General features: G+C 48.9%; 10 protein-coding genes across 10 annotated transcripts; 4 read left to right on the top strand and 6 right to left on the bottom strand.

The window, feature by feature from the left end:
* Nucleotides 1–5,418: 5,418 nt before the first annotated feature.
* On the bottom strand, nt 5,419–12,422 carry ETH_00011645 (long-chain fatty acid CoA ligase, putative; the record flags this gene model as incomplete). The annotated part of the gene is made up of 15 exons (XM_013376550.1): nt 5,419–5,505; nt 5,739–5,878; nt 6,056–6,533; nt 7,080–7,169; nt 7,543–7,881; nt 8,551–8,676; nt 8,837–8,901; nt 9,276–9,364; nt 9,671–9,726; nt 10,005–10,138; nt 10,530–10,607; nt 10,876–10,954; nt 11,216–11,511; nt 11,881–12,037; nt 12,324–12,422. The coding sequence occupies 15 exons, from the start codon at nt 12,420–12,422 to the stop codon at nt 5,419–5,421; spliced, it is 2,313 nt and encodes a 770-aa protein (XP_013232004.1).
* Nucleotides 12,423–15,304: 2,882 nt separating this feature from the next.
* On the bottom strand, nt 15,305–16,434 carry ETH_00011640 (uncharacterized protein; the record flags this gene model as incomplete). The annotated part of the gene is made up of 3 exons (XM_013376549.1): nt 15,305–15,705; nt 15,922–15,987; nt 16,176–16,434. 3 exons carry the CDS (start codon nt 16,432–16,434, stop codon nt 15,305–15,307), a joined length of 726 nt encoding a protein of 241 aa, XP_013232003.1.
* Nucleotides 16,435–17,208: 774 nt separating this feature from the next.
* Nucleotides 17,209–20,703, top strand: ETH_00011635 (nucleolar phosphoprotein nucleolin, putative; the record flags this gene model as incomplete). Its single annotated transcript, XM_013376548.1, has 6 exons — nt 17,209–17,250; nt 17,452–17,746; nt 18,164–19,434; nt 19,752–20,079; nt 20,203–20,448; nt 20,582–20,703. 6 exons carry the CDS (start codon nt 17,209–17,211, stop codon nt 20,701–20,703), a joined length of 2,304 nt encoding a protein of 767 aa, XP_013232002.1.
* Nucleotides 20,704–21,180: 477 nt separating this feature from the next.
* ETH_00011630 (uncharacterized protein) lies at nt 21,181–23,193 on the bottom strand (the record flags this gene model as incomplete). The annotated part of the gene is made up of 1 exon (XM_013376547.1): nt 21,181–23,193. The coding sequence occupies one exon, from the start codon at nt 23,191–23,193 to the stop codon at nt 21,181–21,183; it is 2,013 nt and encodes a 670-aa protein (XP_013232001.1).
* A 2,378-nt stretch (nt 23,194–25,571) lies between these two features.
* ETH_00011625 (uncharacterized protein) lies at nt 25,572–27,359 on the bottom strand (the record flags this gene model as incomplete). The annotated part of the gene is made up of 1 exon (XM_013376546.1): nt 25,572–27,359. The coding sequence occupies one exon, from the start codon at nt 27,357–27,359 to the stop codon at nt 25,572–25,574; it is 1,788 nt and encodes a 595-aa protein (XP_013232000.1).
* A 473-nt stretch (nt 27,360–27,832) lies between these two features.
* On the top strand, nt 27,833–30,557 carry ETH_00011620 (uncharacterized protein; the record flags this gene model as incomplete). The annotated part of the gene is made up of 6 exons (XM_013376545.1): nt 27,833–28,755; nt 28,962–29,055; nt 29,316–29,360; nt 29,492–29,583; nt 29,932–30,077; nt 30,427–30,557. 6 exons carry the CDS (start codon nt 27,833–27,835, stop codon nt 30,555–30,557), a joined length of 1,431 nt encoding a protein of 476 aa, XP_013231999.1.
* A 4,164-nt stretch (nt 30,558–34,721) lies between these two features.
* On the top strand, nt 34,722–38,376 carry ETH_00011615 (pseudouridylate synthase 1, putative; the record flags this gene model as incomplete). Its single annotated transcript, XM_013376544.1, has 10 exons — nt 34,722–35,055; nt 35,470–35,732; nt 35,838–36,020; nt 36,169–36,273; nt 36,449–36,679; nt 36,829–37,110; nt 37,340–37,438; nt 37,572–37,645; nt 37,793–37,982; nt 38,224–38,376. The coding sequence occupies 10 exons, from the start codon at nt 34,722–34,724 to the stop codon at nt 38,374–38,376; spliced, it is 1,914 nt and encodes a 637-aa protein (XP_013231998.1).
* A 1,198-nt stretch (nt 38,377–39,574) lies between these two features.
* Nucleotides 39,575–42,223, bottom strand: ETH_00011610 (uncharacterized protein; the record flags this gene model as incomplete). The annotated part of the gene is made up of 10 exons (XM_013376543.1): nt 39,575–39,630; nt 39,784–39,880; nt 40,154–40,235; nt 40,407–40,505; nt 40,786–40,838; nt 41,043–41,105; nt 41,299–41,433; nt 41,677–41,784; nt 41,897–42,006; nt 42,154–42,223. The coding sequence occupies 10 exons, from the start codon at nt 42,221–42,223 to the stop codon at nt 39,575–39,577; spliced, it is 873 nt and encodes a 290-aa protein (XP_013231997.1).
* A 526-nt stretch (nt 42,224–42,749) lies between these two features.
* Nucleotides 42,750–50,087, top strand: ETH_00011605 (dolichyl-di-phosphooligosaccharide-protein glycotransferase, putative; the record flags this gene model as incomplete). Its single annotated transcript, XM_013376542.1, has 16 exons — nt 42,750–43,089; nt 43,487–43,600; nt 43,977–44,405; nt 44,558–44,868; nt 45,129–45,221; nt 45,411–45,489; nt 45,675–45,793; nt 46,329–46,401; nt 46,797–46,895; nt 47,767–48,350; nt 48,493–48,617; nt 48,953–49,059; nt 49,259–49,328; nt 49,514–49,592; nt 49,701–49,775; nt 49,932–50,087. The coding sequence occupies 16 exons, from the start codon at nt 42,750–42,752 to the stop codon at nt 50,085–50,087; spliced, it is 2,853 nt and encodes a 950-aa protein (XP_013231996.1).
* Nucleotides 50,088–54,151: 4,064 nt separating this feature from the next.
* Nucleotides 54,152–57,794, bottom strand: ETH_00011600 (uncharacterized protein; the record flags this gene model as incomplete). The annotated part of the gene is made up of 12 exons (XM_013376541.1): nt 54,152–54,295; nt 54,720–54,830; nt 55,130–55,186; nt 55,484–55,555; nt 55,730–55,804; nt 56,058–56,141; nt 56,360–56,437; nt 56,631–56,708; nt 56,824–56,892; nt 57,013–57,075; nt 57,325–57,408; nt 57,516–57,794. 12 exons carry the CDS (start codon nt 57,792–57,794, stop codon nt 54,152–54,154), a joined length of 1,194 nt encoding a protein of 397 aa, XP_013231995.1.
* Nucleotides 57,795–64,317: the final 6,523 nt, after the last annotated feature.

The raw sequence follows: 64,317 nt of genomic DNA, 5'->3' as shown, positions 1-64,317 counted from the left end.
AATAAAAATTTATTAAATTTTTAAAAACCTATATTTCAAGCTCTGGTAAGGTTCTTCGCGTTACATCGAATTAAACCACATGCTCCACCGCTTGTGCGAGCCCCCGTCAATTCCTTTAAGTTTCACTCTTGCGAGCGTACTACTCAGGCGGGATACTTAACGCGTTAGCTAAGGAATAAAATATTATTTATATATTATTCCGAGTATCCATCGTTTACAGTTAAGACTACTGGGGTATCTAATCCCATTCGCTACCTTAACTTTCGTATCTCAGTGTCAGTAAAATAAACTGTCCTAGTAAAATGCTTTCGCTTTTGGTCTTCTTTTTTGTATCTTTGCATTTCACTACTCCTCAAAAAATTCCTTTTACCCCTAACAGACTCTAGTTTAATAATTTTTTTACTAAAAACAAATATCAAGTTTTTTTTATATAAAAATATATTAAAACCACCTACATACGCTTTACGCCCAGTAATTCCGGATAACGCTTGTATCCCCCGTTTTACCGCGGCTGCTGGCACGGAGTTTGCCGATACTTTATTTACTTAAGTGTCAATATTCACTTTTAAGTAAAAGAAGTTTACAACTAAAAAATAAGCTGTCTTCCTTCACGTGACGACGCTCTGTCAAGCTTGCGCTCATTGCAGAAGATTCCCCACTGCAGCCTCCCGTAGGAGTTTGGGCTGTATTTCAATCCCAATGTGGCTGGTCCCCCTCTCAGGGCAGCTACTGATCTTCGCCTTAGTAAATTTTTATATTACTAACTAGCTAATCAGATATGAACTTTTTTTTAGACAGTATTAACTTTTTAAAAGCAACATATATGCACTTATCAGAGATTACTTCTAAGTTATTAGAAATACTTCCAATCTAAAATTAAATTTTCATATTTTACTCACCAATTCACTATAGTTAATTTATTAACCATTAAATTTGCATGTGTTAGGCACGTCTCTTGCGTTTTTCCTGAGCCAGGATCAAACTCATTTAGTACAAAAAATATTTTATAAAATATAATACATTTAAGAAGTTTTTATATATAATCTATGGTTTGGAGATAAGCGGAATCGAACCGCTACCTTTTTCTTTGCAAAAGAACTATTCTACCATTGTCATTATATCCCCCTATAATATATATTATATATTCCTCAGTAGCTCAGTGGTTAGAGCTTTCGGCTGTTAACCGAAAAGTCGCTGGTTCGATCCCAGCCTGTGGAGTTATTTATTATTTATATATTAAAAAATACGGAAGGAGAGATTTGAACTCTCATAGAAAAATTCTATTAGAACCTAAATCTAACGCGTATACCTTATTTCGCCACTTCCGTCTTTAAATTATAAACCTAGTAGGATTTGAACCTACATTAAAAACTTAGAAGGTTTTTATCTTTTCCAATTTAAATGATAGGTTTTTTTAAAGATGGGTAGTGTTAGAATCGAACCAACAACTTTATACTTGTAAAGTATATACTCTACCATTGAGTTAACCACCCTCCTCATATAATAATATATTTATATAAAGCCAATAGCTTAAGTTGGAAGAGCATGTGGCTACGGACCACAATAGTGTGGGTTCAATTCCCTCTTGGCTTTATTAATTTTATATATTTTTAATATAAACGGAGTAGAGCAGTCTGGTTAGCTCATCGGGCTCATGATCCGAAGGTCAACGGTTCAATTCCGTTCTCCGTTTTTTATTTCTTAAGTTATTATTTATTATAATAAATATAATATTAAATATTTATAAGATAAAAAAGAATACCTTGATACTTAAAGACGAAGAAAGACGTTTTAAATTACGAAATACTTTAATTAGCTATATGCAATAAATTAAAGATCTCTGAATAGGAGGAATATACCTTATAATTTAATAAAAAAAGAAAACTTAGAGAACTGAACCATCTTAGTATCTAAAGGAAAAAAAATAACAAAAATTCCCTAAGTAGTGGCGAGCGAAATGGGATAAATATATTTATTTAATATATTTATTTTTAAATAAGTAAATTAGAAAATAATTCTGATTGAAGAAGCAAGAACCTCCTTGCAAAATAAAATACTTTAAAGTGATCGATAGTGGACTAGTACCGTAAGGGAAAGGTGAAAAGATCCCCGGAAGGGAAGTGAAAAGAACATGAAATTTTTTATCTTACAATCTATAGAAGGATTAAAGAATCTAACTATATGCCTGTTGAAGAAGGAGCTGACGAGTCTTAATTATTTTAAGCATTTGGTTAATTTTATTTAATTGAAGCCAGAGTTAACGCGAGTTATTATAATATAATAACAATTGCTTATAATTAAGAACCCGAACCCGGATGAATTAATCTTGTCCAGAATGAAATATAGATAAGTCTATATAGAGGTTCGAACTGGTTGATATTGCAAAATCATCAGAAGAGATGAGATTAGCGGTGAAATGCTTATCGAATTCGGAGCTAGCTGGTTCTCCTCGAAATGCGTTGAGGCGCAGCTGTTACTTAATATATAATTAAGGTGGTAAAGCACTATATTTAATATTTATTATATTTATATTATAAAAATTATATATAAACTAATAATACCTATTATATTAAAAAGTAATAAGTGAGACTATTGGGGAAAATCTCAATTGTCTAAAAGGAAACAACCTACATCATAAGTTAAGGTTTTAAAAAGTATTAAAAATAAAAAGAAATTTAATTTCATTTATATTTAGGAGGTTAGCTTAGAAGCAGCTATCCTTTAAAGAGTGCGTAATAGCTCGCTAAATTAGAAATTATGTACTGAAAATGGTAAAAAAAATACTTTACCGAAACTATGAGATTTATATTTAAATCGATAGAGGAGCGTTCTATATTTAAGAAGTAAAAATGTAAATTTTTATGGAAAAAATAGAAGTGAAAATGTCAGCTTAAGTAGCATAAATATTAGTAAAATCTAATACTCCGAAAGCTTAAAAGTTTTCTACGAAAGGATATACCACGTAGATAAAGTCGGGGCCTAAAATTAGATTAAATATGTAATTGATGGGTAATAAGGTTAAACTTCCTTTACTGTAAATATATATAACAAATAGTGACCTATAATTTTTATTATATTTTTATAATATAGTTTTTAATATATAAATAAAAATATATAGCTGGAAAAATGTATATGTTAAAATATATTATCACCCGTACTAAAACTGACACAAGTAAGCAAGTATAAATATACTAAGGAGTACGAAATAACTTTTTCTAAGGAACTCGGCAAAATAATCCTGTAACTTCGGGAAAAAGGATGTCCAAAGGACTGCAATAAAGAGATCCAAGCGACTGTTTATCAAAAACACAAGTCTCCGCTAAGTGTAATTACAATGTAAGGGGGCTGACACCTGCCCAGTGCTGGTAAGTTAAAAAAAATATTGATAATTATAATATTTTTATAAGCAGATTAATTCCTCTTTGTAATAAAAAGAAAATAAAATCTGATTCTAATTTAGATATACTAGCTTCTTGATTTATAGAAAAATTATTTACAATTGTATAAGGGATAGTTATTGTAAATGTATTATTTCAACATCCCCCAGAAGCAGGTTATGGAGGTGTCCTCTCTCCTGAACACCTCAGCGTTTCTTAAAGCTCGGCCCTCAGGTGTTCTGATTGCTAGTTCAAAGGGCATCTGCTGGGTGCTGTCTCTGCGAGCATCTTTGGTGAGGGCTTTTCCGGTACTTTTACGGCTTTAAATATCAACATGACCTGTGAGGCAGCTCTGGATATTCTAAGACATCACACACCAAGCCTAGTTCAGCGACTACATGAATCATCTCTACTACACCACACAAAAGTAGCACAAAGGTTTGAATATTACAGACACTTAGTTTAGGACAATCGGAAGCTCTCAAAGACGCATCTCTCTGCAACGCCTGGCCCATCCATCCGCACACAGTAGTCCTTGCCTGCAGGGTCGCAGCCACCTCAGAGCCGTGAGCCTAAGTACAGAGCCCTCCAAATCTACAAATCCCGTGAGCTTTGCCGTTTTGCACACTTTATAGGTAGTGCCATAGATGCATGTAATTTACTCTATGTGGATACCAAAGGCTATTTTTACATACCATCGGAGCGCGCAGCAGTGCAGCTCTGGTTCTCTTCAGCACTGGACCTGCCCTGTATAACCAATTTTAGTTGCTGACTTTGTTTGATCCCTTAGGCTTGATCCTGACACCCATCCCACCCTTGAGCCTTAATAAGCACTTCCCGCTTTGCTCGAACTCCCCTTGCTGAGTAACTGCATCCTGCGGATGCCTTAAGAGGCAACGTTGTTGGCTGAGACTTGCTGTGCCGCTCACCGCAATACCCTCCAAGGAGAAAAGCGTTCCGCACGGAATTGACAGTATATCTACATTCCTCCTTGCATTCGCCAGCAGTATCTCCAACACTGCCTTTCGGTCGACGCTTTTACTGCCAACGTTCGTAGGTGAAATTCGCAGGATTTTGTAGCTACACCCCGCTGTAGAAGCGGAAGCTGGCTAATAAAACAGACGAGAAAGAAAGCTTAAAGGACAAGTAGTTGTGGGCTGCTTTGAGCCGTGCAGTGCTCCCAAGTCCTTGACGGAGCCAAGCCGCCTCAGACAAGGTTCACCGCACTACTGTGCTGGCCCAGAGTTCCAGTCTCATCAGACACCGTCCAGCTCACACAAGAATGCAGACTGCCTACAAAGAATGTGTGACCTGAGACGTAACAATGCTTCAAACCCTCTCCGCTGTCCAATTAAGTCAAGTCTTCAACCCCTGTTTACTTAGGCGTGGGGAAAATATCACTAAATTGCCTTACAGGAAAGGCCCGGTTCTACAATATGACGCGAAACTCAAGCTGGCACGTCTGAGCTCAAGGGACTGACACCACTAGTTGACGGCAACTGACATTATGAAATCAAAAGCAGTGTCTTCCTGCCCTCACTAAAGAAAATGCCGAGCAATTTCGCACACTGTAGTTGTGAAGCCCCTTCAGCAACTGTCGTCCTAAGAGAGATATCCTCAATCTTCCCCCACTTGTCAGTGGACAAACACAAAGGCCGTGCAAGGCTCCCCATGCGGATATGCGCTACATGGCTTGCCCGAATGGCCCGTCTCGCTCCGTTTTGCACCACACACCAGTGACTCTTCCCCGAAGCAGAAGAGCTCATACCAGCGGCAGCAAGCTGGCCAAACACAAGGAATGAGACATAGCCTGACCCCTCTGGGCATGTAGCGAGGCACTAATTGATCCCTATCCTTCTACCTAAGATTCCCACACCACCATAAGAGTAACACTGTATGTTTTGCAGGGAAAACGCTGTGAACTACAACAAAGAACAAACGCACCAAACCACGCAGATGGTATACAATAAGGCACGTGGAAAGCAGCTGCAGAAGCCGCCCTGTTTGTCACAACCAGCGAGAACCTACGCAGCTAGTTCGATTACCACGTCTCATAGTTGTGTCCAAGTCCGTGCGTTTTGGGCAGTGATAAGCCAAATCGTGCCCTGGTTCCGTTTCCCTTCACAGTCTTGACGCAAACAACAGTGGCAGCCTCACGGCCCCCAGGCGCCCTGAAACAGCTAAAAGCTACTACTAAATAGGCTGCGTCGGGACGGGCTGTCGCAAATAAAAAAAGGACCACGATGCCGCAAGGCAGCAAATCCACAAAGGCAATATAACAAACAAACGTATTGGACGCAAGGAGAAAAGACGAACAGGGAGCTGCGTGAGGTGTAGGAGGTGACGCGAAACATATCGGACTTGAAGTATAAGCTTTCCGCCTTCGCCTTGCCTTCTTCCCATCACTCTATTGTGAGACTGCGGAAAGAACAATGACAAAATCATGCGTCTTGTTCCATATGTATTTCGCCGTACATCGTCTTTATCTCTTCGCAGAAAACCTGCACGGAATGCCCACACGCAACACCAACGTTGGCAAACTGAGTCCGAGTTTACAGCTCGGCATGTACAAGCGGCTGCTCTGCGCATATTAACACGGGCATAGCACTACAGACGTATTCACCCTGCGATGTACACAACGCCTTCCATGCAGATACAAACAGCAACCATATTCGTACTCCGGAGTTCGGCTCCTGTGGAGGCCGCCGAACATCCAACAGAACAGTTGACCACTTCGCTGTGTATTTTAGTCTTCATGTTCCCCAAAAGGCGCAAGTCCAAGCTCAAGCGCTTGCTGGCTGTGCCACAAATTCCCCTACATAAGCCCGTCGTTGTATCAATGTCCTCCGCCTCCCTGGCGTGGAAGTCGCTAACCTCTTGAGCATAGTGACGCTTGAGTTTAAAAGTAGGCGTCAACAAGCCGTTTTCAACCGTGAATTGTTCAGAGTGGAGGTGTATTTTTCTGGCAAGCTCAAATCCCTTCAGGCCCTGCATCTTTCCAACCTGCTGCATGTCGTCGTAGACAGCCTTCTGCACTGCAGAGTCTTTCACCCACTCTTCAAAAGGCCGAGAGTCAGCAACATCAGCTCCTCGCACCTCTCGCAGCCAACGCAGAGTCTGCTCTTGATCTGGCACGACAATTGCGACGAGAGAGGTCTGGAGTGGCGAGACAAAACAGAAACAGGAGACAGCTGATATTACCCTAAGTATGCTAGAAAGCCCAAAGTTGACCACTTACTTCTTTCGTATGCACGAATCACAAATTGCGCATGTCCTGCACGTGTCCTCACTCACGCACCCATGCCCACGCATGTGCTTGTACGCACGCATTCATAAGTCGACGTAATAATGCATTCTTTTGCTTGAAAAACACGGCTACATACTTACGAAATTCTGTATATGCGCGCAAGAAGCAGCATGGATTCAGTACGTTCACTGTTTACCTGCACAACTACATATGTACACTGTCTATGCGTGCACACCACCTGTGAGCATCCAAGTTTGTCCCTTTATGCCTATTTTGCACGCATGAATTCATGAATGTGAATGTGTGCACTTTAGCTCAATATTATAGCATCTCTGCATTCGTCAAGCCATCGTCTCGTTTTCCCTTCTATGTGCGTCTGTGCCTGTTTCTGCTTCCCTCAATCTGTCTGTGCATGGACACATTCGTGTTAATATCTGATCGTCATTTTCAAATACCTCTGAAGAAAATCCGAAGACAAAACACTGCGCCACGAATCGGCTTTGCATATACACTGTCTCCACCTTTTCAGGGGCCACATATTCTCCCTGCACCGGAGAAAGTAAAGCACATGTGTACAATGCGAAAAGAGGCCGAGATGTAACAAAGCAAAGCAGCAGCGGTCGAACGATATCAGTCAGGCATAGGAACACGCATCCTCAACAGACACTGGAAAAGCGACACACAAGAGGCAATGCTATGGGAAGCAGACGAATAAATCAAGGCAAATGCTGACGCGGCTATGCCACGGTAACACCACAGCACAGAGGTAACAGGGGAAGAAGGCCAGATGCGCTAGAGACAGAGAGAAAGTCACGAAAAACAAAGAATAGTCACAAGAAGCACAGAGTAACGTGGTAGAAGGTTAAATATACATTAAAATATCGCTGTGTGAAATGTGTTACGGCTGTTCTGCTTGACCTGAGCAAGCTTGAAAATGTTCTTCTTCCTATCTATGATTTGCACTCCCCCGTTGGGCAAAAGCGCAGCTATGTCCCCAGTGTGGAGCCACCCGTCTTTGTCTATAGCGGCTCGCGTCTCTTCCGCATTGCGAAAATACCCAGCCGAGACCGTAGAGCCCCTGACGCAAAGTTCCCCTTTCGGAATTTCATCTTTTATGGAGTACTTGTTCATAGTTTCGCTGACGTCCAATAGACAGAATTCCAAAGACGGCAATACTCCACCTATCTGCCCTGGATTGTTGTCGTACACGTTCCATGTAAGAAAGGAAGCGCCCATTGTTTCCGTCATGCCATAACCCTGGGCAACAAAGCAACACACGTTCAAGAAAATGCGCATTCGACAACATCGATTCTGTGCGCTGGAAGGCCTGAAACGTCCGGCAGGCACACTACATCAACAACAAAAAGCCACCAAACAAGAACGGCGAGGCAAACACCTGGTTCATCAGATTGCCGGACACATACGTCCAAATTCACAGGGGCCTGAATGAGATAGAAGCAATTTCATGTGCAAGTTCCTGAGGATTGCATTATCACAGCGAGTGGTGCGAACATAACACGACCACATAACGCAATAAAGCACGAAGAGCGGGAGAGAGCGTGCACACTGCCAGAAATGATGTATACTCAAAAACTCCAGCAGCCAAGAGCCTCAAACCCCGTTGAAAACCCCCCAAACACCCCGAAACAGAAGATATGTGCACATAAACAGGCGGGAACCACAGCTGGAGACGCATACACTCACTCAGCTACACAACCAAGTAAGACACGCACATACATGAATTCACATGCGTGAAAGCGCACAGACAGAACACATAAGAGCCACATGAACACCAGTGAACAAGCAAACAGGGCTCATGCCTTTCTGTTGAATATGCACGTCTGTTTAATGATGCAATCATGCAAAGACAGCCGGGAATGCATGAAGAAGGGTGAAAACATGCGCGCAGACGCGCCGTGCGCTTACTTCAACAATCCAGCAGCAGAAAAATGCCCTCATCCTCTCAAGAGTGTGGGGGTCAAGAGGAGCAGAGCCCGTTAGCATAATACGCACGCGACCGCCCATGAGATTCTTGAACTTGTCAAACACAACCTGCAGCGACGAAGCAGGAAAAGCCACGAGCAAGATATACACTATGTCCCCAAAGTGGCAGCTGCACTTTAGGAACAGTACTTGAACAAAACGCACAGACCAGCGTGGGCCCTCCTCAACAGCATAGTGGTGCTGCGCTTGTATGCCCGCTTCGCCTTACCTTGTCCCAGAACGGATGCTGAGGTATGCCTGAGCTTCGCAGACGTCGAATTTTCGCGGCCAAGGCTGAGAAGCGCCGACAGAGCATGCAACAGTATCCGAGACGCAACGTCAAGTGCAGGCGATGGCCCAGCCGAGTACACTGTGAGCAAGGCCGCGGCAGAGGTGGTCAGTCATCGTGTCATATCTATCGTCACTGTTTGTGTCATGCATCCGCGTTCTTTCGTGTGCACGCACAGAATGACACGAACATGAATCCTGATTTCTGTGGCTATCTACAGCCAAATGGTAATACGGGAATTCGTATCTCCCGTCAGTGCTTCAGAATTGTATGCTGAGCCCCTTCGGCCATCAGCGCAAAATACTGTTATTGAGAGGAAGCAGTACGAAGTGGTGAAGGCAAACGTGTAGTATAAAGGCAGATGCTCAGTGGCTATTACCTTGGTTGAAAAGGGATCGCGCCACGAACGACTTTCCCTGCAGGCTACTAGTTACTCTGGCTTCGATCCTCTGAAAGAGCCGAGGGACGCTGACGGACCAAAGACCCATAAAGCGCAAAACACAAAGACAATATTCATGTGGAAGTAAATACACCGAGAGGATTCACGGGAAAACTGAGTATACCGTCGATACAGCAGTGCGTAGACATGCACAAACAAAAGCAGGCAATGCAGCGCACCCTACAAAGACTAATGCTCCTGTTCTCAAGAGTACAAAAAAAGACGACAATGAAAACACGAAGAAAGCGTCTTTTCACTTTCCTAGATGCGTCCTCGCCCATATGCGCGCATCCTACACAAAACGACAGATTTCACCTTCCTCAGGAAGTCCTTACCTGCAGAAGACTGTAGGTTTCAAAACCTGCACATCGTCCAGCAACTTGTGAGTGTCCTAAAAAACACAGACCAAAACGACGCAGAAGTATTCAACATAGTTAAGAACGTAGGTAAAGTGCAACGATTTAAAGTGAAGGCAGTTAAAAGCCCGTACACCGCAACAACGTCACCAGAGCTGTCGGAAAACACAACAAGCTTCCACTTTACAGAAGTTACCAGCCTAGAAAGACTACGTCACCAACCAATGGAGTGCATTTCTCAAGCTGTTGTGGTGCAATCAAGTGAAATTGTTTGCTTATGTGGGACTGCTGGAAGTGAACAGGGAAGCCTCACGCCGGAGTAAAAGCCAACCCTGGCGCCGTAGCTGAAGAACACATTTTCGCAAAAGCGCTCGTAAACGTGAGCGAGCGGAAGGTAGGAAAGTAAACAGTCGGACGAATACAAGTGCAAGCCGTTCTCGTGGAGAGCTGATGCAAACAGCGAAATAAGCTCAAAACAGAAGAAAAAGCTGTGAGTTACCTATAGTCCTGTACAGCGTAAGACCCAGCATACTTTGTGGTGATTGCGTTCCATTGAGCTTGCAAGTTGCTTCGATGCCTTCAATATTCCAGTGTTAATGTAAACATACAGCCGATTACAGTAGTGGTCGCAGAGAGCGTCCGACAGGACAAAATTATGGGAAAACAATGGGCGAATATACAAAACTGCAGATGCGTACTGTGGAAGGAAAGTCACTACGACAGGCAAGGAGTGGTAGGCAAGAGACACTGAAAATAACCACGAAAAGATGGAGAAACAGATTTGCAGGATGAGCATAAAGAAGTGACAGTAGACAACAAATATGATGTGGAGACACACGGCCTTCAATAGCAGTTGCGACGCAAGCTACGAAGTTCCCGTGGGACATCATCACGCCTTTCGGACTGCCAGTCGTCCCTGCAAGGCAGGACACACAATACTGAGCCCTGAATCCTATGCCCCAAACGGCAATCTCCGAGCTGCAGGCCTTATGTAGCAAGCCCTATGCTCGAAGGAAAGCATGGGCGTCCAAGACTGCAAGCGACGTCTACAAACTAGGTGACTGCGGAACTGGAACACTGACAGTCTCAAAGAAGCAGTCTCACTCGTGGCTAGCGATTGAGCTAGATTGCTACCTAACCGCTAGTACGTCATTCGCTAGTTAAACAGTCCACTGCGCTCTTGCCTGAGGTGTAGCAGATGGTGTGTAAGGACTCCAGCGTCGGCTGCACCTCATTTGAAAGAGGAACCACACTCCGCCTTCCCTGTAAACAAGAAAGACAACAATTTTCAGGGAAGTCCGTCATAAGTTTATTCGCCACTACCTGTGTTGCTAAGAAGCACGTGCTGATCCACCTCATAAGCTCGTAAACAGCAAGAATTCGATCTATTCACACGTCTCAATTCTCAAGGAAGCTTCGAAACACATGTTTCCTTTACCGTCCCTCCCCTGCTCCTGTGTCCCTATACTTCTGGTGTATTTAATCCATTTCGTCACTGTTGAAGATGTTTCTGACGAAGCGTACGAGCTCTAGTAAGTCGTTCCACGACAGCAAACGCAAGTTGAGAGTGGCGGCTCTCTCCTTCTGATCTTCTGGTATATCATCCACGGTGACTATACACTCCATAGCAATGTCGCGCTGCTGGCTGGTGGCGCTGGTGCTGTCTGCGGCATGCTGCTGTTGCAACGCGTCCAGGAGTTTGACAAGACAGTCCCCGTCACTCACGACGGTTTTCATCTGCGTCTCTCCTAATATAAATCGTGTGCTCTGTGGCCCCAAAGTGTCGTACAGGGGGATGACTGTTATGCCGTACGCGTTTGCTGCGAACAATATCCAGAGACATATTACATTCCTCATGGCACTACCATTAGCAGACAGACGGATATAACCCGCTTTCCGAGTAATTATTATGCACATGCTCTAAAGACGGATGTGCGTGTCTAGACTCACTACTGTGCATAGGCATGATGAGATACATGTATACGCGAACATAAACAGTAACGGACGCGCAACACCTTGAAGATACTTCCACTCTACGCCCACACATGAATCTGTGCAATCCTTGCAATTGAACGTGCTACTACTTCAAAGCACGGACACATGCATAAGCTAAGAAACCAACAAGTAGACAAGCAAGTAAAGGGGAAACTAAACGAGGGAAGCAGATGGACTGACGAGTTGAAACTCACATGCATGCTCTGTTATGACCCATTCCTCCCTATTTTTAGCAAAAATGCCTATGCAACGTAAAGTTAGTTGGCTGCCCGAAACGTCAGTAAAAACCCGCTGGGGCACAAGGTCTTCGTTAAGAAGGCCGCTGCCAACTTCTATGGCAAGTCGCTCAACCTGAAAGCACCATGACGGAGGAAAAGAAAACGCATACGTATGAGACTGATTCTGATTGTTATATGAAGTCTCGGAGGTAGCAACAGATGCAAAAGATGTATCCATCACAAAGGCCGGACGAAAAATCGATCACACAGCAGGAAGCTGGAAGGAAAGTAGACACTGCAACCGAACATAGTCAGGTGAAAAAAGTAGAAGCGGCCACAACACCAAAGAATGAAATTGACAGAGTGGCTTGAGACAAGAAAAGGACAAAAAATAATGGGCACGAAAGGAAAACGTTTACCTCTCTATAAGTTTTCCACACATAGTCCCCCTTTCTTCCATCAGGCAGGAGCTGTCGAGTCCCCAAACAAGGACCTTCGGGGGATCGGCCCACTCCCATTTGAAAAAGCTCCCACCTGCAGCCAAAATCTGAATCCTCATGCAAACTGTTCTGATTCTACACTTACGAAGGTTGCAGACCGAAGTTGTCCTCTTCACTTCGCCTACAGAACTCTCTGCCGCATAATCTAAAGCTAGTTATTTCTCACGCATTTTTGACTGGGTTAGTCGAAAAATTGTCAGCTAGCCTGTCCAAGCAAGAATAATGCCGACGTGCAGCTGTGCGTCCAGCTGCACGCACACACCACCGCAAAAGAGCAACACATTCGTCTAGCTATCTAACTACTTGGTGCCTATGCAGCACAAAACTCCATAGAGATCTATGCTACTGAACTGTGTCGCGGGCAGGTCCATAGTTGGTTGTTTGTGACATTAATGCAGAACCATGCACACAGCTTCTGTGTTTACATATGTCCACATATTGCCACCATGCATTGAACAAATTTGTGCGCACGCTTGTATTTTAATGAGGTAGCCGTTTCCAAGCATTGGGCCTGTTAATCAAAAATGGGCAGAAGAGTTAGGAAATGAAACGAAGGAAAAACGGATCAAATACGAGACCAGGGCCAGCAAGTGGCAGCAACACGGCCCGGCGACAATCCAACGCAGCACTTGCAGGGTTAATATTTGAGCATGCGAAGGCACATTTGCCGCACCCGTCTCCTCTGAGCCTGGGACAATGACTGAATACTGCACGTCCTTCACAGATGAGTTCGCTGCCCCCATCTTTTATTCTGCTGTTTTGGCTCCAAGTTGTACGGGTTGGCTGGTAGTTTTGCAGCATAAGCAACGAAGCCACGCTTCGTGTTCAGTATCCTTCAGGCTGAATGCAAGGAGTTGCTCTGAAGGCCCCGCCCGCTTCGGTAGAGGACGCGGAAACGCCACAAGTGTTAGCTGGGCTGAGCTTCGTTTGGAGCACTGCGGAGCGTCGTGGCGCAGGCAAATGCTGCCAAGGGACACTGTAATAAAGATTAACGCAAGAGGTCTAATTTCTGCTGTATGAGGCGTAGTGAGACATGAAAAATAGACGGACAGGCCTCCAGTAGGGACGCTGCAGCAGAAGGGAGGCCGAGGCGGGCTGTCGCGAAGTCGCATACAGCTCAATAGGACAAAAACGGCACACGTGAAGAAACTCCACCAATGAAAAATACAGACCAAGACTGTTTTACACGTTTGCAGTACTTCCAGTGTAAACAGACAAACAGACAGGCATGGGGCTTCCTCAGCTCCGCCAGGCCCCCCAGGTACGTTGCCTGAGCTTCAGCGGACTTTAGCATCAAAACACAAAGTCCGTGAGTACACTGAAAGAGATAAAATTAAGCACGTTTTTTTGTAAACTGCGCAGTGTAGTAATATGTAGTCTTAATTCTTCTGCGTTACGTGGGCACTTTTCGGCCCTTACACCAACAACCCTCCAGGGACAAATCCCCTAAGAGAAAAACAGCCAGAGCGGGGCAAAAATTATGACGTCAACTCCAGTAACAACGAAGTTGATTCGCCGAAGTTGTATGGCTAGGGCTTGTCATCTATTCTGCCGTGCTAGTTGCTTGCCATATAAACTTGACGTATTAAGAATCGAACCTCCCTGGCCTGCTCCCCAGTTCGCTGGGGAGCAGGCCAGCGAGGTTTGATTGTACACGGCCACTGTATTTGTGCTGCGCGTGGCACAACGTCTGCGCGCTGATCTCCATGCTATGTACCGCGCAGCGCGTTTACCTAGCGAATGGCGGAGTGTAGTTGAATTAGTGAGGCAAGGCCGATAGCATGCACACTGTAGCCACTCCAATCAATCACTGTTTATCCTGCCAACGCATCTTCCGTGGCCTCTCATTGGTTTCTGACTCGTCCCCTCATGCCGGGTAAGTTACTGTACGAGTGAGGATGCAGCAGGCAAGCGTATGAAAATGGCTTTGGCTGATTGTATGTTAGACTTGCTAGAAGGACTGGGAACTGTGCCCGGATTCTTCACTTTCAGGCGAAATGCCCCTCGTCAGACCCGAAGAAGCTCCCGCCACGTTTCCGTGGGGTCATCAGGAATACATCTACGGTGTCCATGAGTTTCTCCTCCTTCACAAGACCTCATCCAGCACTAATGTGCGACGGTGAGAATAAAGTAATCACGTAAACTACGAAGCCGGCACTTAATTGCACAGTTCAGAGAAGAGCCCCACTGAGGTAAACAAGCAAGCGCTCCATAGTCCTGAATAGGCAGAAAGAGTATAACCTCAGTGGTGTATCTGTCGCCAGCACTTAAAGCGACAAACTTCACCTTTACTTACACCCGAACCCAACAACCCAAACAAGCCAATCCTCGTCTACACTTCCCGTCTCGCCTGACACCTATGCAAACTGGAAGTCGACGTATGCCATTTCAACGCTACTTCTCCTACAGAATTGTGTCGCAACCGTGATTCCAACTTCAGTGACTCGCAAAAATGTTCTGCACCGGTTCCTGAGGCCGAAGTGGCGGCGCTCGCAAAGCGAGAGCGTCTGCCAATGTTGTTGAAATGTATTCGAATTGTTCTCAAGTTCTTATGAGACTGTATTCATCCACGAAGTGTTAGCTTCAAAGTTGCCCATCTACTTTGCACACAAAGAGGAATACTGCCACTACAAATCCTTCCTTTCTCTCCCGTTTCCCACGAAAAAAACACTCGCCGAGTCGCCCTTTGGCATGTACGAAGCGCCGCTCCTTCACACCCGTGGCCGTCTTCAAGTGTGCCAATCGTGCACTGGAAACTGCCCATTTGTCCTTCCGCGGCATCGTCTACTGTAATTTGTACGCGGGAGCAGTCTCGTTGCATTTGGTCTGCGGAAGCGTATGGCTCAGCGGAAAAAATGAATGTCTGAGCATCCGTTGTCATAATGCGCAGAGGCGCACGGTCAATCTTCTTCCCTCCTTTTATCCTTTTTACCCTTGGGCTTGAAAATGTCGGATTCGTCGGGCCCTAGAACGTTCTCATCAGAAGGTTTCAGTCCCGTCCGCGCTTCAAATTGCATGCGGGCAAGCCTGGCATTGGAAAGCTTCTGCCTTTTTTTGTTGTGCCGGCGCATCAGCCACGAAAACAGTGCCAAGGCACCCCCAACTAGAGCTACAGTGCCAGCCCCTCTAACAAGCCGAGCAGCTGACGGATTGTGCGCTACGCCCCCTGCATTTTCGTGAGCCTTTCCAAAGCCCGTCAGACCGCCCGCAACTGCGGCGCTCACTCCGCTCATCATGCTAAGCCTCTCCCACCACTCCTTTTGTTTCTCAGCTTTCATGAACCTGTCGTACTCCTTTTTCCCTGTGACCACACGGCAACACAGGCAACCTCGTGCACCTCTGCCTCCCCACCACCACATTTACGCTCCTCGTTCTATACAGCTCTCACTCGCAGGCAACGGGTAAAGGATGCACTTGTTCATGCCTACACGTGAAAATAGTCAGAGCCTCAATACTAGGCTGTGTCCTAACAAGCAGGAGTACAGAAGCTTCGGTCAACGAGTGCTTATTGACGTACACAAATCGGTTTCTTCGAGCTCCTCTGGAGTAAACTCGGCGACTTCCTGCTCTTGACTCTTTTTAACTGCATGCACAAAGACAGTCGATCACATACAGTGGGTAAACGGCTACTGACTGGTAACACGGTCTTAGGCGGCCTCACTATGAGATTGGAACAAGCAAATACAAGATCAATCGATAAGGTGATGCATTATACGCCATTCGTTAAGGGTGTCTCGTGAGTAGGCTGAACATAAACACTGTCAAACCGACTTGTTGCCTGCTTATATTCCTTGCTCTCCAGAAGGAGGGTCTGAATGTCTTCCTTCAGCTTCGCCATCTTTTCTTTTGCCTTCTGAAGCTCCTCAGGAGACTTCAACTTATCCAGTTTTTGGGCTGCTTCATCTCGCGCTGCTCGTGTTGCAGCGAGCCTTGCCGCCTGAGCTCCATGGTAGTCCCTTTCGACTATGCTTAGAAAGCAGAATATCCCGAGTACAACCAAGTGATACGTCTGCGCTTTAAAAGCCTTCATTGCGCTCTGGTTAAAAAGCCATCAAATGAGCTGTCCGTCTGATTCCGTTGTGCGACCAGTGGGGTTGACCAGAGAAGACTTGCTAGCGCTCGTCAAGACGCCACGATCGCGAGCCCATCGGCCACTTTCCTCTAGCCTTAAAGTTGAAAGCACGAATATTATGTATTAACCCAATAAAATAGATAGAAATTTTGGCGAGGAGAAACAACTCATCCCCAGAATCGACAGTGCCGCTTGCTGGCAAGTCTGGCTCGGGGATGACGCTCGCGCCGCGCTTTCGAATGACAACAGCGGCCACCTGTAGCTATTTAGTCAAGTTTGAAAGAAGAGATAAAAAAAGCGATATAAATAAGTAGCAAGGTTAAATGAAAGTACTAAGCGCTTAGATGCGGAGACTCCTCTTACATGAAGTTGCCTATGCTAGATGCGCTCTTGTTGGGTTGGGGCCCTCAAAGCCTCCGTCATGCATTGCGCTGCTTGGGCTGGCGTGGGGCAGTGAGGCCACAGTCCCTTTCAACAGGAGCCCATAGTTTTTCTTGTCGTGCTCTGTGAGCAGTTTGTTATTTACTATAAAGGAGAGCCAAGGATTTGGCTTCTTTATGCAAGTGTGTCTACCTTGTTGAAAGTACACGCCTGCAAAGGCTCCGTTCTGTAGGCGCCCGCCCCACATTAGAACAAGTTTGCAGCCTCCTTCCTGTTCTGCACCACGACAATGGCGGTAAGTTCTCTTCAATTTTTTTGTGCGTGGTTCTCTTTTCTGTAAGAGGTGGTGTAATGCATGGGGGCCTTAATGCCAAGGAGAATGTGGAAGACCTTGTGAGGAACTGTGGGGCGCGAGGAGCAGCTCAATATCTCCAAACTCTCTCCTGGGAACATTTTCCCGGCATACTGTGGTCCCTAGAAAGGCAATATAGCTTCGTTGAAGACGAAAAAGCTCCCTGGGAGAATTGTCCTCGAGCTCTACGTTTCCGGAGCTATCGGCATTCTAGACAGGTGCTTGTGTGTATTTGCCCGCAGAAAGCGAAAGTGGCACAGGTCGTCGCGAACGACGATTCACTTTCTTCGAGCGAAGAGGAAGTTCAGCCAAAGAAAGCAATTGCGAAGCCGGTTTCCACCGCGAGTAAGAAGAAAACTGCCCCGGTGCCGCCACCGAGCTCGTCCGACGACAGCTCGGACGAGGATCAGCCGAGTGCAACTGTAGTGAAGAAGGCAGCGGCTGCAAAAGCAAAAACATCTGGCAAAGGAGTAGCTGCGAAGGCGCAGTCACGGGCTCAGGACTCTTCCGAATCAAGCTCGTCAGAAGATGACGCACGTACGTTATGCCCGTTACCTTGTTTTGCCCTATTAACGAGCAATGTGAAATGGCGTTCAGCCAGCAAAGCGTAAACTGATTGTTGAGTTGGTTCAATGTGGGCCAGCATTCGTTGAAGTGCATTCGTGCACAGCAGTATGTGGTTAATGAGCCTCAGTGCTAGTGCATGCGTAACTATCGTATTTCTTGTATTTCTTATGTATGTATCGCGCTTTTGCGTGGGCGGTATACAGATGATGAGCGTTTTTGCTACTATTGACCTTTCGGGACTGATATTTTTCCACCAAGATCTCTGATCTGGAATTCGCCCAACGTGCAAAAGGCAGCAACTCAGAACTACCTGTGCACCGTATACTACCACCTTATGTGGATGTATCTGTGCTTGACTGCCGAGCGTTCGAACTGTTTTGCTTGCAGCGGCTGCAAAAAAGGGGAAAGGCGCAGTGACTAAACCGGCTTTGCCCCAAAAAGCCGTTACTCACAGTTCTGATTCAGAGGATTCGTCTGAAAATGAGCCACCAGCAAAGAAACCAGCACAGAAAGTAAAGGTTGGGGTCCCACTAAAGAAAACCGCGCCACCAAATGACTCCGGGTCTGACGACTCCTCCTCAGAAGATGAAAAGCCCGCCCCGAAGAAGGCGCAACCCAAGGCCAAGGCGGCCCCTGCTCAGAAAAAGGCTTCAGTGTTGCAGGATTCGGATTCAGACGAGTCCTCCTCTGATGACGAGGTTCAGGCAAAAAAACCAGTCCCAAAGGCGAAGGCGGCACCTCCACAGAAGAAGCCAGCAGCGCCAAAGGACTCTGAATCAGATGAGTCATCCGAAGACGAACCACCACAAGCGAAGAAGCTAGCAGCCAAAGGTAAGACGGCAGTAGCAGCACCTCAGAAGAAAGCAGCGCCTTCCCAGGATCCCGACTCAGACGAAACATCGTCTGACGACGAGCCGCCCGCCAAAACAGCGGCGCCGAAAGCTAAGGCTTCCGCGCCACAGAAGAAGATAGCAGCAACAGCAGAGGACTCGGATTCAGACGAATCTGATTCAGAGGAGAGCTCCTCCGACTATGAGGCGCCCCCGGCAAAGAAACCAGCAGCAAAGGCCAAGGCAGCGCCTACGAAGAAAGTGGCTGCAGCGCCTGATAGCTCCGACAGTTCTTCATCTGACGAAGAACCCAAGACTAAGAAAGCAGCACCCAAGGCCAAGGTAGGCCCGCCACAGAAGAAGCCAACTGCTGCGAAGAATTCTGATTCAGATGAGTCCTCATCTGAAGACGATGTGCCCCCGGCGACAAAACCAGCAGCTAAGAGCAGGGCGGCGGCAGGTCCGAAGAAGGCAGCAACAGCGCAGGACCCTGACTCAGATGACTCGTCTTCTGAAGAGGATGCTACCGAGAGGAAGCCTACAGCTAAGGCTAAGGCTGCAGCGCCGCTAAAAAAGGCGATGGCTGGTGATTCTGATTCAGGGTCGTCGGAAGTGGAGGCGGAAAAGCAGCCACATAAAAAAACTGCAAACAAGAAAGGGAAGGCTGCGGACGTGGATATGGAGGTTGATGGTAGCTCAAAGAAGAGAAAGCAGGGGCAGGACCACCAACAGGCCCCGAAAAAGAAGCTGCAACTCACTGATCAGTCCGCTGCTGCCCGTATGCGTAGTGAGATCTTTTGCGGCGGCCTTCCGTACTCCGTTACAGAGGTGAGGAGGAAAAGACCACAGGCGTGTACCGGGCGTATGTGCTGCATAAGGTGATTGCCGCAAGTTTGAGTGCCCATGTGCTGGCAGGCTCCAGCGGGACGCGTCTTGCTGCAGTATCTGTGGCTGGTTTCGTGGTCCCTCCATTTACCCTGCAATAATGAAGTGGCTTCTGTTTGACCCTTGGCGCAGTTTGACATGGCGTCACGGGATAGGAGGGTCATATACTATTGGTAGACCGAAGTCCATGCTGCGCGTCGGTGCCTCTGCATCGGAGTGAATTGGAGTATGCATGTCTGTGTCGTTCCTTGTCTTTTCAGGAGCAGCTGAAGGAGTTATTTGAGGCGGATTGTGGGCCGACAACTCGCATAAAGATTTTGGAGGGGAAGGGAATTGCTTTCATCACATTTGAATCCGAGGAGGGCGCTGCGAAGGCTGTAGAGTTCAATCAGACAGAGTATGAAGGCCGCACATTGCGGATTAACCTTTCAGCTGAAAGGCAGCAGGGTGATAGGGCAAAAGGTGACGGGAAAGGCACCTCTCCTAGGGAAGACAAGATCAAGACGGAACCGTGTAATCAAATCGTCCTGAGAAACCTGAGCTTTGATACTACTGAAGAGACCATCAGGGAAACTTTTGGCGACTGTGGTAGGCCTCGAGGCCGAGGCATTGGTTTTGCGCATATTGGGTTGCTGTTTACCATACTTTTTGAGCCCTCAAGTGCTTATTTGCGTCATTCTTTTCTGTTGGTTTGAAACTTCCTTGTTTCAGGAGAGATTCGGGCAGTGCGTATCCCAGTTTTCGAAGACAGTGGAAAGCCTCGTGGGCAAGCCTTCTTGGAGTTTGACTCCGTGGACTCTGCCACGAAGGCACTTGAGTACAACAATACAGAGCTGGACGGTAGAACAATTTGGGTAGCGTATGCGCTACCCAGAGGCGCAGGCGGTGATAGAGGTGGCAGAGGCGGACGTGGGGGTCGCGGCGGTGCGGGTGGCGGTGGTAGGGGTGGTGGAAGAGGTAGGCGCGTGGTTTGCTTTGCGGCAAGCAAGTACTGCATTCATGAACCTACCATGCTACGTTTGGTTTTCGTTGCTTGAACCGCCGCGTTTTCTACAGGCTTTTTCTGTTTCCCATTGGAGTTTCCTTGCAGGTGGCGGCCGTGGGGGGTTCCGAGGAGGTCGTGGGGGCGGTGCTTCTGCAGCGAAGGCTGCAAACGCGGGGATCGTGCAAGAGTTTCAGGGGAAGAAGACGACGTTTGATGACAGCGACTGACCTGCGCGTGCTTCCATTTTAGTTGTGGGCTCAATTACTTGAGTACATGTTGGGTCGACGCTAGATATTCAGATGGGGTCGTGGGCCCTTCCCTGGATGCAGCATGGGCGGAGGGGAGGGTTCTGAACTTAGCGTTATAGGCGAAGGCAATGCAGGATAGCCAGTTTTCTGCCAGTCCGTAGCTTTGCACCTGTGGGCTTCGGTGCGCTGCGCTGTCGCTCGGCTTCGCACACCTCGCAATTTTTGACACTTGGAACAACGGAGGGCGCGAGGCGTAATGCTTTAGCTCATTTTGCCTTTGTACACACGTGGTCCAAAATGCGAATCGATTCGTAAGAGGGGCAGTGGTGGTCTAGGCACAAGCGTGGGCACTAGGCCTTGCGGGATTCAAACCAACGATCTATGCCGGTACAGGGTGGAAAGTCTCAAATTCTGTAAAGATGGGACACAAATATGGCCCATAGTTGGTAATTCAGATTATTTGTTCCTAGAACCCCATTTCGGGGGTAGAGAGTCGATGCTTGGAGCGGATGGGAGGGCTCCTGGCTTGGGTATTTTGGCACTGCAGAACTCGCGGTGGAAGAGCAGCGCACTAACGAGTAGTTCCGCGAGACGGACAACCGACAACAGTGCCACGAGAAGCCACAGGAATATAAAGTGGGGTCTAATAGTGCAAAAAAAGGCGGCCTCAGCTGCCGCCCGCTCCGTCTGTTGCATAGGGTACGTTGGGTAGTCACACACCACGTTGAGGGTTGCGAACTCGAAAGTCATAGCGAAGAAGGAGACAGCGTTGGTGAAAAAGAAGACGAAATTAATAAGCATGTTCGTACACGACAGTAAGTGCGACCGCAAGTGCGCCATCCACACAGTAAACGCCCCGCTAGCCATGTTGCTCACCGCGAGAATATAACCACCCCATTTCAACGCAGCAAAAAAGAGGCCCATCTGAACTATCATGGCGCTCTGAAGCCCTCCCGTATGCACCGCCGTATCCATCGTTTCAAGCATCATTTGGTTGCTCTGCCCGCCAAGCATGATGGTGGAGCATAGCAGATATCCCGCAAGCATAAACTTCACACAGCCAAGGCCCAGCTGCGCTGCCCAGAGCCGCGAGTATCGCTGAAACACCAACAAGCCAGTGCTGCACGCGCAGAGAATCGCAACACCTAGGCAAGCGCACGAAAGCCCCAGCTGGTTGCACATGTTGATCGATGCCGCTCCTATAGATGCACTGTCAGGCCTGAGTGAGCCGTTAACATCGAAGCGTTCCAAGTCACAGAACTGATACGTAAGGAAGACCACTGGAATAAACACCCCCACGCACGCACCCACCCAGGCGGTACAGCAGGTAGTTACCTTGACCTCATCGAGGTACGCCTTTCGCGTCCCTTTAAGCAGCGCCTGGCACGTAAAGTAGCAGTTGCCGGCCATGGGCAGGAGCATTAGTACCAATCCCGCCACTAAGGATCCTGTGATGGACTCGTATGCCGTAACGCCGATCCCGAAGTTCGGCAGAGCCCGAAGCAGGATAGGAAAAGCCAGTATGCCGCCCCCCCCGCCGCACTTAGACATGTCTACACAGGAGACAGCGCGGCCCATCCGCTCCAGCGTCGTTAGCACGATTACTAGCAGCGCCAGGGAGCTCCCAATTCTCAAGGCCAACGCGCACAGAAAGAAACGCCATAAAACAGACCCAGGAGCTAGCCACAGCTTAGTGCCCCTTTGGCCTATTACGACGTCCTCTCCCACTGAGCTTTGCGCCAGGGTCCACTTCTCTGTCGGCCGTTTCAGAATCCCTTCCTGCTTCCGGCCGCTGCGTTGCCGCGTTGGCCCCCGTCCTCCTGTTGTGGAGGCGTGCCTCAGCAAGGCGCTGCTACCCGCAGCAGCTCCGGCAGGCGACGCTCGCCCTGCAGAACCCAACGCGCGAGAAGCCCCACCTCCACTCGCCACGGAGCCCTCAATAGCTAGCGGAGCCAACTGCATGTTTTCCCAAGGTGCCTCATCGTTTGTGTTCACGGGCTGTTCAGGCTGGCATGAACGATCATACGCCTCGCCTGAGACAAATGATGACTGCACGTCGTCTACTTCGGACCGAGACTGGTTCAAGTAACAAACGCCTTCCCCTTCCGGCTGCTGCAGCTGTCGCTGCCGATGCTGCTGCTGCTTCAGTTTCTGCTGCTGTTGCTGCGTGGCGTCCACTGAACAGCCTGATGGGCCCGCACTGGGACTAGCAGATGCCGGGGCAGAGCTAACGGAGGCCTCATTCTCCGATCCCCCGGGGGTTTGAGCTTCGCCGCGAGCCATGGGCTGCCACCGCCCTCTCTGGCCAGCCCGGCCTGACTCGGGATAGAAAGGCTCAGAAGGGGTGACATCGAACTCGTGACTAACGCTGCTACTGTTGTTGCGCCGGCTGCTCTGTTTGCTGCTTCTCGATGCCCCTCTCTGGGGAAAATCGTCGCGAGATATCTCAATTGAGAAGGAGCTGCTCATTTTCTAGCTCTTCGTGCCCAGCTTTGACCTTTCGCCGTTTGTGGTGTCGCTGTTTGGGAACAGCAAGAACCTCTTGGTGCCGCAGAAGACGTAATGTGTGGCTGGCACCTGACCTTGAGGAAAATCTTCGGTAGCCTTCTCATAAAAATGTGTGCACTGCTATCCTCCTCCATGCAAGATGAGAATAGGCCTGTATAGCAAGTATTCGAGTCTTCAACTGGTGGTGCAGTGCTGCATTGCTGCCGCCTGCGCCGGCCGCTGAGGAAGCATTACCAGGCTCTGCAAGCTGCGGCATCGATAAATGCAATGCCAGGTGTGTCCATCCATGTTCAGGATTAATGACTTCGGAAGACAAAGAGTCAAAGGCAGAAAAATAGAGATCTCTGCACCGTCTGCACAGATTGATGGACAGATAAGGACGAAACGGGCCACAGAGGAGCCGCGCGAAGTAGGCGCTGCCGCTATGAGCAGAGGCTAAGTCACCATATGGGAATACAAGAACTAATCATGCTTTGTGAGCTACAAAAAAAACTCTGAGTAGGGCAAACGGCCGCTGAACGCTGTCGAGCCTGAAAGTGCCTGATGCTATTGTCACCGCCTCCAGCAATCTTATGGAAGTCCCGGCAAAACCGTAAGCTGTATCAAGGCGTCCTTTTTAAATAAGAAATGCTAAACATCTTGGACAGCCACCTGCGCTATCCGTTATTTTGATTGAAGTACGAACACGTGAACGACGCATGCGATCGGGAGGCCCTCCACCTCTGCATTGCGGGGGCATACCCGGAACAAACCGCACAGCAGTGTTCCCAGCACTCATGGTTTACAGCGAATACAAGAAATAATCTTATCATGGCCAGGCTACTAGGTTTGCTGCCAGAGGGCCCGTCAGTTTCGGTTTACCTGACAGCCCAGCAGTGCACAGTGCACACAGCCGTACGCAGAACAGTGAAAATATACACAAAATGGAGAAGTAATTAACTTATCACGCATTGGCCACAAGTTTGTTGTGCTGAGACTCCGTCAGCTGCGGTTGACACACTTCCTAAGAGTGCACAGTGTGAGACGGCCTGCTTGTTCTGCAGCTGCACGCATTCCGAGGGGGAGTTAGGACCATTATCCTTCCATATAGGGCATTTCCTGTTTAAGTCGCCCTTTGAAGATAATCAGTTTCCTTGTGATGCATTCAGGGGGATGGGCCCTGCTTGTCGTACGCGTTACCGGGAGCGCCCTCGTCCCTGATGGCCTTGATAGTCATGACGTTTGTCATGCATTCCCCTACTCACAGCCCAGTGGTAAATGAAATTCCGAAAGCAGCCACTTCCTGGGGAAAAGTCCCAGAGAGCCAGAACGGAAAAGCGGATCCCCTGTGGTTCTTGCCAGAATACTTGCGACGTTGATGCACGCGGTGCAAACGACAGCACGTAACCACGCAGCTCAAAGACGCATTGATATAAATTGTAGGCCTTACCGATGTCTGTGTGGGGCCCTGGATGCACAGAAGGAAAAGCATGTTGTCCTCAGCCTAACAATCCCCACACCTTGCTCACATGAACTGTCCTGCTTCAGTTCTGACACAAGACAAGAAAGTCCACCTGAAACATCGGGTGTAAACTGGTGCTTAGGGAATGCTACTTGCCTCCGAACCAATACCCGCATGGCCCCAACACATTCTACTCTACAGGGGTGGAACACAAAGCGTGCCAAATGCTTCGTTTTTCGTCCCCAAACTCTTCACAGACGCCGACTTCGAACTCGGCCAGTCACAACCGTTTAAGTGATGTGTAGTGTTTGCTCTACTGGTTCCGCCGGTTTCTCTTCGCCTAACGAGTATAACTAATGCGTGAGAAATTGCCCCAAGGAGGCTTTGCGTGCTAGCAAGGTAGTGCAAACATGTACTGCCGCCGAGTGGTTGTTGAGTGAGGCCATGGGAGAGAAATCACTGTACATGGTGAGGAATCGCATCATCAGTTCATCCTGAAAGCCGTCGTCCTCCTAAGGTGGATTGCAGTCATCCTATGGGTGACCCCAAATAGCGAGCAAAGACCCCCAAATACCAGTAAATGCTCGTTGTAGCGCAAAAGAAGGGCTGTTAATGCAATGAATGGTTCAAAGCTGTAGTTTACTGGAGAATAGAGCAATTACACAATATTCCCTGAAAAGATGCGGTTAGTAGTTGTGGGTAGTATCAGCTAAAATTGTAGATGCCCACAGCCAAGCAATCTCTTTACAGTCCTTGCTGGATTTTACTCCACCTGCTTCAGGGTACAAATCGCTCTGGTGTGTGTCTCTACTTCTGTGCCATTTTCTGTTGTTGTTTTCTGCGTGTTTTCCTTGACGAGAAAAAAACCCATGCACAGCCAGCCTGAGGACGAAAGGCTTTAAAGACACAGCCCTTTCTGAGTCAGTGTTTGCACTCCTGCTTGTGTATGCTTCCGCTGGAGTAGAGTCAATAGTGCCTCATCCAGGGCTTGACGGTCGACAGCATTTCCGCCCCTCCTGACTGCCCTGAAGACACTTTCATTCAGCAGGTTTTCTAGGTCTGCCCCGCTGAGGCCCTCGGCAGCCTCGGCTATGACCTCTAGGTGGGACCAGGCATCTGTCCACAGTTGCATCTTTTTTCTTTTTGCATGCAATTTCAATATTTCATGCCGTTCTTCAAGTGATGGCAGCTCCAAGAAAATGTGACGATCAAAACGCCCAGATCGCAGAAGGGCCTCGTCAATGGCATCCAGCCTATTTGTCGCTCCAACAACAACAACACCACCAGCACCTCCTGTCACCCCATCCATTTCCATAAGGAACTGGTTTATTGTTTGCACATACTCTTCGTGTCCGCTGAATAAGCCCACAGGGCCTACGCGGCTACCAAGAGCGTCGAGCTCGTCGACAAATAACACACAAGGGGCCCTCTTCCTGGCGGCCTGAAACACCTCTCGTACCCTTCGAGCCCCTTGGCCCACAAACGTATCGACAAATTCCGATGCAGCGACCGACAAAAAGCCTACAGAGGCTTCTCCTGCTACCGCCCGAGCTAGCAACGTTTTGCCAGTGCCAGCCGGTCCCACCAGTAACACCCCACGAGGTAGCCGGGCACCCATTGCAGTGTACAGACCCTCCCCATTCAGAAGCAGTACAATCTCCTGGAGCTCATGCTTCTGCTTGCAGACAACGTCGGCAAAGGAAGTAGCGGGAGGGCAAGCCTCCAGCCCTCTGTCCGTGCCTGTGTCCTTCCCTCCCTTCAAAGGCTTTATTAGGGAGCGCAGTAAGCAAAACCAAACAATGAGAAAGAAAATGGGGAACGAGAAAGACAGTACGTCCGAGACTGTCGCCGTCCTCACAGACTGAAATCGGGGCACCTGCGCAGCCACAGCGCGGAAGAAAGCCGCTTCAGCCCCAGGAACGAGATGGGATGTTAGTTTTCTCTTGTCCTTCAAGAATAACAATAAACGAGACCCAGAACAGTACTGCACCTCCTCTACCGCATTAGCTGCTATCAGCTGCAGCACCTGTGAGAACGATATCTCATTCTGCGCCTTCGACCGTCGTCGGGGGGTGCACCAACCGAAAAAGGAGCCTGTGGGCATGGGAGGTATCCGTGAGCGAGTTCGCGGTGACGTAGAAGAGGTGGACGACACTTGTTCTCCAGGGACCCCGCTCTGGGCCAATGGACCTGCACTAGCTTGTCGGGAGCGCCGTAGCCGCAAAGCCAGTAGCATGACAAAAGCGACCGCAAAAAGCTTGAACTGATGTGCGTCAACTTTGGGGCATTTCTTGCTAAACAAAGGCACGATGCCAGGCATCCGGGTCAATATGTGAGAGAACGACGAAATAAACCGTTGGAATGAACGTAAGACAAACATAGGTGCCCGTAGCATGAAAGAAGTCATTTCATTTCCGTCTTCATCCAAGGCTCTACCACCTGACCCTGTAGCGGATAGCTTAAGCAGCTCGTCTTCGCACGGCGCGGCTTCTGCCTCTTTCGTTGTGACATTATCTTTCGAGCTGCTGGAGCTGTTGCAGCTTCTGTTGCCGTCGCTTGTGTTACTGCTGCCGTTGTTGGTTTCCCTGCCCAATTCGTCGGAAGTAGAGACACTGCTTGTGCTCTCGGCCGGTTTTGGTGGCCGTAGTGTACCCCCGGATCTGTTTAGATGCGGCTCGGGTAGCATTTGTTGCCTGCTTTGAGACGTCCGGCTGCGGCTGGCACTACAAAGATAAGGTGTGGCTGGATAGTCAGCACGGCGAAGAAAGATGCCAGATGGATAAGCAAATGGAGGCATAAAGTTTTGCTTGTTTCCACTTGTTAAAAGATACATATACTGCGCTATTTGACCAGCGTATAAAATAAATGAACTTCCCTTGGAGGGAGAGCCGCTGAGTGGTGATGCCAGGTAGGCTTGCCTGCAAGTGTGTGACACAACATGAACCTAGAAAAAAAGTCTTTCAAACATTTTTCGGGAGTTTGGAGGGAACAAACACATTTCTACATTTCCAGCATTCTTTTGTTCTTGCCTCCGCTTGGTGTTGCATGCAGCGGTGCTGTCTTACAGACCCAACAGACAAATGCATTAGGGAAGGTTTCAATTCGCCGTCGTAGCTTGAACTTCTGTTTAAATTCGTTCAATAATGGGCAGGAACAGCGATGACAAGTAAGCCGGAGTTTTTGAAAAAATATTTGAGGGGGCCCCGGCGACCTAGGGGGCCCCCTGTCAACCAAGGGGGCCTCAAGCTTCGTAGTGACGACGAGCTTGACGCCTGCCTAGTTCCCCAACAGAAGGCTTCAAGGGCCTGCACCAAGAAGACCCTCTTCAAGGTGCTGCGACGGGACGCCAACGGTGACAAATTTTTATTTGCCGACGAGGAAGCCGAGCCAGAACTGCCAGACTCAGAAGAAGAGGAAGTACACGTAGTGGGGGAGGACGGTCAGACCCTTGCTTTAAATGAGGAGGAAAAGAAGAAGGTAGCCCAGCTGATCGCTAGAGAAGAGGGCTGGGATCGGCCTCTTGGCGGGCCCAAGGAACCCAAGAGCACCAGGGAGGGGGCTACCTCCGAGATAGAGAACCCAGAAGTGAACAATGCATGGAAGGAGGTCTTTGCCATTGATGAATCTTTGGCTGAACGTGCGGTGTCTCCAGTTGCAGCTCCTTCTCCCTATGACAAAAGACGGGCGCGAAGAGAAATTCCAGCTGACAGCCCGCTTCCCTTAACACAGACAGACCACGACCCTTCGCCTCAGAGGAGGACAACTGAAAAATGTATTGCATCACGAGGCAGGAAAACGTCTCAAGATGAAGATCTGTCGCTACACAGAAAGGGCAGCGACAGAGATCTTTCGCCTCCCAGAAGGTCGCAGTGCCCTCTTTCCCTCGAGCGTGAAGGAGGAGACAAAGATTTGTCTCCTCCGAGGCGGCGTGCATCTCCTGCTGCATCTTTGCGTGGAGGCGGCAGCTCCAGAGGTCCTGACGCCCATCTCGACCCAGCGCTGGAACGGGACGCTAGGGATCGGGACCTTTCGCCGCCAAGACGCCGCAGAGAAAGCGCAGCCCAAGGAGATGCGGAGGGAGAGTAAGACTTTAATTGTTCTATGATTCTTCTTGCTGTTTGTGTTTTCGTGACCATGGTTTTTTCTTACACTTGACTTACAGCTCCGTATGGGAATTCGCAGCGTTACCTTCTAGTTCGTTGTTAGGTGGCGGCGATGTTTTTACTCTGGTGTGTTTTAATGTCACATAATACTTGCTCTAGGGTTAAGGATTTTTGGGTGGGTGCAGCAGTCATCGAAGAGGTGAAATACCTGCCAGTCGGGTCATCTTTCGAGACAGAGAAGGACGCATTATATCTGAAGAGGAGTGGCTGACCCTCGAAGTGCGGTTACACTGTATGGGCGTGCGGCTGATAATGTACCGCCCAAGGCAAATTTATACACAAAGCATGTGCTCAGGCTTCAGGGTTGACGCTGTTGCATTTAGATTTTAGGGTTTCAGCAATGTGCAGGCGGGCGCTCGTATGTGTGGAGTGTCACTTTGGGAGGTGAACCGTAAAATTTGTGAAGTAAGAGCTGAAGCTGCTATTTGCTTATGTCTCTTTGTCCAGTTTGTGTTGGTTTTGGTGCTATGACCCTTCAGGGAGCAAAGGGGAGGAAAAGACAGCGGGAGAGAGGCCCTGCTCCGGTTAGTGTGCTCTTAGCATGCTGGTGCTATGGTAATCAACAGTGAAACATAACAGGGCCTATCACTTTCTGCTGACCAATCATGAGCCTTCGTGGTTGAGTATTTCTTGAACTGTTTTCCTGATTGTATAGGTACTCGAATGGGGCGCCGGTCTCAAGCAGAAGGAAGACTTGGAAGCGAGGAAGAAGGAAGAAGAGAAAATCGCAAAGCAACCATTCGCGAGGTGAAGTGTCTGCATTTGCATTCAGAGATCCTTTTAGCTGCACGAAAATAACTGGAAATGAAGTGGGAGATGCGTCTGTGTAGAAAAACGAGTTGCTCTGTGTTGCGTCATTGATGTTTGTGCTTTCTCCGCGGGTGCGGATCCATCGTGTCAGGGCCTTGATTTCTACTCACTGTCCATTCCACTTATTCCAGCAGCTTACATTTTGCCTTTATCTGCGCAAAGGGAATTGCTATAGGACTTGAGAAGGGAGAGTAGAGTAGGAGTGGATAATACATCTTCGTTACGTTTGCGAGCCTTCTTACGTGAATTTATATGTGGCCCTCCTGCTGATGTGCTTCATCCCAGGTATGATATTGACGAAGAACACGACGCCGAATTAAGAGCACGCGACCGGTGGGACGATCCGCTGGCGAAGGCGCCGTCGAACACAGCTCAGGGCCTAGGCCGGAAGCAAAAGGGGAAAGAGGACGTAGATCGAGAGAAAAAACACCGTAAGATAGCTCAAAGCCCATGGAGCTTTACGTACAAATCAGAGGCGCTTATCCAAAATCAAATTTGGATAGAGGGCAGGGTCCAGTGCTGTCATTTGTCGTTCCTAAAGAATTCGCAATTAGCATGCGCTGCAAGGCCACCGCATGCTGCTTGTTCTCTGATGAGCGCTGCAGTTGGTGCATTTGCTACCTGCACTGAGTAACAGTATTCACTGTGGTATTACCAGATGCCACACGCGGAGCACTTAGAGCAGGGAGCATCGATAGCACAGCAAGCTAACTGCAATATAAACAGCTTTCTTTGAGGCCTACCTAGCCGCACGGATTGTTCATTTGTTTTCGTGCTCAGAGAGGCCAAAGTGTCCCCACGACGCTCCACCCAACAGGTTTGGTATTAAGCCTGGCTACCGGTGGGACGGAGTCGTTCGCGGGAATGGCTACGAAGAGGAGCGTTTAAAGGCATTGTGCAAAAACTCGTGAACTGGCCCTAAAAGGCCAGGACCCGCAGCAGCAAGATAAGCACGCGAAAATCTTGAATTCCAGCAGCAAAACAATAGACAAGGCGAATTCGCTTGCAAGCTTCTAGGGCCTCCGCGTCAGGGTCCTGGTGCTTGGGGTATTACATTTCGAAATGGAGGTTTTTTGTGGTGAATGGAGCTTTTTGTAGACGGCTTTCGCTGCAGTTACACTTAATCGTTCAGCCCACTAGCTAGTTACCCTTATAATTTACTTTAATCCACTTACTTGAGCTTGGAGCCTGGCTCCGCTTCCCAGAGTCTGTGTTGCTGCGTAATTAAGTAGTATGTTTGGATTCATGGTAAGAGATGCAAATAGTAGAAATGTCCGTCTACAGCCTAGTAGCCAATTCTCGCGGTATAGTGCTGCGTATTTTGGGTCAAGTTTTCAAACCTCGGCGCACACAACGAACAGACAGCAGAAACCAGAGGCGCACCGAAGGCGGCGGACTGCTAAGCAAAGCGTTTGCACTATGGTTAGTTTTGCTGCAATCACGGCGAACCGTACTTTCTGCGAGCTTCGCTTACGTTTTTCATGAACGCCACCACAGTTGACCCCGTGAGCTCCACTTCCACATTCCATCCCCGAACACAGAGTCTGCAGGGCACGATGGGCCCGTTTACTTGTTGCTATTTTGCTAATGTACGCATTCGGAACGATGTGACCCTGGAGGTCATTTTTGATCACATTGTCGTGCTTAATACTGTATATTAGGGGTTACACTGGGAATGCTCTGTCTAATGATTCAATGTTGCAAATACAAGGATCAGCGGAGGCAGCTGCGTGAAACAATACAATCTCGAGCTAATACTGCTAGGGAGGCTCCGAATCAAGCAGTTAGGATACTGGCTGCAGGTGTCATTTGCTGCTTTTTGCCTACTTGAGCAGCACAGTCTGCCCAAGGGAAAGAGCTTTGCATTGATATGCTTTAGTGCGATCGGCTACAAGATGTTGTTATTCTTGCAACATATTCAAAAAACGGATTGCAAGATCCGTTTTTTGATCTTGCAAGGCGACAGCCCTAGCACCGCATGGTTTCGATCCATGGACCTGGGGGTTATGAGCCCCCCACTCTCCCACTGAGCTACGGTGCTTCTGCCCCGTGGTCACGAGTAACTGAGTCGTTTCGCATGCACGAAATTAGAGGAAATGAACTGCAATGCTCCTGTATGCTCCTCGAAATATGACTCGTTACAGTGAATGTAATTGTTCTTAGAGAGCACGCAGGCTATCGACGCACACTTGCAAGAACGAGTTTATTTGCATGAGAAAATTTTTGCAAAAAAGCCTTTTACTGAGGCCGCTAACGCGTTACGAGGTGAGAAAAAACTTCACACTTACTGGTAAGGCTGCCTTTAAAGGCGCCCAGCAATAGATAGGCATGACACTGTCATTATAACGAGCAATTTTTTGATTTGGATGAAATCGCAAAACAGTGACGCAGTCCACGGGCGTGCCTTTTGTGACGCAACTGTATTCTCTATCCACATCAAGGCACAGGATAGTAGCAGAAGCACCTAGGAGGTAATGCATTCCTCATTAACATTATCACACTACTTAGATCGAACACTCGTTTCACTGAACTTCCCTATGAAAGCTTGAATGAATCGAGAATTTTCACATTGGTAGATCAGCCATCCCCTGCTGTGCCAGCAGGCCGTTCCATCTGGGAGAACAGCTGCAGCCTGTGTTCTTTACTCATTTACTTTCATTCACTTCTTCTGGACAGCTTCTGCTGGGCAGAATAAATGAGAAACACAACCAGCGCTCAGCATGGCAAGATGTCGCTGAGCCCATTTGGCGCTGACTGCTTAATGCCTGCAGTGCCTGCAGAAGTAAAAACCTCTGCCAGTTTACTGCCAGGTTTTGACCCCATGGGGTATAGTGAGCTGCGAAGAATTTCGCCCGTTAAGTAATGACATTTCCCGTCATTGTACTTTGTGTTGCTCAACAGGTGTCATTCGGGGAGACGAAAAATTTGAATAATCTCTTTCTACCGGTACAGGATTCATATTACTATTTTATTTGAGACGGTTTTGCGTTGTTGAATAACCCTTAGCTCGGCAAGCAGAGGAAGCACTCAAACTCGACTTTGAGCTTCCCAGCACTCCCTGACGAAGAGGAAAAGACCTCCTTACCCATGCAATATTTGAATTTCGCGTTATATGGAGGTGTCGAATGAAAGGCGCTAGTGATTTTACAGAGTTGTTGCTGGATGGCACCAGGACGCTACGCACTCTCACGCTTGTTTCCGGACGAGGGTGTTTTGAGCTGCAGATATTCAATATTGTCGGAATCGAATTTGATTTGGCCCGCGGTGGCAATATGTATTTTCCCTGAGGTTTTCATTCCGCAGTGGGGCTTGTGTGAGCAGCGGCCTGCCAACGTCATGGCCTGCTTGCTGCTCGGACGCACGCAAGAAAAATAATCGTTACCCTTGAATCAAGTTGTTAAGGTGCTCTTGTACACGGAGGGTATTGAATGATCTTTTTTTCGAGTGTTCTACGACTCTGGGAAGAGCTGGCTTCCAAGAAACGTCGCGTAATTGAATGCCGGTGACAGCCGACAACGTTTCGGCAGCTCTATCTGACGACTACCTGTTACACCCAGTTCTACTTTCTATTATTTTTTCTATTACACATTTAGCAACACAGAATACATCTTTAAGTTCTCTACCCCAAGCATTGAACCAAAAGTCGGGGGTGAAGCCGTTCCGTCTGCGCTCTTGAGTATCACACGGCTATCATTTGTTGCCTTGTTGGGGCTTGTGTCTGGATCAGTAAATACAGCCAAGCGCGTTTCATGAAAGATTATATAATTTCAGCTAAGCTTTTTTTTGGTGCTTGACACCGGCCTTGCTCTCCAACAGCCGTAACCTTGCGGGCGTGGGGTGAAGCTGTCCAGTACGCCCGGAGAACCATTGAAAAAGGGAGTTTTCCGTTTATGCGGTCCTGCTCTACATAAAAGCGCTCAATTTGTTTGAATCGTTGGGAGTGGGGCAGGAAATGGACCCAGACCTGGTGACACAGGCAATTTGCTAGGCGGGCCGTTTCCGTAAATATTTCAGACAGACAGCAGGAGACAAAAACGGCGGCTCTACCCTTGCCTGCAAGCTGTTGGTTTCATTGAACAAGATTTGAGTAAAGGCAAGCTCTCTGTTTTTTTAAGCGAACGGAGTACAGATAGCCCATGCTCTGTGCTCACAGGGAAGTGCCGAACATACAGCCGCAAGATGTCGCGCGTGCTCCGTGCTGTGCGCCATCTGCGAGAGGCTGCAACCAAGTTTACTTTTTGCATTACCGTCCAGTCCCTCAAAATTAAATTGGGGGAGCCAGCGGTTGTCGTCGTGGATCTCACTCGAGGCAAGCGCGCTCTCGCTGCTCCACTGCCCATGACACGCGTACAATGTTCCCCCTGTTGGTGCTCTTGCTTGAGCCCTGTGCTGTTGCCGCTGGCTTTTGGTGCTATTGATCCTAATTTAGCCCTCATCGGTGCCAGCGCTGCTGCCGTTGTTGCTGCTCGCTCTGCCGATGCCACCGTGAAGCTGTTGGTTATGTTGCCTGTCTCTTTGTAGGACCCCGACGGGTGCGTGGGAGTGCTACCATTGAGTTGGCGAAGGGAGATAATGAAATTAATCTCAATATTCCGCTTCAGTGCAATGCTACGCTTTTTAAGCCCAAAGGAAGCCCGGAGAGCAGCAGTAGCCTCAAGCGGTCCAAATCTAGAGTTGACCCTGCTGCAGAAGCTGCTGCACCGGGAATCGCGGGAGCCGATGGAAGCTTGTTTCTTCCAAAAAAGGCAGAACTGCAGGTGTGATTAAAGGAGGCCCTCTGTGACTTCGTTACCGTCTTAGTTCCTGCGCTTTACTCCCCCCCTCTGTTTATTTTCCCTTGCATCAGTACTGAGCTTTTACCTGTCCAAATTAGTCGCCATCTGCCAATGCATGTCGTCTGCGAGGTCACGTATCTATGTCCACTGTTGTCTTGGTTGTACTGTTGCCACTGTCGAGTTTGCACCGCTTGGCGCAAACAAAAACAGCCTTTCCACAACCCACACGATTTTCTGTACAAACAAACAATATTTCGGCGCTGCTTTAATATATCGGATGCTGTGCCTGCCTGATTGCTCATGCTTTCTACCTTCCAGCTAGTGGACATTTCTAAATCTCGTCGGCTGGGCGGGCGTCTACTGCCTCGAGTGCGCCCATCGCCGTCGGTGTCTTCTTCTTCAGTTTTGCCTCGCGACCATTCAGCTGTTGCTCCCGTGTCTTTGTCCCCTGAGACAGCGGTGGACACAAGAGAGACGGGAATAGTAGTGGCTGGGGCATCTTTTGACTTGGCGTCTCTTGTTGCCGCTCACAAGACAGGAACTAATACTCAGTCACTGGAGCTGCCTCTTACAAAGACAAGCGGGCACTTTGTTATATCCTTTTCGTGCACGAAGTTAGAGGGACTCATTGCGGGTCAGACGTGGCTCAAAGACTCAAAGAGTGCTAACAGCGCTTTTTATCACTGCTTTGCTCACTTGCGTGATTTTAGCGCCTGCTGTAGCAACTGAGTCGCTGCCTTTCGCAACCCTATTACGTCAGCGTCCCGTTCAAGCTGTCCAGGAGCAGCTGTTGCTGGTGGAGTTGCTGTTGCCGAATTGGCCGCTGCTGTCTCTGTGTGTTCGCGCAGATGAGGAAGACTGCCTGTCTGTTTGTTCTGCTCTTGTATCTCCACCACCAAACACACGCCTGTCCCATGTTCAGGCCACTGAAGGCAAGACCATCTGCTGCTCGTCCGAGTAACGTGATCTTCCGCTAAGCTACGCTCGCCCAACCCTTGTCAACCTTATGCCTGCGTTTATGTACTGCATGCGTTTTGCAATGCTGCAGCCGAGGCCTCACCTAATCCACAGCCGTCAGCTGGGACTAAACGATCGTTGACACCTGCAGCAGCAGCAGCACTACTTGCTGGAGTAGAAGCTGCTCAGCCCACGGTGCTGCGCCTGCCGCATAAGGATACACTGCCTTCTTCTTTAGAAATGCCGACTTTCGAGGAAACTGCACCGAAACAGCAGCGGCAAGAGGCAGCAGCCACTCCGGCAGTCAATGATGGGGCAGCAAAGACTCCCTCCATTGAGAAACTCCAGCGACCAGTATGTCTCCACGGCAGCTAATGCCAGCCCTATGTGCGTTTTTGTTATTGCTTCGGATGTAAATCTTTGAGTGCGGCATCTTTTGCTGCTTCTGCTGCTGCTTAGTTGCAGGAAGTTGTGTCAACGGGCACTGCGACCACCCCAGCGGAATTGTCTCCTGCCGAAAGCCAGCGGCAGCAGAGGCAGCAAACACAACAACCACAGCAGCAGCAACAGCAGCAGCAGGCTGAGCTGAGACAAAAGGATGAGCTGATAGCGAGTTTGCAGCGGCAAGTAGCTCTCATGGAAGTATGTAACAGCTTCATAGCCGCAACAGCAGCAGCATCACCCCATTGGGCACAAGCACTAGCATAAATGGATGCAATGCTTCATGCATCACGTGTATCAGTAGAAGCGCAGGAAACACGAGCCAGCCAGTTGTTTTGCTTCTTCGCAGGCAGAGGATCGGCATATGACGAACCCCCAGTTGGCGCAGCTGTTTGCTCAGATTGACGAGCTGCATACAGCACTTGCTGCAGCGCAGGAGCAGCAGCTTGCAGCAGTAAGAATCTGCACGATCAGCACTAGTCGTAATGCAGACGACCACTGCAGGGTATGCAGATGTTGAAACAAATATGACGGATCCGGCTTAGAAATACATGATCAAAATCTAAGCTGCTGATGCGTTTGCTGCTGCTAGCAGCTAGCCATTGCTAGTTATTGTACCTTTTGCGCAGGCTGAGCAACTCCAAAAAGTGAGAGAGAAGGGAGATGGTAGCGCGGCAACAGCTGCGCTGCAACAACAGCTGCACGCAGCAGAACAACGCCTGCAACAGCAAGAACAGCAAATCCGCGAACTTACGCTACAGCAGCAGGAGATGCAACAGAAGAGCTGCGAGCAGCAGCAGCAACTGCTGCAGCTGCAGGCTGAAAGGGATGGCATGCAGCTGATTGCTGATGCCTACAAGGTATGCTTTTGTTTGTTGTCGCTGCTGCCGCTGCTACTTGTGGCAGCAAGCTGCTTTCACTGCATCACGGGAAAAAACGCACTTATGCGTTCCTTTGACCAACGAGATAATCAAATCGTTCGAGTTTGGTGCAATCCTTTGTACTGCAGAAACAGCTGGAGGAAGTCCATAAGCAGTTGCAGCATCAGCCGCCACATACGCTACAGGAGGAGCGGATGGTAATCCTGTTGCAGAAAGTAAAGCAGCAGGAGCAGGAAATTCAACAACTTCAAAATAAACTAGATTATGAGACAAGGGAAAAATATACAGCCCAAAACGAAGTACGACTCCTGCAAAGGCAGTTACATGAGCAGCAGCAGCTGCAGCACACCAAGGGCAATTCTGACTCCGCGTCAATCCTTCAGGAGCAAATCATTTCACTCCAACGGCAGGTATTACTATGTGTATAAGGTTAAATTACAAACCAAAAAGGTAGCTTTATCTGTCCGACTGAGTGCCGTCATTAGAGAATGTCTCGCAGTAACTGCATTGTCAACGACAACGGTATCACGTGCGTTGCGTCATTTGGAATATCCTTTAGGCTCGCATCACTATTGAGAGCGGCTTGCTTGCATTTTGCGGATGTTGAAGTAAGTAGTTTCATTTTGAAAGTATCTGCAGGTTGTGGAGGCGTCGGAAATGAGAGAGTCGCTTCGCGTTTCTAAAGACCAAACAATTGGTGATCTCAGGAAGGCCCTTCAAGAGATGCAGCAAAAACAAGTCAGCTCTTTCAGCAGCATTGCCTCACTACAGGTGGCAAGGGAGAGGCTAGTATACGCGGCGAGAACAGAAAAAACAACAGTACGACGGGCATTGTCGCACTGCGCTGCTATTTTTCGTGCCCTGTCCGTAGGGAGAGACGCAGTCCGTACACCAGCAAGCGCTGCAGAAGCTAAACGCATCTAGAGAAGAGGCGGAAGCTCTCAGGTAGTTTGACATAACGACCAGCCAGGACACGACTAGAAGTTGCTTGCACGTTTTGGTGTAGCAGCGGCTACGCATACTTCGTACCTTGCACAGGAACTTACCGCCCTCTAATATCGCTCCCATCACATTGCTGCTGTTCATGTGCAGGGAAAAAATTCGCTGTCAGGAGGAAACACTGCAGCGGCTTCCCACGCAGGCAGCCTGGTCCTGTGCCCAGCAGCAACACCAAATGTTGCTGCAGCAGCAACGGGAGTGGCAGCACCAACAGCAGCAGCAGCAAAGGCAGCAGGAATTCGAGCTTGCAGCCAAAGCAAAGCGCATAGAAGAGCTTGAAAAGGTGACGCATAGAGCATAGCTGACTAAGCGTGCGCTGCCATTGCCGCTGCCTAAGTTTGATGCTGCATATAACTTCGTAAACTATATTGCCTCTGACTTTGTGGCGTATCGTCCAGCTATTGTTTTCGAATTTCGGTCAGTTTTTTTTGGTCGTGAATGCCTCTTGCTGCATGCCTTTACTACCGTTCGCGTGACTGCTGTGCCGTGTTTAGGTCTTTGGGTTTTCTGGTGTGTCTTGATAGGAACTGGTCCACGCCAAGGTGGAATTGGCTGCGGCGGAGCAGCGGCGACACGAAGACATTGATGCTTTCAAGAAGAAATTGCAGGCCGTCAAGGAAACCGTGGTGGCCTACGCCGCTGCTTCCAGCAGCAGCCTTCAGGTGCAGGAACGATAATATTTCTTTAGCAATATTTCGGCATCGAACAGCACTTTACAGCGCAGAAGAGAAGCAGCTTTCACGACAGGCTTGCACATTTGTTATCTTCCCAAGGGAATAGAATATCGAGAAATACCTTTTGTTGTCTGTGTTGAAGTTCGTGACCGTGTGTCGCCGCAGGCGCAGTCGTCTCCTAACTCAGGAAGAGAGGCAAACCCAAATAGCAGCAGCAGACACAGCGGTAACTCCAACGAAAAAAACAGTCCCGTCAAGCGGTTAGTGCACATCAGTACTTTAAAGGCACTATTTCGTTCTGGGACCTCCAGCCGCCAACCCTACAGCAGGAGTAGGAGCAACAGCAGCCACTTCGCCCCAAATGCAGCTACTGAGATGCGGCCTTCCGGAGCATCCGCAAACATCTGCGCACAACACAGCTATTCTATGAGCCGCGGTCTTAATGATCGCAGCAGCAACAGTGTTGCAACTAGCGGCAGCAGCAGCAGCAGTAGCTGCAAGGGGCCCTCAGCATCCGTCTCCTTGTTTGGCAACCAGCCACTCGGAGTGGTTTCTAAGGGCTCCTCAGTGACGCGATTCTGCGCCTCAAAAGGTGGTGGCTGCAGCGTCATCTCAAGTAGTGTGCCTTAAATGCCTCATTTCAAAAGTGTGACACGCGTTGCGTCCTAGCCTTTGTTTGATGGTTGCACCTAAATCACAGGAGCTAGATTCCGTCTAGCTCATTTTTTGTCTTTGCTTTCAACATAACAGGTTTGCCGCCAGCGAAATACGCGCTTATTTCGAGAGTCAACAGTGCGGCCTTGCGCAAACAGGCCAGACTAACTACTGGGCTTTTCAGGCAAACGGCCAATTAGTGAGCAGACACCCAGCTATGTACTGCCTTTCCCTGTGAACAAAACCAGGGAAACTACTAGGTCCGTAAACTTGAGAGTTCCTTGACAATCCTAACCGGAAAAAGCCTTACAGCTGTTCATATAACTGGACCTTCACACTACGGCCATTCGGTAATGGAAAAATGAAAAGGACAAAAAAGATCTCCTCAAAATGCCGTTTCTACAGAGCAGGGACAACTGTCTCTCCACCCGAGCATCCCACCTCTGGCCACCTCTGGCCACCTCTGGCGATAAAACAAAAAAAAACGCCAGTGCGAAGGAGCGACACAGGAGAGGAGCAACGGCGGGCAGGTAAACGCCTTGATGAGCTACTGGACGTTAGGCCTCGCCACTGCGACCTCCACATTATTGTGTGCACTAAACCCTGCTCACAAAGCACAAACAGGCAGTGAAACCGACTTCTACAGTTGTTACTGACAGCGATTTCTGCTGTTTCCTCTTCTGCGGCTATCAAATTTGCCACTTGCCACACTAGTCCTGCTACCGTTGCCTGCCCGCATTCACTCGCGAAACGCACCTGTGCCCCCAGGAATAAGAGCCACCGTGTCTTTTCTATCAATAACTCCCGACGTGAGTGCTCCTTTCTTTCCAAAGACAAGCTTCTCCAGATACTCCTACGCAGCCGTGCATCAATGCAGCTATACTTTCGCACCGTGATGCTTCGTAAGTACGTACAATAAAACTCAGAAAAAAAGGTCAAGGCAAACAGGAAACTCAGAAGAACCCACCACGCACCTCAACCACCCACCAGAATGCAACGCAAATTTACAGAGCAAATTACTAAGAAGGCTCAAATACACCTACCCGCGCCGAGGCAAAAATGCAAGTGCATTCTACAAACTTCACAGGTCAAATATACGGGCAACCAACGGAGCAGCAAAGCGTACGAGAAGGATAACTTGGCCTGTCGACTTTACAACCGCCGCTTTCTGGTGCGAAATTTCACGGCCGCTTAGTGCGCAGAGCCATCTGTAGGGAACACAACAGAGCGGATAGCAAACAGGAGCTCCACCTTGGGTCACAGGAATCGGGACATTTCCCTGCTTGACGGCATATAACAGGCCAAAGAAAAGAGCCGATGTACGCCCAGATAAAGAACCTAATAAAACAGAAAGCAAAAAAAGAAAGCAGTTTTCTCACCGCGTGTTTTCGGTGTCTTCTTTGGAAGCAAGAACTGGCTTAACAGTGATAAGCTGCTTGATGCGTAGTGGGGCCCCCGTAATGGGACAGCAAAAACCTCTGAAAACGAAATAAAACACGACGCAAAAATGGACCACTTGAAGCAGTAGTAACATTTTGCAGGCGCAGCAGCACGAGCACGGTCTCAAAAGAAGTGCTGAAAGGGACACTGACTCCCGAGGGAATAAACGCAACACCAGCGCTTTTCTAAAACAACACACTTCTAGACAAAACGTGCGCAAGCGCGGGCACAAAGAACAGGAAGCTACGTACGTGAATAGGAACGACCAGTTCAAGTAGAATAATCCAGACCAAAACAGAATGTGGCACGTAAACTCACTTCTGGGGCTCCTTGAGCTTCGCCTCAGGCTCATCTGGTGTGTTCTCAGGCACCTGAACGCGGCAAGCAGAGCCCATTAATACCACACTACAAGCTTTACACGTAAGCGAAAGCGCTGAGGAACTCCTCTGCGCTTCCGCAACGAAAAAGCATTACAAACAAGCCAGACCTTCCACTACACTAACAGCCATTACAGTAGGCATTTGATTCCCTCCCTACTTTCCGTTCAGACCTTCAACCCTTCGGCGAACACATACCCAGAAGTTCTTCGCCCTTGCCTCTTCCTTGGAGTTGATGGTAGGCTGCTCCAGAGTTTGTCTCTGCAAACATGTGCTTGAACCTGCGGCGTTATAACGTTTATAGCTTAAAATCTGCTTCTGAACCCAAGCCTTGGCACAGAATTCAAAGGCTACACGCTGCAGGATCCGCATTTAGCCTAATATTTATTATCTGAAAGAAAGCCCGCAGGTACAAGGGTTGGGGGCCAGGGTTCCAACTTTGGTATTTGCCTACAAATTCTTCTGCACTTTGAGGACTATTTTTTGTCTGGGCAGGCGCAGCAGATGTTTCCAAGGTGAGAGAGGCCTCTGCCTCTAGGAACGCGCGTTGCGCCGCTGTAGCGTTTGCCTCTGCTGCAGCTGCTGCCTCCTGACAAAATGACGGTGCACAAAATAAACTCAGCTTAAGCCAATCCGTTTGGAGCAAGACGCATGCGAAATTTGCGATTGGTTAGCGCAGTTGAGTACTAACACACGTACTCAACTTATGAGGGTTCGTGCCTTCGTTGTTGTACGCTCTTCATGGGTATGTATATACATTGCAAGCTCTAGTATTCTGTTTAGCGCCGGAAGCTGAAGAACTACATTGTAGAGTCAGTAACTTGAGGCTTGCCTGTTCCTTTTGTGCCTGAAGAGCCTCCCAAGCCTTCGTCTCCTTCTGGATTTTTTTCTTTTGAGACTCAAAGTTAAGGAAGAGGCATTCCTTGCAGAAGATTAGGCCCTGATATTAAAGATACACATTTTTGAGGCGGAACTCTCACGAACTTTGCGGTGTGTCACAAGACTTTAATACTACGTCCTGTTCTCCGCGGACAAGGATAACAACAAACTACCTGAGGGGTCGCCAGAGGATTTCGGGCCGGGCTGAGGCAAAGCCAACAGCTTTCAAACCGCCTGCATGCGCGAGTGTCGAGCCTTCCTTTTAGTGTCCCAACTCCCAGAGCTGCAAAAGCAAATAGGAATAAGGAGAGGGACATTACCTCATTACGAGACATCTGGAAACGGCGAAACTGCGGAAGGCGAAGCTGAGCTACTCTGTGCTCCATGTAGCTGGAGCATGAGGATCCGAAATTTTCCACTCGTGTCTGACCGCGGATCTTCTTGCGCTCGTGGTAAGAATAGAAAGGAGCAGATGTTGCGTTTTTACTGTGGCGAGCCATTGCTCTGTTCTCCCTTGGCGATGTTCAGCTCAGATGGCAACCACAGTCATTAACGGGTGGCAAGTATAAGAAATTGTAGGGGTCAAGTCGCTTAGACTCAATTCACATTGCCTGCCATGCAACCTGTCTTGGAAGGCTTAAACTCAAAGAGCCGACAATTGAAAGGCCAAGAAACGGAATCCACACAATACATACAAACTCATTTTACATGGGTTTACCAGTAAAGTAGTTGTAGCAACCTACAAGTGTGGCCCTTGCGTAGTGAGGGGCCCATGGCAAGCCCCAACAGGAGAGCCTACTACAGCGAGGTCGCAATTCTGGCGTTTTGTCCTCATTCTACGGATCTTGACTGCTATCTTTTGTTGTCTTAAATACATTTCAAGTGGCCGCATTGGTGCTTTGAAGCATCTGTGTGCACCGACGGTGGGCTGCGGCCTCATGTGCCTCAAGGGCGGAAGGGCGCGCTGTTGACTTTACTTAAATTTTGCTCGTTTCGTCTAGAAATTTTTGTAGAACACTAAGTCTAATGGGATCAGGCGTGTATAGAGAGGGCCTTGCTCCCTTCGTGGAGGCCCTCCACAGAACGCAGCAATGCCTGCTGAGGATTCGTTCTCATGGGCTTCTCGCGGTTGTCGTATTGCTTGGGTTTGCGTACACTCCGGCTTCTCCAGCTCCTGTTCCTATTCCTCCTGCTCCATATGATATCCCGTCAATCTCTCATTTTCCCGAAAGTAGACATCCGCATGATATCCCGCGACTTTTGTTGCTCCACGACTTTCCAGTGAAGAAGACGGAAGGGAAGGCTGTGGACGACTCACTGAAATTAGCTAGGCAAAAGTACAAAAGTCTGATGAAATACATTGAAGGTGCGCCCACTTTGGTGTCCTCCGCCTTTCCCGTGTGTGTCTGTGAGTGGACCACCCGCTTCTTCTTCTGAGTAGTCTCCCTATCTATTTCGTCGTCTTTCTCTGTCTCTTAATGGCGTCTTCGCGCACACATCTGCTTCCCCAGAAATCTTTCTTTGGTCCGGATTCGAGTAATGCCTCTTCATCTGGGAGGCTCACTTGTTTGCCGTTAGTATGCGGCTGGCTCATGCTGTTTCTATTTTTCATGCTTCTGTCTTCCTGAGGAGCACACGAACTCCACGCGAGTCGGTTGCAAAATAAGGATTGCCTGTCTCTGCAATGCTAAATATTTTGTCTCGTTGCACTCTGCCGTCTTTTCTACTGTTACCAACAAGTGCTAGCCTTGCGGAGTGTGCAGACACGGAGAAAATTGAGGTCACTGCGTTGCCCATCTCATCTCAGCCTCAACTGTTCGCCTTCGGAGAAAGCGTGTTTCACTTTATTCTCATAATCTCTTCCTCAGTTAGACAGCGTGAGTCTGTTGCACTCCAAATTTCCGACCTCTCTTCTGCTGTGCATTTAATCTTACAGCCCAGTTTTTGACATCTATTCTCTTGTGCATTTAATCTGACAGTCTCGAGCCAGTTGTTCCAGGCACTGCAGGCATGCAGTTAATTGCCTTTATCGCGCACTTGAACTTGTAGTTGATATTGTCTGCTGCTACAGAGCTCAGGCTTGCTTCATCTTTTTCTCCTTTCTGTTTTTGTCCGGACATTGCCACTCTCCTTCTCACTTCTTGGGTGCCTCCTGCATTGTTCTCTCTTCGTTGCTATATATTTTTAACCTCTTAACGCTTGGTTTATGTGTCCAGCGTTGCATTTTGGATTGGCAACTGTTTTTGTGCTCAGAAATTCAGGAACAGACGGTAAAAGATATACTCATCTGGTTGGACAGCGGAGGTGAAGAGTCGCAAGGAGCTGATCACGAGGTCCACGGCTACCAGAAACAGCAGCAGCAGCAGCAGCAGCTTGCCGGGCTGCGCAAGGAACAGCCGCAGGAGCAGCAGCAACAATATTACTCACCGGTTGAAAAGAGCCGTTCGCTGATTCTGCTTCTAGGCCCTTCTGCCTCGCCGTCTTTATTGCAGCTTGCAGCTGCTGCTTTTGGCGCTGACGCTCTAGCTCCATCGTTTTTGCAACAGCAAGTTGCTGATGCATTTAATGCCATTTCTCCCAACAAGCTTGGCAAGAAACAACAGCAGCAACCGCATGGAACAGTATTTGCAGTCCGCGATTTGCTCAGTGGTCATCCTCATGTGGTCACTCCACTTTCAGAGGGTGTGCTCGCCACTTTCAGCTGTCTCCACAGCAGAAGTAGCAACAGCTGCCGCTGCGAAAAATTTATGCTTTGTTTTCGCTCAGTGGCTCCTGAAGCGCCATTTCCTTTGCGAGGGCCTCTCCTGCTGCTGCTGCTGCATACTATGCTGCAGATGAGTTGCTGCTCTACAGTGGAACGTATCACCTGGGATCTCTCCAAGTCGGCTGTGGTGGTCGGCACTGCGGGAAGGAAGTTCTGCCTCCATACGCCTTTCCTTTGCTGTTGGCGCCTCCTACTGCATTCGCCATAGAAAGCAACGTCCACAGCAACAGCAGCAACAATAACAATCGCACTAGCAGGATGGCACTTGCTTCCGCGTCGCAGACGAGGGGCAACAATCGAGTTCTTCTTCTTAGTGGGCCGGACGCCTGCAGTAGCACCTTCACCTCTCTCGAATCAATCCCTCTTAATGGATATGAATTCGTCAGGCTGCCGCTGATGCTGCTGCTTCTTTCATCGTAACGCGGGGCCAATGCTGCCGCTTCTGCTTGAACATTGGTAGAATCGACATGCTGTGATCATAATCCATGTTATTTACGTTCTTTATTGCGTGCATGAGAGGGGCGTGGGCCAAAGGCGCTTAGGTGGATTTGTGCAGCTGCAGTGGATGCTGGGTAGGATGCCTCCTTAGCGATATCTGTGGAGGCCTGCCACCTGTGCATCTTTGGTCTTCATTTTTTCAGAAAGTTGCGAATGATAGATTTTGCACAGAAGTAGTGGCCTGGGCCCTGAATAGGCGGGGAGTTCTCCGCTGGTCGAACGTCAAGCATCAGAAGGTTTGGGGGTCCTGCTGCTGCTGATGATGCCGTTGTAGCCATTCTTGGTTTTTCAGTAGCTACCGCTGTAGACTCTGGAGGCCACTTGTATTTGCAGGTGAAGCGCTGCTGGTTTCTTGCAGTGGATCCCATGGGGAGCGAAAGTGTTGATGCTCTTCCCCGTAATGCTTGTTTGAGATTTCACTTCAGGTGGGCAATGGAGACAGTCATATGTACACCGTCGGCGATCAGCTGCGCTTTTCGGTGGATCTCCATGAACTTAAAGGAGGCAAGTCTATCTTCAAACTATCGTTCGCCAGGTTGTGCCGGCTGCCATCCGTTTTTCAAAGTGCCCTTCTCTCAAAAAGCTCCTATTGCGTTGCACCTGCTCCTCTGTGCTGACATTACTGTTCGTGATTTATACAGGACAGGTTTAGAGCGAGGGATGCACGATTTGATGCTTATTGTACTCAGGTTCGTGGCACCCGTTCGAGGGCAATGATGTTCAGCTAGAGTATTCGTTGGGCGATCCTCTCATTCGTCGCTTTCTGCAGAGGCAAAACGCAAGCCCCACTTTCTCTACCGAATTTAAGGTACCAGCTAATGAGACAAGGTGTATACACGACGTTAGAGATCAGGAAGATTTGGTTGAAACTCTGGCATTAAGGAGAGTGAAATGGAAGTGACGCCGACAGTGCTTACTTATTAATGATGTAAAAATATAACCTTTAGTACTTTCTAATGATAAAATTAACGGTAAAGAATCCACCACATGAGATAAATACTCCTTGAGGAAGTGTCTGTTTACTTGGGTTATTGCATTCACAGCTATTGTGTTCCAAGTAACACAATAGCTGTGAATGCAATAACCCAAGTAAATAGACACCATGCTTTCGAACCATAAAATTCAGCCAGGGACTGTTCTATTTGTAATATGGCACGCGCATGGATTCAGTGTCCATTTATTAAACCCTAGGAAAATCCACAAATTCACCGTGACTCCTGCTGGCTAGCAGATGTGCCAGAATGCTTCTGTGCCCTAAGTGCCAGCTTTCATATTGTGACCAAAGAACGACTATTCAAGGTCCACAGCAGGCAGGTGGTTGGACGTTGTCCATGCCTTTTCAGGCCCCCGACAGGGCAGGGATTCTCAAGTTCGTGCTGCGTCACGCACGGGTAGGATATAGCTCTCTGCTTATGCGTAAGTTTATTTCGACTTTCTGAGTCTTTTAGGCAAGGCTTTGGACAGAAAGTTCAATACGGTCACAGGGCGAACGTAAAATGCGTGGGTCCGCGTTTGTGAGGATGCGCTGCGCAGTCACTTCTTCCTTTCCGTAGATCTTTGTCCGTGCATTCGGTGTATGTATTCGATTTACGGCAAACAGCATGAGGTTATGGATGTTGTGCCCACTCGTAGTACGACTGCACGCCGACGTCTCAGCCATGCACGTGGAAGCCTATGCTCAAAGAGAGGTGTGCGTGAAGGATGTGGCGTGGCACCACGCGGCACCAAATCATACGCTGTCCCAACCAACTTTCAGGGGGAAGATATCATTCTCAATTTTACTTAGTGAAGCGGTGAGCACTATGGTGCAGACTCTTTGGCTCCTTTAAGAACTCCGCGTTTTGATGCGGCTGAGAGGTTCCATCTTGGCGGGGCGTTCTACTACTTCGTGGTGATTGTCGTCCTTCTCGGTAAGTCTTCCCATATAGGATGGCGCCCTCAGTGCTTCAAAACTGTGCTTGGGGGCCAGCGTCGAAGTTTTGCATGGCGAAGCTTGCGTCTGGCTTCGTGGTTCGAGTCGTGTCCGTACTTACTCAGGGACTTTTCTGCTTGTCGTCATGCTTATATATGGAGTAATTCCATTAACAGCTGTTCCAAAGGACAGGAAGGGGCTTTAACCAGCATCAACACCCCGTCACTGGCGTAGCGTCCTGGTGTGAAGGAACGGGTTTGACGTGTTACGGCATTTTTCCGCCGGGGGGCTTGGCAACAATTCAGACAAATTTTGGTTTTTCAAATGGCGTAGCATTCATTTTAGATACAGTTATCAAAGAGAAAGATCTGCGCTTTTGGATACCGCGGCACGTAGTTGGGGGCCCCTCTGCGACAGCCCCGAAATCTGTGATGTGCTCTCCACGTCCCGCATTTCTTTGGCAGCATATTTGCTGAGGCTCAAATGATGTATATGAATTGAAGACCCTATATTTACCTCTTTGGATCATTCAACTCTGTACCCTGTTTGCTGGGCCCGCGAAGGCGTAACTGTATTTGGGAGTCCCCACGAGAGCAATTAGCGTTGAACACTCCACCTCTCTCTTTACTCAATAAGCGGGATTTCGTTCATTTCTCAGACCTATAAACAGACAAATTGATTTGAAAGTGAACCAGGATACAAGGTGAAGAGAAATCATCTTGTACCTTAGATGCACGCGGTGGGAACCTCTGGACACCTGTGGAGCCGGCTGTCAGCGGTGTCCTAGTAGAGGACATTTTCTTCCAAACCCACTTAGAATCTTTTCTTCCTTTCAGCATTCTTTTGAAACAACAATTTGGTTTTTCAAGCCATCACGGAGATACGAACTGCAGAGCAAGAGGGGATGCGGAGGCCGCTGGCTTCCCGTCATGCAAACGAACGTTCACCTTCTTCGTCGGAAGACGAAGATGCAGCAGATAGAGCCCTCAGTTTTCGAGTGTACACGACCAAAGCGAAAGACGCAGGGGGCGACTCCCGTCCTCAGCATGTGGTGGACAAACCTATTGTTTGGGGCCCTGCAGTCATGCCACTGTCTGCCATTATCGACTGCCAAGACAAAGAAGCAGCAAGAACAGCATGTAGATCCAGAAGTGACGTTCGGGGCGTTTGGGAGTGTTTTGTTCTAAAAGGCGTTTTGTCAAATGCGGAATGCCAGCGAATTATTGAGAGCGCCGAGAGTCAGGGATTCGAGTACTGGGCGGAGGAGACAGATACTGCTGCTTCAATGAGCACCAGCGTCGAATCTGCGAACAGCGAAAGCGGCGCTGATGACCGCAGTGAGAGAAGCGAGAACGTTAGCTCTAGCAGCCGGCTGAGTAAAAAGGCAAACCATAATTATCGATCTGCACACACCTTGGAAGTGGAGCATCCGGATCTTGCTGAGGTCATATGGGTGGGGACTCCATACTCAAAAACGAGTGAATAAAATAAAAAAATTTAGAGGCTGTGGGGGGGTTGTCGGGAAGCTAGGAACTGGCGTCTGGGCCCGCTGCAAGGCCCTTTATGCAGCCTTATGTATATGCCACTTGCTGCAGCAACGCGTGGGAAATCTGGTTGTCAAAGAGGTTCATTTTTCGCCAGACGATGCTGAGAGATTCGAGCGAGACTTAGAGGGCACGTGGGAAGCCTGCGGAGTCAACAGTACATTACTTTTCGCGAGGTGCGTGCTGGGTGACAACATGCCTGAAAGCGCAAACTCAAAATATTGACCGGATTTTCCAGATAAAAATAAAACAAACAGGAGTCGCTTGATAGGAGAGCAGCATCCAAAAGAAGATTAACGGTTTCACTTGAGTTGAGGCGCCTGGCGAACAGACTCAGCAGGCGCAGTAGAGCTTGATGCATGAAGTTGCACTTAACTGTGAACAGATTCTCAGATATATGGTGAAAGGAAACTTAACGCAGAGGATCTGAGGCATTCGCTTGAACAAGCTTGAGGAAAGCAGTATATCCTAGGCACCGTAGACCCACATGTTTTTCGGGTTATATATACAGGTACGCGAGTGGAGAAAATTTTGGGCCGCACACTGATGGCTGCACTATCAAAGACTTCAATTGTCGGTCTCTGTGGCCGATGGTCATATACCTGAACACCCCAGAAAGTGAGCCGCATGCTTAAGCAGTGAAATTGCAAAGTAAAAACGCCGCTGGTTGCCACTTACCTATTGGAAACGCTCGCAGATGCCACGAGTACAGCAAAGAAACGGATCTGGGTCGAATTTTGGGTGGTAAGCATGAGACTACAGGTTACACGAATCTAGAGATCTTGCGCTCAAGTTACGGTATCGCGATGCATTTCAGCTGGAGGGGAGACTGCTATACTCAAAGAATCGCAGAAGGACTTGCCGTTTAAGACTGACGCAGCAGGAAGGTGACTGATCTCCCACCTTCGTTTCGGCTACAGGCAGTGATAGAAAAGACAGCGAACGAGACGTGCCGCGTGGAACTAAACTGCAGTTTATTCGGTATGTCCTAGTGCAAGGCTATTAAAACGGACTGGCGCAGGAAGCCGCGGATTGGGATCGGGCTTCTCTGGATTGTGCCTTTGTACAACAGGTTCACAGCTGACCCTGAATGCGTGATTTACAGCTGCAAGGCGGAAGTGGGAAATGCCTTGCTCTTTTATCAAGCTCAGGCAAGCTCATTCACTATCACCAGCCCAGGCAACCTCATTCACTACCACAACCTCTTGGGCTAATGCGGGAACGCTGTCTCTCTTGTATTGCCGCTCTCTACCTTGCAGATGCATGAGGGCAGGCCGGTGGGGAATGGAAGCATGAAGTATATCATCCGGACTGACATCATGTACAGGCGCAAGGTGAGTAGCGATAGCTCGCAAAGCAGATTGTCTAAGAAATTGAATTGCTCCCACATGCCTTGTTTGGCATTCCCCCTTCTAAGCGACCCTGTGACTGCTCCACATCTTTGTGGGTAAATGATTGTTGTTAGTGATGTGCATGATTCATTCCTGTAGGAATTGCTGTTTACAACTCCAGCCGACAAGCGGGCGTTCGCTTTGTGGCAGGAGGCACAGCTACTTGCAGAGAAGGGCGAGACAGATGCTGCAGCGCAGCTATTCCGCCAGATGACAAAGGTCTCTCCGGAACTCGCACACTATTACGGCATGTAGGAATGTCGAGAAGGGAAGCTTTGCACGGTACGCACAGCGCCAACTGCGTGGTGTGCCAATTTTGTTCAAATTTGATCCACGGTGCTGCGTGCGTAATCGCATTAGAATGCATGGCAGGAGACGGGAAATCTACTTAAAAGATCTCTATGGTCCCAGTGGTACGCAGATGGCAAGAGAGCAAACAAATAGCAAAATGAACGTGGGAAACCGTGCAGCTGGGTAGAAGCAAAAGATTGAACGGTTCTTCAAGTGTGGCACGCAGCAAGCTAGGTTAGAAATCTCGTGTAGTTGCACTTGGGAGAAGCTGCATCGCAACTTTCGCTTCGTCAGCTCCGGCGTCATCAGCTGTCCTTTTGCAAGTCTCCTGTAGGACTGATGTGCCTTCTCCACCGTACTACTGCGTCCAAGCGAAATCGGTGCGAGCTCACCCCTCCTGGGCATCGCTCTGGGGTTCACTACTCTAGATCCAGTCGTATGGAGCTTCTCTCCATACGCAGTAAATTCTGTGCCACCGGAATTTGTGCTCTGACGCTAACTATTTGCAAATTAGCGTGAATTACCATTAGTTAAATCACCATTCACGTGCTACTTCTCCGGAGGCATAAAGGAGGCATTCATGCCTCATTCCCCATTTCTGTGACTAGCGAGCTCTATCTTTGCGTGAGAGCAACTCAGCTCGCATGGCCCTCTAGAATATCTTGCATGAAATGAAACAGCGAAGGAGTGTGCCTTTAGCGCGGTGTGTGTAGATGCAACGGCCACAGAACGGGAATAACCAACTGGGTGAAGTAGACTGAGCAGCTCCGCTACTGTCCACGTCACTATGTGTCTTGATTTCTTGTAAATAAAAATGGGCTGCAAATTTTTGCAACATGACGGCTCGGAAAAAAGCCTGCTACAGGCCACACTGCCTGCAACCGCCGTGCGGAACCAGCTCGCCGCTACGAAGAATGGGAACACAAAAATGCGGCGAATACATCCCACCCGCGGCGAAATCAGCTCAGTCACCGACAAAATCAGGCACCTACCCGTCAACAGCTTAAAATTAACATGAACTAGACTCAGCTGGTTTTCCCACAATCTGTGAAGCTGCCAGCCTCTTGGGCGTTGCTTTCTGACAGCAAGCAGCACAACCCACGGTGTCAGAAACTTCTCAGCCAGGGCTTGCAGCTGCCACTGCAATTTGTGATAACAACAAGAATTCTCAATGACTTTTCTACGCGTCGTCTTCCATGCGCGGCTTCAAAGAGTCCCGAGCCGTCCGCGGCCAGCGCAATTTTCGCACGAGCGCGAACAAATGGTCAAACTGAGGCGGAATCAAGATGCACGATACTGTTCCTGGGAGGCCTCCATCACTATTTCGCCAAGCATCACTTCCAAACATACGTCTTTTCAGTCCAACTTTTCCATATTTCGACATCCTTAAGCACTGTCTTCAAACACAACAGGTGCAGCGAACTGCAGAAGCTTTTGACGCAGCCGCTCGCCTAGTATTTACTTTGCCTGTGGGGATACACATTTCAAAAAAAAATGCCAAAATCGCCATAGCGAAATCTAATCGTCGAACAAAAAGTGCTACTCTGCATTTCGTCTTGCGAATTCCGTTATATTCCAACTACACTAAACAGGAGGCTTCCTCCTACATGATCCACATTAACGCTGCTGCAACAACCTCTTCAGCAGGTCAGCCCTCCTACCTGCTTTTTTGGCGAACTCTTGATAGATTCGGTGCTGCTGCTCGCAGAAGAGCCCGACCTCATGCCACGAAACTAACGAAGAGCACACAAGGTCGCATGAAATAATCCTGGAGAACGCGCTTAATCCGTAAGCTAGCTTATCGATGAAAATGGGTCTACTTAAAATGCCAACGCTTCCACTTACGCTTCTAAATGACCCAAGTAGCCGGCTGAGTCCCGTCCTCGCCTGTCGCTGTACAGGCACAAAAGCACAAACAGTCTTCATAACATTTTATGGTGAGAGGCAGATGCCCTGGTCATATCCTGGTATGATTATGTCGCAAGAATCTGCACCTCGCTTCTTGATTGTGTTCGGGACAATGAAGGACTCCTCTGCCCTCTCTGGAAAGCGTCCGACGATCCCTCACTGAGAGTCCGGCGTCTTCCGGAAAATAACCGCCGCCGACTCTGCAGGCAACATTTGACAGGTCCGATTTCATGAAAGAATATCCGTGGGGAGATTTGGAAAGTTATAATGATAGCCTGAAGCTCCCGTATCGCAGCTCTTTGAAACCCGCAACGGAAACAACGGCATTGGCTTTTGCTCCCGCCGATGTAGCTGGCCACTTAATGTGCAACTGTAACCATCAGGTCCACGGAAGTGTGGGGGAAACGTATGTAATGTTCTTCAGCGGATTAACCTCACCCGTGGTGTCCTTCCATTATCAGACGACTGCATGGTTTGCCACACGCAATCGCACAACAGCGTCGGCATTTAGCTCAATCCAAAATACCATGCTTCCAGACTATTCAGAGTTCACTGCTTGACAGTGCGGTCATGGACTCCCAGGAATCTAGCATGATCATGGTAAGACCGCATGCAAAGTAGGATACACACAAAAGCGGAAATGCCGGGAGAACAGCCAAGTACGAATCAGTGCCATGGACTTTCCAGGCAAGACACGCCGCATAGACAACCTGAATTCAATTCAAACACTGCATGCGCTTACAACTGTGGCGATGCTTCCCCAAGGCGTACTTTGAGGACTGCTAAATAGCCGTTCCTGACACACATATAAGATTGCGCAAGACAAAAGCAAACTGCAGCCCCACAAATATGCAACTCAACTCATCATTACCTGTGTGAACCTAGGGTCTGCACACACAACGCGACATTTGCACGACGTCGTACCACTTCTCTGTGCAACGCGCGTTACACATCAAAGAGCTGTTTGAATCAAGTGCCACGCACGTGCCCTGAAGGACCTGAAGCGGGATAGCGAGCTAGAGACCGCATATTCAGAACGCGTGAGAGCGCCTACCTGCCAAATGCTGCTGCTTGCGTGAGGGCTGCTACCCAACGACGTCGAACTGCTGTTAGAGCTTTGAACCTTCAACGCATGATACAGAAATCGATAATGCTCGCTATGCTCAGGAAAGATGCATACCAGGAGCTTTCTGGCCGCACGTATTTGTTCTAAAAACATGCATTCGTGAGTTTTCTGCTGCAATTACGCCCTACGCGCAAATTTAAGAAAGCAGCATAAAGTAATCCCGTAATCCTGTTTCTATCGTTGATTTTCGCAACCACGGCAGCGATTTTATACATTTCTAGAAGCGATGTAATAATGACCTAAAATCAGAAAATGGGACCCTGGCTTATTTTTATCATTTCATGCTGCAACGCTAAGCTTGTTTGCACATTCGCAAATCCGCCATTGACGAAGAATTTGCATGGGAAGAAGAAACATGTGCGAAACAGGGAGCAACTGATGAAATATGCGTCTAGTAAAGCTAGCAGCTTCCCAACTCATCAAAGCAGCACACTAAATAGCAGAAAGGGACACCGAAAGTAGCCTGAAAAACGCGGCTCCCAGTGCATCTCCAATAAAAGAAAAGGGCAAATTCTGCGTCTCTGGGGCTGCCTGCCTTCCTACGGCCCTTTGTCTTCCACTTATAAATATACAGATCGGTTGCAAAGAGTAGCTGAGCGTGGACAGCTCAGAGGACAGCAAACTCTAGTCTTCCAGCTCCAATACTCACTGAGAATGAGCTTCCGAAAACCCCCAACGGAGTGAATTGAAGTCCACCTGATAAAGTATCCCAACCCGCGCTTGAACGAGTACTGCTTCCACTCCCAGTCCTATCCTGAGGGAAAAAAAGTTCGCAGAAGCGGGAAACCAAAATCGCGCCCTCATAGCTGTGTTTGCTCGCTCTGCCCAGACATAAGCTAATACAAGTAAACCCGGCATCTCCACGCTCTGCGGGATTGCCTATATGCAGTCGGTGTAACTTCTTTTTATTGCAGCCAGATGGCGCACATCTCACGTCGACATCAGAGTCACTGTTATGAATGTCTAGACTCTGCGCCTCGGCTGCAAGCTACCTTTACATAAGGCTACGACGCAAACTCGTCGGAAAAGCAAAGGCAGAAACAATCTCGTAAAAACCTACTCTTGAAGCATCTAAGTCCACTTCAGCGAATAAGGCGCCTTCTGACGGCAGTGAACCACTTCCACCCTCCCGTTGCACCTGTGATAAACGCATATTACAGCGCTGAATTGGGGGGACGCATGCAAGCCAATACTGTCTCTCCGCTGCAGCCACAAGCCTATATGCCACAGGTACCTTTCTCCACTTAAGATTGCAATATATGAATATAAAAGTCAGTTGCCACAAAATGCAGAAAAACTGTCTCCAATACGCTTGAGCTCGTCATGCACGGGTTTCCTAGAGTAGTGGCCCCCTACACATCCGGCCATGGCATGAAAGGACAAAAAAGTGGCCAGAGGCTTTCCCAAATGTTCCTTCAATGAAAATTTTCAATGTTGTGCACATCTAACGATAACCCCTAGGTCTACTTCAGTACGCTTCGCCCGCTGATCAGACTTGCATGAGGCTCTCTCTTCACCTGCTCTCTCTAGCAGCAAGCGCAGCTATTTGCGTGACCAGTTACCTGTACCAAAACTTCGTCCGGCTTTACGAGACCCGCTGCTCTGAAACGCTGTTGCTCTCGTGCTCTCGACGCTTCTCGCCAGCTTGATGCACCACCATGTCTGTTTTTCTCCTGAAAAAGTCTCAACCACGAAAAGTGCAAATTGCATCCGTAGCGGAAGACACACCTACACAAAAGCTCAGGTCGCTGTAAAGTCAGTGTGTCGTAGCCGAAATTTCTTGCCATGCAGGCCTCACCAAAAACGTCAATCCTATCCGTTTATGCGTGGATGATTAATTGCACACTCATGAACACTGCAAACAAGATCCCTAGAAGCAAAGCCTATCTACTACGGCAAAGAAAAACACTGCCCTCCACTTCTGTCAAGGCTAACTACTCGTCGTCATCCTCTCTAATTATGTCAGACTTACCATCACTTCAGCAACTTCGGAGAAGTCCATATACGGGCTCTCGCGCTTCAAATCAGCCTGCGACACAAAAAAAGCATTGCTCAAAGCAAGCCGAGACAATTACATGATTGGGTTGGCTTTCTCAAGAAAAAGCAAACTCCTTAACTAATTGCCATGAAAACCCAAGTGCCTGACGCCGCACGAGCAATCCTCTACTCCAACTGCGCACTCGGCAGCATACAACCTTCATGTAGTTCTTGAACAAGAAGTGCGAATTGTCGTGCCATCAACAGGCAATTGCATGCACTGTAAACCGACTACTACGTGAGAAGCTGTTACACGCAATGCAGGCCCAAACGCATGGCAAGCACCTACTCCCCAAACAAAGCCTCGTCGTGGGTTCGTCTGAGGAGGTTTGCGCTTTCCCTTGGGTGGCTTCTGGGCAGGCTGCGGCATATTACACAGAGAACCGTCAACATCAATGCACCTCGAAACGTACCCTGTGAGCCAGACAACAAACGAGCCAAGAAATATATTCTTTCTAGTGTGCCAAGGTGACGCCATCTCAACCTTGCAGCAAAGAAACACTCATGCAAGAAAAAAACAGTGAAAGCAGCTTACTGGCCATGAGGACGGAACAGTTGGAATCTCCTTGTGTTCCATTTGTTCTTCTTCCCCTGCAGTACCGAGAAACATCTACACCAGATCCGAGACACGCAAACAACCCGAAAACGCGATTAAAAATAACGACCGTTGCAACTGGCGCATAGTGCCATCCGCCATGCCAAGATACTCAGTTCCATCAACGGGTCCGCGTTCCGTGGTACAAACTCTTTCAAAACCAGTGTAACTGCGTTAAAAGTTCGGCTGAATATTGTACAACAGGCAGCACCGGCAGGAGGCGTCAAAGGGGAGCGCCACTTGCTAACACTAGGCGGTAGTCTCCTACCGGCCAATTCGAGGTAGCTCGCGTTATAGTTTCTATAATAGATGGGTCGACTCCACTCGGCGGGCTGGTGTTAGTACGGGACGCCTGTGCCAATCAGGCAGTCACACATGCAAAGCCGTGAAGAGACACCGACAACTCCATCACTGACTTGCCAACTGGGGAGAAACTCTGGTTGCACGGTGTTACATCCAAAACTGTACATAAATGGTGTTCCCACTGTGTGTTAATGGTTGCTGCTGCGGCCACTTGCGACAGATAACAAGTCTAAACGATAGTCGCGATATGACGCGGCCATCGCTTACGCTTCGGGTTCCAGAGCTTTCTAGTCGCGAACGGAAAAAATCCATATTCTCGTATATCGGTTCATCATCTTGATTTGCCTGTGACATCTACACGCAGTCGTTTGCAGAGACAGTACGGAGGCGGCACTTCCTGCGTGCGCGCCATAGCCACAACTTGTAATGTGCATACAGTGGTAGAGGTAAGGGAAGCAACGCACAACACAGTTGGCTCCTCCTATGAAGTAATCGCTCTAATGCAAAACAATAGCAACAACGCGTGGCACTCGCTTACTTGTTGAGAACGTTGAGAACTTTCCCCCCCTTGAGGTGCAGAACCTCCCATATCCACGTAAATATCCTCTTCCTCCTCCTGAATATCCAAAATGCGAACTGTTAAACAGGTGTAACATACGTAAATAGCTCCACTGTATTCCTGGCCATGGCGGGACTTTAAAAGTGCGCAACAACGCGTGGCACTTGCTTACTTGTCGAGCACTTCCTGCTACCTGAGGTAAGAAGCTTGCCATTTCCACGTAAACATCCTCTTCCTGCTCCTGAACATGCAAAATGCAAACATTTAGATCGGTGTATCGTACGTAAATAGCCCCTCCGCATTCCTGGCATGGCGGGACTTCGAAAATGCGCGTTTGTCCGACTGCGCCACAGGAACTCACAGGAGGACCCGAATCTCCAAGTTGTAGGCTCCTCATTGTCATGTACAATGGTTCATCACTTTGCTGAAGCAAACACCTATTCGAATATTAAAGCGTGTCTCGGTGCAGGCCATCCAGTAGTACTCTACTGCTGTAGAGAGCTATCCACTCCCATGCGCTAAAGTTCTCCAAAGACATCTACGCACTAAAAAGAGCAGCAGCCGAATTTGGCGGACCTGATCCCTGCAGTTTAACTTTCAGCCGCCCCATGGTTCTAATCTGGTATTTCAACACAAAATTGCAGCAGACGCTGGGCTGAGAAAAGGCGCTTACTGGTGTCCCTTCGCCTGAGTTTGTACCTATGACCGGAGCTGGAGGTGCGGTAGTTTCTCCTTCCTCTGTGTCACTGCCTCCCTCCTAATGATAAGAGAGAGCGGACAAAAGTAGAGAACAACCATCATACGGGACGCAGAAAACTGGTACAGCTGAACCTGAAGTTGCCACGCTTCCTGATCCTGGCTCACCGATCCTGCACATGCTTCATCTAAATCAGACGAAAGTAGTCGTGAAGGCCTCCATGAAGCCCGACGAATTGCAATACCGCAAGATAGGAGCAAGTAAGTCAAGGAGACGCAAGCAAGTAACGCAGCAGCCTTGGCCAGGTACGGAAGCACACATCCTACCGTAGGTGGCTTCTTAAAACCTCTCTTTACAGGAATGACAACCGAAAAGGACGGACTATCATCCTGTGGCGAGGACTCCAGATGAAGAGCAACTTCCTGTGTTAATGCCGGGCCAATCATCTGGGTTGCCTTCAGCTCAAGCACTGACAAGACAAACTTATTTGGTATGCAAGCCTGTGACGGAAAAGGGTCTGCTACTGTTTATTGCCTCTGCAAGTCGAGAGATGAGGATCGACTGCTCCGCGTGACTACAGCTTTGCATTCGTGGGAGACTGCACAGCAATCTACTAGCCGCAAACCGCAGCCTGTTCTTCTAATAAAAATCACAGGAAAACTAATGTAAAAGAGTAGAGCCAACTGCGCTTCTAAACTTTGCCTAGATGCGGGCGCACCAGACAAAACATTTCCGCGTGCTCGCTCTCCCCACCGGTGAACTGAGCGATGCAGAAGCTTGGCAGTATCTTCCTTCCCCTGCCGCGACTTTTCTCCCTTTCCCGTGCTTTCGCATTCGTGTGTTTACAATTCGTCAAGACATCCCGCGGGCGCGGCCTTGTGCTCCACTGGCTTGCATGCTCAGCAATGACGGGCAGAGGATCGCAGGCAGTGCGGCCTTTGTCCTTTCAGCTGCAACTTTTTGCCGGCTGTCATGTCGAGGACAAATTAGACGCTCAGACACCTTAACTGCAATTTGCATAGAATATGATCAGTGGGCAAAGCCGAGCAGACGTGGCTCATCGAAGCGCAGGGATGTGGCAATCGTTGGAAATGGTTAGCCGATCGCTGGTTTGGGGACTGCGCTCCTGCGCTGTAGAGTTTTATTGCTCCGAATTGGTTCAGCAATAGTTGGAAGATCCCAGTGTCCGAAGTGGAGTAGGTTGATGGCAGATGCGACTGTCGAGGTAGCGTGATCACGGCCACTGGCCCTTGGTGTCGGTTGTGTTCGGTTACTTTGCTGGTTTTCACGTCGGAACCTCTCACCTTCGCTTCCAGCCTCGCAGTTGGCGTGCGTGTGCCGACTTAACATTTTTCTTTCTAGGCCTGGTCTTAGGGGCACAGAAGGCAGATCCTCAGATATGCAACATCTAGCAAAACTGTTGCGCAGTTCATTCACTTGTAATGCGGTTCCTGTTTGTGATTATATGACCCTGGGAAAGGATTGCACCAATCTAAAACCCACCTAAAGAAAATGCATACTAATTCGCCTTCGCCCAGGTAGGAATCGAAATACTATTCATTCAGCTGAATTCTGTGCAAGGCAAAGTGCAGCCTGAACTGAACTGCGACATCTGACATCTAGAACATGTATGAACTCATGTTGTGTTGATATTTTGCCGCAATTAGCCCGTTTACAATTCACAGTTACTTCCGAATTTAAGTAAGACGTTTCTCTAAGCTCAATTACCGCGGGCGGCCTGTGCCTAGAGAGGAAATCACGGAGAGACCAAACTGGAGACCCAGTAAACGAGCTACAAAACTGCTAGTGGATGGGAAATTAGGGTATATCAGCCAAAATGGAGACACAATATTATACACTGATGTAAGTGTATAGTAAGAAGGCAATGTGTGGGGCCAACGCGCCAGGTGCGAAGTAAATGGGTTTATCTCTGAATTCTCTCAGCGCTTTCTCCCCTTTGAATACGCACTTCGGCTTTCCTCTACGAAGTAGAATTTCGATTGTTTGGGGCCCAAGCAAGCCAGGGTTTAATGCTTCTTCACCTCATCTACTTCATTTTTTGAGTCTTCAGATATTCTTGGCTTGAGTTACCTCTACTCCATTTGCATGGCGCGTATGCGTAAAATCTTATTACAGCTCTCTCGGCCGCGAAACGTGGGCTTACAGCTATCTAAGTACACCTCCGTGAGCCTGTACACTTGGTCCAACCTGTTCAGTAGTGTTAGGACTCTTACCGGTAAATTCTAAATGTTTGACTTTGCGCAAGTAGTGCGCCCAACTGTTTGATAGAATGATTTTTCAATTTGCTTGCTTCAATTTCATGAAACTTCATTTTTTTCATGCGTCCATGAAACTTTTCCAAGATCATGCACACTGCTGAACATCTGCAGCACTGAACTATTTTCATTTCATTGCACTTAATCTGCCTCCATAAGTACACGCATCTGCATTCACGTATTCAAGAGCAAGTAGCAAATTCTTTAAGCCTTCGCAGCGATGTGCACGTCCCTGTTATGCTAATCAAATTTATTGTATTGGTGAGCAGAGTAAGTGCTCTCAGAAAAGGAAATGAACAGCATACGCATGTCGAAGATACAATTTTCTACTACATGTAAGCAAGGCCCAGCGCAGAAGCTGACTACAACGTGCACGCTATGTGTAGTGCCAGGCACTACAATTGACCTTCGTCGCCACCCCTCGAGGCTTAGTAACGCGAAAGGGCATGAATAATATAGAATATTTTAAGGCATAAGGCACCATTGGATATTAGGAAATCATAAAAGGGAATAGAGTGCTCGCTAGCCAGCACCGGGTATGGGGCTGGATGCGAGGTTGGTGCCGTGACTCAGGCACTGACCCTCAGCGAGGGTCAACAGTCAGTTCTATTATTTTGGGTTTTTCTCACCTCTCAATAATATGAACTCAGTTGTATATGGCCATTTAGGGTATACAGCAGTAGTTGGCGAGAATCATGGATTTTAGATAGTAGATGCAGAGTGTGCACTTAGTCAGACTAGCCCAGGTACCATACGTAGTAACAGTGTAGGCCAGCTGTTCACTACACTATGACGCATGACGCTGCTGTCGGACTGGCAGCGGACCTGTAGCATGCACAGCTTCTGTGGACCTCGTGGAGCCAGGCGTTGGTAAGAGCATCCAGCTCTGGTTTAATGCTATTTAAACATAGCAGCTCTTCTAAGCAGCAATTTCTGTTGTTAGATCGAGCGTGGTAGGGCGCAGCTATGAGAAATGCGCCTGCACTGGACGGCCACAATAGCAAATCACAGGCAAAAACATAGATAGAATCTGCGCTTCGCCCATTACAAAGGAAAGCTAAAGCACAAGTGATTCCAGAGCATCTTGCGAGACAATAATGTAAAGCTTTGACTGAAAAATAACCATCTCAGGGTTAAATCGCCTTAGCGTGGCACCGTATGATCTCGTCTGAAGAATACTGTGCAGTGCCCCTGTGCAGCCTAGATACGGCCTTCGGAATCATAAAGTCTAGAATACGTAAATTGACGTGATAACAAGGATCAATCATCATGCAAAGGGAATTTTTCTTTGGGCGATCATGCAAATGGACCGTGTATCAGCACTACTGGAAAGACAGGTCGGCGCTTTGTATCTGCATAGTACTTCTGCTGTCATTTTGCCTTCAGGATGTGACTCTGTGCTCTGGAGCAGAGCTGCCCGAAAAGCTTAGTCATCGGAGGAGTGAGAGTAGGAGCTAACGCGCCTACGATATCAAGGTCCGCAGCCGTCAACGGGTCCTCGCCGATCATGACCTCGAAAGGAGAGAGCTCAGTGGATGAATGACTTGTTGTGTAGTAGGCAAGTTCCAAGGCCGGGAGCAAACGCTCCCATTCGCGTTCGTCAGATTTGATATAGGTACGAAGCATCTGCTCCAATGTGCGGTTCACTCGTTCAGCCTGGCCGTCGCTTTGGGGATGGTAGGGCGAGGACATGCATCGTTTGATGTTAAAGCGGCGGCAGAGCTGATTCCACAGATCCGACTGGAAACGGGGGTCTCAGTCCGATATAAGCGCCTCTGGAAATCCATGGTAGCGGATAAGGCGGTCTGCGAGGAGCTCCACGGTGTCTGCTGCTGTGAAAGATTTCTTTGCAGGAACGAAATGAGCCATCTTGCTGAGGGAATCGACCATGACAAGGATCGAGTCGTGCCCTGTCGTTGTAAGGGGAAGATCTGTGATGAAATCGAGGCTCACGTGCGTCCATCGACGAGAAGGGATGAGCAACTGTTGGAGAAGGCCTGCAGGCTTCTGGTTAATGGATTTTGAAGCGCGACAGTGGGTGCATGACTCAACATAAGCGGTGGTATAGGCACGCATTCCAGGCCAGTAGTAGTGCTTGCTGAGGGCCGCAAAGGTCTTTTTCTGGCCTCGATGGCCTGCTGTGACATGGTCGTGATGCGAATGCAGAACGTGAGTAAGGAACTCAGGGAACTGGGGGACGCAGATGCGCCACAGTCCATGAACGCGGATGTGCAGGTAAGGCTCTACGTAGCGAAAGGTAGATTGGCGGTGACAGAACTCGATCTGCAGAGCTTCTCCTGGTTGGTTCGCTGCGGCTTTGTAGGGAACTCGAAAAACAGGGCACTTCGAGTACGCTTGCGGCCAATGGCGCGCGTCAGGGGGACCAGCGGGTGCCTTCGTTGTAAGTGTAGGGGGTTCCGGCTCTGGGTCGGGTTCCTGCGGCGCAGGGGAAGGCGCAGACTGCGTGCGGTGTCGTCGAGGGCGGCGCGGGCGAATTCCGGCGAGCTCGCGATAGTTAGGAGGCGGACCGCGAGAGCGGGAAGCCGCGCTCGCTTCTTCTGTTGCGAGCATCAGCGGTGCCGATGGTGTGTCGTGCGAGCAGGTGTTAGAGAGGCCGGGACGGCGAGACAAGGCATCGGCAACTTGATTGCGCGCTCCCTGAACATACGTAATGTGCAAATCCGGGAATTCTGCAAGGAAGTGCGGCCACCGGGCGGTGCGTCCGCGCAGAGGCTTCGATGCTTGGAGTCGTTGGAGATGGGTTAGAGCTTGATGATCAGTGAAAACCGTCACCTTGGAGACACGGAGCAAGTGCGACCACTTGTCCAGCGCCGTGGCCAACGCCAAGAGTTCCTGATCGTAGATCGAGTATCTCTGTTGCGTGGGCTTCATGACTTGACTGAGGAAGCCGAAGGGTTTACCGTCCTGTTCAAGAACTGCTCCGACTGCGTAACCAGAGGTGTATAACTCGAAGAGCTTCGTCGTGTCGGGGACCTGAAGTCTATTAAGCGCTGTTTGAGCTGCCGCACCGCTTGCGTGTGAAGCTCTGTCCATTCGAAACTGACGTCTTTACGCGTTAGATCAACCAGCGGCCAGGCAACGTCTGCATAGTCCGGTCCCACGGACATGCAACAATAATTTATGGTACCGAGGAACTGGCGCACTTGCGTTTCGTTCTCCAGCACCTCTGGCCAAAGTCGGATGGCTTCGATTTTGTCTTCTGCAGGTTTGATCCCCACAGCAGAAATGGTATAACCCAAATAAGTAATGGTTTGCCTTGCAGACTTGCATTTGCGGAATTTTTGGTAGAACTGGTGTCTAAGAAAAACACATAGGACTTGTCGCAGGAGAGAAAGGTGCCCAGAGAGGTCGGAACTGTAGATAAGTACATCATCCTGGTACGCAATAACGCCCTGTCCCAATAAAGGTTGTAGATAGGCATTAATATTGGCCTGGAACGTAGCGGGAGCACCCATAAGGCCGAAGGGCATCACGCGGTACTCGAATAGTCCGAGAACGGACCGGAAGGCCGTCTTCCACCAGTCTTCCATAGCCATACGTATTTGATGGAATCCTGCCTCAAGATCCAAGGTGGAGAAATACTTGGCGCCTCCGAGCAGCTCCACAATGGTTTGAATGGGAGGTAGTGGAAAATCAGGGGCTATCGTAAGGGCATTTAGAGCCTGGTAATTGACAACCATACGCATCTTGCACTCCCCGGAGCCATCATCACGTTTGTCCACCATGATCGCAGGAGAGCAAATAGGCGAATAGGTCGGTCCGATCCAACCATTGTCCGATAATTTAGCTATCTCCTGTTTGTGGAATGTGAGCTGATCTGGGGTCATACGGTATATTGCAGATTGCGCTGGGAGTTTCCCAGGCACAAGGAGAATATGATGATCATGAGGGCGCTTCGGAGGTAAGCCTTTAGGTAAGGTATCGGGAAAAACCGCTCTATTCTCGTGCAACACCTGGGCAACCTCACATGGAATATCCTGCGCCTCAATCGAATTTATCCATTCGTCGAATAGTGTGTGCTCGAGTTTTGCTATAGGCCAAGGAGACTCCTCGTCACTCTCCGCTACCACCGAGGCGGTTGAGGCTAAAGGACTACGGCAGCCGGAGGACGTGGGTTGATTCCCAATCAACGAGCAACAAAGCGCGCCTTGCCATTCATCCGAGAGCCTTAAGGGCACTGCCGAACGGGCTTCGGGCAAAGCCAGTATGAGATGCAAACCGTGCAATGGAGCCCTGAGATCATTTGTGTCGGCCGCCGCCTGACGAACGAGCGACGTTATCCGCGCCTTGGCCTTAGTCTTCGCGCGGGACTTGTACCTCCTTGGAGGCGGGCGTAGGGATACCGCTGTGTCCTTGGCTGACATACCCGCCTCTTGTTTGGCCAATATCACATATGCTTGCTCTGCTGGAGTCCGAGGGTGGATTACGGTGGAAGTATCGCTTTGCAGCGTCGATTCACCCGTCCGAACGACTGGTAGCTTGCACCACTGGCCATTCACATAGGTTCGGAGTTTGTCTGAGTGGAAATACCAGGCCACCTTGTGTTCCGTCGGCCAATCCAAAGCCAAGACTAAGTCGTAGGGAACGGGTCCCACTAAAACGTCCCCGGAAAAACGCGTATGTCCGCACCACAGCGTCAATCCCGTCACTACCCGATCAATGCGTAATTGTG

The sequence above is a fragment of the Eimeria tenella genome, genomic scaffold (genome assembly GCF_000499545.2).
Source record: "Eimeria tenella Houghton genomic scaffold, Eth_scaff37, whole genome shotgun sequence".
Taxonomy (NCBI): Eukaryota; Apicomplexa; class Conoidasida; order Eucoccidiorida; family Eimeriidae; genus Eimeria; species Eimeria tenella.
This window is presented reverse-complemented; position numbering and strand designations above follow the sequence as displayed.